The following is a 72,089-nucleotide window of genomic DNA, read 5'->3' as shown; positions in this document are numbered from 1 at the left end:
AGTTGTCACCAACCCAGGCCATGCTTTGCACAATTCCAAAGGCCAAGAGAGAGGCTTGAGTCCCTAAATTGTGTAGTGCGTAGTGAGATCCGGGCAACGGAAACCCATATCTGCCCAAGGGAGTGTGAAAAAAAGCAAACCTAAAAGATGGTGTTAGGGTGATTGTAGATCTAACTAAGTGTAGATGCATGCATGTGAAACAAGTGCAACAATTGATTAAATTGAAGGAAAACGAAGCATGTGAAGAGAGTCTCCACAACGATGACCGTTGGGGAAAAATGGGAAAAATCATGTGACACTTGTGAAAGGAAATCTATAACTTGAAACAACACTTCTACAAGCTAAAAAAAGTTAAAACGGTAGCAACCATGAAGATAAACAAGTGAAACAACACTCACATAAGCCAAATGACAAAAAGTGATAGAAAATTGGAAAATAAATGATAAAAAAAAAACTCACTTGGAAAAGTGACGATAATGCTCCAAAGGTTCCTTGATCTCCTTGGGAATGATAGAGCTTGATGATTGAATGTACAAACAAGCTCTAGGGGTGTCCATTACATTGAATTAAGCAAATTGAAATTAATGACGCGCATACCTGAGATCAAGGACAAAAGAGACACTTGGGGGAATGTTCTAAAAATAATGCAAGTGCCTCCTTCAAGTTACTAAAAATAGATCCCTATTTCCTATGGGTGTTTTTTTCACTTTAGCTTTCTTTCTGTTTTGGGTAAGCTTCCATGCATTGCCTAGAAAAATTCCACTATTCTAGGAAGGACTGGGCAACTCTCTAGTTCATGCACTATGTCGTTTCTAAGCACACTGGGGTCTGCGGAATTTCTGGGCTAAGTGGCTATGGGCTGCCTCTCATGATTGTGAAATTTCCAAACTCAAGGTTGGTTTCCATCTAGTACTACGTATTTCCTAAGCTAAAGGTTCATTGGTAGTTAGGACTGCGCAATTCCCAAGAGTAAGGCTAATTTCCCTATGGAATTGCGCAGTTCTCTAAGGCAAGCCCAGAACTATCAAAGGACCAAGTCAAGAGATCGACTTGTGGGTTAGAAAATGAAGTAAGTAAGAAAACAAAAACAAAACTAAAATGATAATTCTCAATTGAAGCACAAGTACCTGGATCAGTGCAAGATGAGTTACTAAGTTTTAGAAGGAATGATACAACATCGAAGCATAGGAAAAATTTTGGAGGGTGTTTGTAGTTGCCACAACATTGGTGACACATTGGTAGACCTCTAGCTCTTTATATGGACCTCATCTCATGTAAAACGAGTTTAAATCTTCCGAAAGTATTGTTCAATTATTCGATTATCATAGCTTCTTCATTTAGCTTGAGTTAAAGATGTAGTTCCTACCATTCTCTTTATCAGCAACACAAATACCAAGCCAAGTCAAACTGAGTTGTTTTGATTGGGGATGAGGGGTATATAGATGCACAAGTAATATAGACTATCATATTTTTAGTTTCGTCTCTAGTGCTGGTTTGCTGCCATAGTACCCCGATGGAGTCATTTCAAGAACACAAGCATTGCTCCACTTACATCGAGCCTAGATAGTACCCTAGTTGAGTTACCTACTTCACCTCTCTATGTGGGAAGCCTTTCTCTTGTTTCACCCTTTATTTCATTTTCTTTTTTTCATTTTTCATTTTTCAAAGAACTGTGCACAGACACATATTTATTTAATGAGGCGAAAGAGGGATCCAAACTTATTGAGAGGAGAAGAGGTTGTCCCTTCAGAGAAGGATATTTATATATATGGCTGACATATGTGTTAAGGTTCTCCACCTCTCCTTACTCTACTTGATTGAGTTGACAAGGGTTAACCGAAAATAGAAAACCGATTAGAGTAGGTAGTACTAGTTAAGAGTGCAAGCATCGTGATTTCACCATGACTCTCTCTGAAAGGAACATATTTTCCATCAGGGTATCATTGACTAGAAGAAATGAAAGATTCACATAAAGAGAGGGAATAGATAGATAACCAATTGTTGATAGTTGTACAAGTTCCTCTTGCATTTCACCTTGCTTGTCTAAGAAGCCAAGAACAATTTCATGCATAAACTAACCTACAGGCAGAAAAGCAAACAAACAAAGGAAATGTTAAACACATACATGGTAGAAACAAAAGATGAATGATAAGCATGAGGGTGTATCTATTATTAACAAATGATATACATTTATAGTACATTCATATGACCTTTGGTTTCGTATTCCAAGGTCTGTTGGACTTCCTTAGACTATTCATCTTCCACACCAACCCTTAGAGGATTAGGTGTCCAACATTCCCCCCCTTAATCCGAAGGGTTATGTATGAGTCCAAGAAGAGAGATGTAATACAAAACGTGCAAAAATTCATGGCAGCACTAGGTTGAATGTGCTCTCTGAAATGTTGGTATAAGGGAGGTGGTTTAAAGATGACCACCAACACTAGAATGCTTAGTGTAGTTCCCAGAACTCTTCCAAGTCTGGCATGAAGCTCAGGTCTTCTGTTAGAGGAAGTGATCTTGATATTTTGAAGAGGGAAACCTTTAACCATAAAGGGATGTCTCACCCCACATAAAACGGAGAACCTCAACCTGAAAAGGGAAGTCTCAACCTGTGATGGTTTAAGGATTACCACCAACTCTAGAATGCTTAATGCAATTCCTGGAACTCTTCCAAAACTGGAAATAAGTTGAAGTATTTTGCTAGAGGAAGTGTCCTCAATTCTTTGAAGAGGCATCACCAACTGAAGGCATGCTCAAGGGCATCTTTGTCTCTGGCTACAACTCTAAATCTGATATGGCAGGTTGTGGCTCAGGCTCACTTGATGTGACTTTGAAGCTTCTAGATAACCATCATTTCCCTCCTATCAGATACAAGATGAGAAGATGAAGAGATATCAACTGCAAGACTTTTCAATATTCGAGAACAAATCCTATTGTATGAGAAAAATATCTTCTTGGTTATTGAAGCCCATTTCCAAGAAGCGATCGATCCAAGATGAATCTTTGTTCTTGCAGGAGGTTTGTTTCTAAAGCATTTGTTTGAAAAATGATTGGTTTTATGACAACGCTTACATGGATGAAGATCAAAACAATCGTCTTTCATGTGGCCAACTCTGTCACAGTGTTGGCATTTCACAATCTGTTATTGTTGATGTGGAAGAGGGGAAGAATCTGGAACAACTGAAGGTGAACTATCATGAAGGAATCCAACACTTCGAAACTTGATGGGCTTTGAGTAATCTGGAATATGAAAGGAAACCTCCTTATCATATCCAAGACCTATTATGTGCTTTTTGTGGACAAGCTCTTCCCAAGGTCTAATGATGGGCTTGGGAAGTGCAGACTGAATTTGTTCATCTGCATGTACAACTACTCCTGAGAGGGGCTCAATGATCTGATCAATTTGCTGCTTATGGGAGTTTGTTTCAATTTTCTGAACAGAAACAGGTTCAAAATGATGACTCCACTACTATAATGATTCCTGCTGTAGTTGAGATTCAAGCTGCAAAAAATCAATCTATTCTTGTGCATTTTGTAGAGAGGTCTGAATATATGTGAGTGTGTCTTTGCTAACATTTACCATCCCATCAATAGTGGAATGTATTAGTGTATTCAGTAACTCTAATGCATCATAAAGTCTAGCCATTTTCTCCAACTATACTATTAATACCTTAGGCTAAAATTTACACAAAACTGGTTGGTTAAATGAGAAATTTCAAGTTTGCAAACCAAATGGACTATAACTGCAATCACTATAACCCTTTTTTAATATGACTACTCAAAAACTGAAACAAATATTAATCAAGAATCAACATGAATATGCCTCAACTAGCATTAAGATTTTCTTACATTTTTTTTTTAAACTGGATGTGTTGACCACTGCATATTTTAGGAAACATTGATTTGGAACTTCATGTTGAATATAGCTACCTAATAAATCAAATTCTGCACATGAATCGAATGCAGGTCACATGAATCTTAATGCAGGTTAGATAGGGAGCAATCAATGCCAACATCAAAGGTATATTATAAAACTCTGGTGCTAACTCCAATCTTCAAACCAATATGATAGTTACAGACCCTCTGATGTGCCTCCATGCATCGTATACACAAACGGATTGGCTTTCCATCCACATCCGAAGTGCTGAAAACTATGATGCAAAATCCACTGGGCAACAATTTTGGTCCAGGAATGAATCAATAGAAGCCATGGTGACACTGGAAGTTCATCTTTATCGCGGTGTAACCCTAGCGGGGGCCTTCTCTACAGCAACATTTAGCAGGGCTCAGCCTTCTTCCCGCTTGGTACTAGTAGCCTTCTCCGTTTTGGGTCATCGTTGTCAGTTGATAACTTCCTCTCACCATTGCTCAAGATAAGGTAGGTGAAAAAACACCAGAATCTCTTCTCTGCAATAGACATGAAACATCTATAGCGGTCCCTCCTTAAGCAGCAGCAAAGGCTACTCCATGAATGCCATTGAAGACCAAGCTTATGCTATAATACACGTGACTCCAGAGGAGAACTATATCTATGAAATATTTGAAATCATGGATTACAGAGCTCAAGATTTACACGACTTGATTTATAGAATATCCTCTATTTTCAAGGCCTCGGTACTGTTATTCTCTCAATTGTGCACTACCCTCCAAAAGTTTGATGGGGTGCATAGCAACAAGAAGTCTATTTCTTTGTTTCTGTTGCCCTCCGCCCTCATCTTTCTTCAAGCTCTCGTCGCTGCCTCAGATCTTTCCTTCGTTCTCGTTAATTTAAAGAAGCTGTATAGATATGGGAACACCCTTCATCCCTCCGGCCTCTCTACCTATGATTTCGCCATGGAAGCTGGTCATCGGGAAAAATAACAAGCACCAAAACTCTAACATAGCGTATCTCGAACATCAACGGAACCAGGAATAAAATGCTCAAGTTCTGACAAGCAAAAAAAAGGAGTAGAGTATACGTTATAATTAGGATTATGGAGATGTCGTAAACCCAGAGAACGAAAGTCCCTTCAACTTAAACGACATTACACCCCAAAGCGAGTTAAGGAGTCAACGATGAGCAGATCTGCTCGACTCAAATGATTCTTTTCCGCATGAATCCAAAACATTAGAATACTAGGATTTCATACTAGAATATCCTTTCAAATTATGTAACTTCTCTAGCTCTCTGGATTAAAGATGGTATTCAGGATTATGGATCATTGTGGATTAGGGGCAGCGCATTTGTATGGAGGAGCAACTTTCAAATATGTGTTGAGTAGCTTCAAAACCTGGAAGGAAATATTAGATGGGTGAAAAAAAATGCTTCGATGCCGAGGTATGAGGGGCATATGGACTGGAGTCGGATTCAATGTAATGGCAGCATGGTATATGGTGAGTGATGGCAGATGCAACGCTGACAGGTTTTAGCAATGAGGCAGAGCTGACACGCTAAAAACACCCAGGTTTGGCTTGCCCAAAATTTCCTGTGGAGGAATGGTAGAGCACTTAGGTGCAGTTCTGACAGAAAAAACTAACATGCAGGGAAAGGCCACAATACTAGTGGCTCAAATTGGAGCAGAGCAGGAGTATTCCCACTTTGATACCATGTTAAACACATACATGGCAAAAACAAAAGATGAATGATAAGCATGAGAGTGTATCTATTATTAACAAATGATATACATTTATAGTACATTCATATGACCTTTGGTTTCATATTCCAAGGTCTCTTGGACTTCCTTAGATTATTCAGCTTCCACACCAACCCTTAGAGGATTAGGTGTCCAACAGGAAAGAAGCAAGACAAAGAAAAACAAAGTAAGCAAATCAGGAAAAAACAAGAAAATCAAACACTACTCCTATTCCTAAACTAAGAAGAACATACGCCAACTCATGTGAAGTGAAACTTCCAATGCATCCATCAATGCATTGGTTGGCCCCTGAAGGCGAGAGCATGATCGACAAGAAAGATATGCAATAAAACCAATAGACAAGAAAGATATAACAACATAAACTAATAAGTTCGAATCTTGAATTTATCCACAAAAAAGTAACGATGGAAAGCACATCAAAGGCATTTTACGGACGTATCATGGTTTCCTATCACATTGCGCGTGGAAGACAAGCATGTACACAACTTTGAACTTGAAAAACAAGCAAACATAAAGAAAGAAGAAAACTTATGTTTCGCAACAGTGCTTACTACTTACAACTCCTACAATTCTTAAACAATAGGATCATGTGATTCTGGTGGAGGATGCAAAAACTGTGAAATAGATTGGTTTTCAGTGTAAACAACAAAGTGATGAGGAGCCTGGACAGGTTTCACAAATTTCTGATCAGAAGTGGAACTAACCTCAAGGCTACGAGAACCTTACATAACCATCAGCTCGGGCTGAGGTGTCTCAACAGCTTGAGGAGTTTCCAATTCATTAGAAGATGGATCATGAAATATCGTTGTCTTAGAGATATCAATAGTAGAAAAATTAGAATCATGATCAAATGAGTGAATGAAAATATCACAACAGCCAAAATCAAAAAGTTCAATATGATGGTCGGCGACATCCTCATGATCTGACAAATCGTAAAGAGGGTATGATGAAAAATGAGAAAATTTTACGCTCTATATTTTCAGAAAGGTAAGATGAGATATTGGGAGGGTCAGGGAAGATAGGTTTGTCCTCTCCACATTCCAATGAAAAACTGGCATTCAATGTGTTTTTCAAATGACTAGAGATAGAAACATATTGAAATGAATTTTCACAAGATAGAAAAGAAATGGAAGAATTGTGGAAGATGTCAAGATAAAGTGGATGAGGTGTGGATAGAAGGAGGTCATCCTTCACCACAGATTCTTGTTTAGACTCCCACACATACTCATTAAAAATGATAGCACAGGTTGGTTGTTCAACACCAACTTCGTCCAGAACTTGATCCTTGTGAACATCACATGTGAGATCCGAGTCGGATGAACACAACACACCAAAATCCATAGGATCAAAATAACCAAAGGACAAAGGCTGAGGAGATAATACGACATGACAACCTTCAAGGTTATAGTCCAAATATGCACATAAATCCTGAGTAGGTGGGGCAGGAGTTGATGGTGACAAATCAACAGGTGGATTCTCAAATTCTCCCACCTCGTTCTGCAGAGCTAGATCTGTTTAATGAAAATGGGACGGAGGGTCACCTGGGACATCAACCTTGCCTATATTAGATTTAGAAGCTCTAACATTGAGGTATGTTGAGAGAGGATAGAGAGATTATAACTCATGTGGATTCTTAAAAACATGAACAAGATATTGAAATATTTCCTCCAAAAATTCCCATTCAACTTCATCTTCAGGAAATTCATAACAGTAGTGAAGAAAATGATCGTGAAAATCTTGAAGAGATAATTCATGTGATTTTCACAATTTTACATTTTTTTGATTCAAGGCTTTACAATCATAAAGAACAAATTCGTGAAACAATTCTCTAAAAAAATGATGAAAAGAGTGTATAGAGTTTGTGGGAAATGTGTGACACAATTTCTTTGCATGCCCTTCGAACGTGAAATCGAACAACCCATAGGTAATGTCATTCAACGGGACATAATGCCTGTCACAAAAGCCAACAAAAGAAACTTTGTGCTTGAATGAGGTTGTTCCATCCTCGCCATTGAGCTATATCTGGACAAGTCATATATAATGCTCACTGGCACTTTGAAATCATCAAAGTTGGAGAAACATGGCGGGGTTATGATTTGGATAGAGGTCATGAAATATGTGCAGAAATTCAAAAAAGATATGAAGTCCCAACTAGACCTCAAAAAGTTTGGAGTAGGAGTCCCGATAGTGGGTGGTAGTGTAATTCCTTGACCGTGGTAGCATGCAAAGGTAAGTATGATAAATTTGGGTGAGAGAAAGTGTGACCTTGCGGAGAGTCAAATGCGATGCATGAAGGTTTTAACACATGAAGGGGAAAATGAAGTTCACCGCTTAGAAGCTTGTAATAGTATGTATCTTGAAAGGAACACGTGAGCATAATGACATCACAAGATAAAATGCATAATAGTCCACAAATTAAAGTGATGAGTTAATCCAACAACACACATTCAACAAGATTCATAAAATTTCATACAAAGTAGTTCATAAGAATATGTGTAAGTTAAACAACATACATTGCTAAAGCAACCAGAATAGTCCAACTAAATTAACAACATATGCATGAAAGCATGCCCACTCTGATATTATTATCGTAAGTCAAAGTTCCATCCATACATATACCATTGATGACCACTAACCCGAGTAGTGGAACATCACAGTAAAGAACACCTACTCCTCCAAAGAAGTATACTCTCTCTATGCTAAGGAGAAGCCAAGGCTCTTCACAATACTGCCAAGCCTTTTCTAAGCCTAAGTTTAGCCAAAATATTTGCTCCCAAAATCCCATTCTATGAGCTATGAGGTTCTATTTATAACAAAGGGTGGGGTGACCCTTGACATTCCCCTTTGTGACTCTTTGACTACCCTCATGACTCTTCAACTTCTTTACAAGTAACTCATTACATAACATGATGACCTTTCAAATTCCACTAATGACACTTGGAATTTCACTTACAACATATTTACAACTAATATTACATTTTCCACATATACCCATGTAAGACAAAATAGGATAGAGACAACCTAAAAAGACAAAACACTATGATTCTGATGTTTGGGGAAATAACAACTTGACAACCTCCACTTAGTGCTTCTTGGTCACATATTGATGCCAAGCTTGGTATTGTGTGATGGTGTCCCCAAACTGTTTGATGGTGTTTTCCTCGAAGCATACTTTTGCCTCCACGACATCTAGGTAGATGGTCTTGGAACATGTATGCAACTCGTTCTAAAGCATGAGTAGCATGGTGTTGACCTTGAAAGGACCACCAATGCACTTTTTCAAGTTTTTTGTCTTCAACTCCATGTCTTCCCTGGTGGCCTCTCATGTCAGTTACCTCATGTACTCATTGATCTCTAGACAAACTTGGTTCTTGGGTTTAGCATCGATGAGGGAACCGATTGATGGGATCATGTTCTTTCTCTCCATGACATCGAAAATATCATACAACCGCACATATGAGGTTTGTATGCTGCCGATGAATGGGACGAGTTGCTCATAGTTCTGGGTCAACATCCAGAAATTTGCTTTCTCCAGCTCTGTCAGTGGCTTCATCTTCTTTTCTAATTCAAGTGGAGCCCCTTTGTACCAGATTGTCCACTCTTGTACATGGGCGATGACAGCATGTATGTTCTTAAGAGTTTGAACAAATTCTTGGTTGTGCCACTATAAGCGATGAACACAGATAACTACTCTATGCACGGTGAAAAATATGTCATAGAGCCTCTGCATGGTATCACCAGATGTTGATACTTCAACGAGTATCATTTTCCTCATCAGAAACTACATTCTTCCATGATGCTTGAAGTTGTTCTGCCTTTTGCCTTGCAGCCTGCATGTTCTTTACCAATTGTTCATTCTTGGCCGTCAGGTATAGAACATTTGAGTTTTTTCTCCTATACAGGAAAATATGACTTGGGAAATTGCAATTGGATGTTTCGTGGTGTCTCACCCTTTCCTTGATGAATGCAAGTGATGCATGATCATCTCGAAAGTGTTTTCTCCACACCTGTACAATATTCTTCTGCAACTCGTCAAATGATAGATTGTACACATCCATGACCAGATCATCATTAAGGAGAACAACATCTCCTTGGTCGCTTGGGGATGATTCTAACACTAGAGGTGGTGGAGACTAAGAGATGACCTATGGTGCTCTTGACATCAGGTAAGTGTCTTCATTATGTGGCTCTTGCTTCAACTCCATGTTTGTCACTTTAATCAATCGCTCAATCTGCTGAGCAAGCTCCCAATCCTACATCTATTCACTCTCCTCCTCTGTTGTTGGTTGTTCCAACTCTTCAACCTGTATAGGTGGTGTTCCCTCTATCATCACGCCTTTCCTTTTTTATTCTTCCTATTTCTGTTTCTCTTACCGTTCTTTCCTCCTTAGATCCCATTCTTCCTTTAGTTGTTGTTCTTCTTGTTGCGATCTTAGTTCTGCTACCTGCAATCTCTACTTTTCTCTCTTCCTTCACTTTGTTGTCTAGATCGTCCGCTTCCTTTTGCTTCTTCTACCAAAGCTTCCTGCATGAATATTGAATATGCTTTCACCTTTCCACTTTGCTCTCCCTCTATTCTATTAGAAACTTCCTTTTTCCATGATCGTGTAATAGATAACTTCCTTTTACTACTGTTGTTGGACTTCCTGCCATGTTAGTGTTGACTCCTTTTCTATGAAAAGTTGAGTGTCCACATATATTTTCAAGTTAACTGGTTCTTTCTCAATGCTTCCCCAATACTACATTCCATGGTCTCTCTTCAAGCAACTCGCTTTGGTGCCATGGTAACAATGACTGCTGGAGAGAAGTGTTTCACGCGTGTGGCACATGTGGGACAAAAAGGACACCCATGGTAAGCAAACATTATCTCTTGCAAATCTAACTTCATGGAAAGAAATCAGGGCATATGATGAGAGAGATTGCACAATTTTGACTGACAGGGGTGATTGAATAATTGTCCCAGTTGTCAATGTGGAAGCTTGATGGCTGTAATTACGCAATGTGTAGTTCAGTATAGGCATAAGCTTGGGAGACATTGTGCATTGCAGAGTCTCAGAGGCCAAGATGGGAGACTGAATCCTGGAATTGTGCAATGTGTAGTTGGATTCATCTCAGGCCATGCTCTACGTAATTCCAAAGGCCAAGCGAAAGCCTTGAGTCCCTAGATTGCGTAGTGCATGCTTTGCATAATGAGATCCAAGCAAGGGAAACCCAGATCTTCCCAAGGGAGTGGGAAAAAAAGTAGATCTCAAAGATGTTGTGATGTTGAATGTAGATATGAATAAGTATAGATGCATACATGTGAAGCAAGTGAAACAATTGATTAAACTGAAGGAAATGAAGCATGTGAAGAGAGTCGCCATGACGACGACCGTTGGTGCAAAAACGGGAAAACTCATGCAACACTTGTGAAAGGAAATCTATAACTTGCAACAACACTTCTACAAGCTAAAACAAGTTAAAACACCAAAAACCATGAAGAGAAACAAGTGAAACAACACTCACACAAGAAAAAAGACAAAAAACAACAAAAAAGCGGCAAAGAAGCGATAAAGAAAAAATCACTTGGAAAAGCGATGATAATGCTCCGAAGGTTCCTTAATCTCCTTGGGAATGATATAGTTTGATGATAAAATGTAAAAATGAGCTCTAGGCATGTCCATTACATAGAATTAAGAAAATTGGAACTTATGATGCGCATGCAAAATATCAAGGACAAAAGCGACACTTGGGGGAAACGTCTAAAAATAATGAAAGTGCTTGCTTCAAGTTACTAAAAATAGATCCATATTTTCTAGGGATGATTTTTTTGCTTTATCTTTCTTCATTTTTTAGGAAAACTGCCATGCATTTCCCAGAAATATTGCACAATTTTGGAAAGGACTGGTAAACTCTCTGGTTGATGTACTACATAGTTTCTAAGCACAGTGGGGTCTGCATAATTTTTGGGTTGAGTGGATTTGGGCTGCCTCTCATGTCTACACAATTTCCCAACCCAAGGTTGTCTTCCATCCAGTACTGCACATTTCTTGAGCTCAAGGCTCACTGGCAATCAGGACTGCGCAATTCCCAAGAGCAAAGGCCAGTTTCCCTCAAGAATTGTGCAGTTCTCTAAGGAAAGCCCAGAACTGTCAAAGGACCAAGTTAAGAGATCAGGTTTTGGGTTATAAAATGAACTAAGTAAGAAAACACAAGCCAAACTAAAAGGATATGTCTCAATCGAAGCACAAGTACCTCGACCAGTCCAAGATGAGCTGTTGAGGTTTAGAAGGAAGGCTCCAAAATTGAAGCATAGCCAAAATTTTAGAGGGTGGTTGTAGCCACTACAACAAATTCTTTATCAATGTGGATGTTGGATGTTGGTTGGTGTAGTAGCTACTATTTTATTCATAATTTTGAATGTATGTGAATTGTTAGCTTATTAATAGATAGGTCTTCGAAATTTGCAAAATTTCTACATAGACTACCCCTCTTCAAAATTCGATGAGTCAACAAGTTGGATCTTTCAAAATAATGTATCACCTAGCTCTTTGACTAGATCATCATGAAAAATGTCATCATCCAATGTTCTTGTTGATTCATCATGACCTTTTACCATTATGAAATCTGAAAGAATGACTATTGAGACCTTTTTATCTGCTTAATCTTCTTGTAACTATTTTGTTTCCAGACCTTCTTCTACCTAATGTCAAGTTTGTCATTCATGGTTAATTCCATCTTATACTTGCAATTGCGAGCTATGTGCCCATAATTATGGCATTTGTAGCATTCAATGTTCAGGCAATCGTTCATGGAGGATTCCTCCTTGTATCTACAATCATGAGTTATATGGCCATAGTTATGGCATTTGAAACATTCAATATTTGGCCTAGGTGATGGAGCAACTAACATGTACATTCTGCTGACAAAGTTATCGTGAAACCTATCTTATAACCCTACAAACCTAAATCTAGGGTTTTGATAATGCCCTTGATCATTGTACCTATAAAAAAAAATTGCAATCCCTGGCCATATGTCCAAAGTTAATACATGAAAAACAATAACCATTAAACAAATTAGCGTACTTGGATGAGTAATCTTGTTCGGATGGTCTTTGGTTTTCATTCTTCTTCAAAGATGGCGGTATAGTCTTTTGCTGTCCTTTTTCCTTGATTACATCAACATCATTCTTTGGATCTACAACATTATTAATCTTCTTTGATCCTTCATTTTAATCAATTTTCTTTTTATTTTGTGAATTCTTGGATCTTGTGCCTTCATCACAAGGAGATTTACCTTCTCTTTTTGCCTTGATCTTCAACTAATACAATTCTTGATATTTCTTGTCAATAGATTGCAAGTGTTCCTTTTTCCAATCCTTGAACTTATTGTTTTCATTAAGGGTTGCATCAATTTCTTCTTGTTGTTTAGCAAGGTCTTCCTAAAATATGATTTTCAACAATTTTGTTTTTTCTTCTTCCTCCTCTACCTGTAGCTTTAGAAGAGTGATATTTTCTACTTCTCTATTAAGGACCTATATCTATTCCTTCTTACTTTCATTTTCTTTCCTAAGCCTGTCTGTTTCTGCAACAACTATATCCAATTCCTTTTGCTTTTGGTCAACTTTAGATATGTACCTTTGATTATATTCTTTTATTTGTCTTGCTAGGTATTTCTCTTTCCTATCTTCTTCCTTTTTTAGAGTTTCAAAACCAAAACTTCTTCCTTGAGTATGCAATTTTCTTTCTCAGTGTTCTTCCATTCTTTGTTACTCTCTTCAAGTTCTCCTCTAAATGTCTCTTGAACTTTTCTAGATTCTTCCAACTGTACTTTAAGACTGATGATGATCTCCTTTGATTCTCCATTCTTCTTACTGAGGCTTTTGGCATGTTCTTTCGCTATCTTCAGTTCATCTTCTAGAAGTTTAACATTTCCTTTTTCAACCTTAAGATCCTTTATAACTTTGATAATTTTACTTTGAAATTCGATCTTGTTCATCTCTTCATCTTCTTCTTCAATAGATTCCTGCCAATTATCAACATTAATAAGATCTAAAATTATTTCAATACCTCGAATTTCCTTTGAATGCTTGGTGGCTTGCTTCTTTGATTTTCCAATCTCTGTACTCTAAGATCTGCCTTCCAACTGTTAAGATGCTGCTGAAGAAACCCGCTCTGAAACCAATTGTTGGAAATACTGAGAGGGGGGAATAAAAATTTCTTTGCAATTAGTAACAATTTAGTATTTTCAGAGCATTAAGTTAATTTTCAATAGTAATTCACATTAATCAGTATCAAATAACATAAACAGTAAACAACACCATTCAACAATACACAATAATCAAGACAATAGACACACATATTTTTAGGTTGAAAACCCCCTCCGGGTCAAAAACCATTGAACACTTCTTAATGTTTGTATTCAAAATAATTACATCAAGTTTTCATCTCCAATTGATGAATAATCCAATCGATTGGTTGATAGGAGTGAACTTGTAGGATGATCCAACACCCTGTTTTACCAACTACAACTGGGAGGATGCTCCAATGCACTAGATATCAGGCTCAAACCAAATGGATGCTCCAACACCTTATTTACCAGTTATAATTGGATGCATACTCCAATGCCCTATGTAGGCTACAACCTTCCCTAGCACCACCACGCCACCTTGAAGGTGACTCCGATCACCTTCCTCACACCACCCTACCACCCTTATAAGTCGTTGTAACATGTTTCACAATTTTCAGAATGGATCCTCCTGTGCTCTTAAACAATAAAAAGAAACTGTAATGAAATTATTCTTCTTTGATTGGTATGTATATCACAGTCAACTCGTGGAAACCTGGCTTCTCAACTATGCTCAAACCAAACATTGCATAATCATTACTCAAATAATATTCATCGTCAAATGTACCTTTTCCCAATCACAATTCCAAACTAAACCACTACAAAATTTTCACATCAAACTTTAGTTCCCACATCAACTGACTTTTGCGCAATATTCCCAAACCCAAGAACCATTGTGTTATGTTAGTCAAGTACTATCATAACATCAAGCCACATAATGTCCTTAGGGTACTATTGTCAACAAGAAGCTATCATGTACAAGGAACACTATTGTTAGCACTCAGTAATTTTCTAAGGTTGTAGAAGAAAATCACCAAGGTAACCACAAACCAACTTTGGAAGCTGGGATCTATCCCTTTCAGCTTCAGAGAGGACTCTCTCTGTAAGATTTAACTTTGTTTGATTAAATATTAGGCTAGTTATGAAGTTTGGGGTTTGATTTTTTTTTGAATGCTTGGTTGATTACTAGATTTCCATTGGGATATGGATTTTGTTACTTAAAATACAGATTAACTATAGTATCTACAAATAGATCTCACAAGGCAAGGTAGCCAAACTGAATGGATTCTTTAAAGACTGTGAAATGGAGAAGAAGAATAGATTAAGGTTCACTTTTAAATATAGAGAATTGTTACCTAAATTCTATATTCAAAGATCAGAAGAAAACATAAAAATTATTCGTAGCCAGGTGTAGAGCGTAGATTTAAACAAATTATACCCTTTATTTATCTATTGAATAATTCATATTTTGAAAACAAATATGTGCTATAAACAAAGAAGTATAAACACATGAGATAGATAAATGTACTTCAACAACAACTTGACACATGAATCTTGTGAAAGAGCTTCTGTATTACTTGGAAAATCTGTTGATGCTTCAGAAAAATATACAATAGAGTTTCTTTGTACAAAAACCAACATCTCTTCAAATGATGAAGTATTTATAAAATTTCTAAACTAAAATATCTTGAAAAAATATCAAGATTTGTTACAAATATCTCAAATTATATTACACAAATAGAATTTAAATATAGGACATTCAAAACTAATGAATCTACTTTACACTATCTTTATGGATTGATGGTGACAAAGAAGAGTAATTCAAATTTGATAACAACTCTTATTTGATGAGGTGGCATCCAAGTCACTAACTGTCTTTGAGCTTTTTCCTCACGAAATTTTGAAAAATAGGGTCTTGTAATCCCTTTGTATATCCCAAAAAATAATCGTTGTTAGAAAACAAAGAGAGTTTTTTTAAATGATGATGTTGGTAACAAAAACTGCTTTCAGATTTTGAAAATTCATTTCCACCTGCTCGGAAAATAAATTTGAAAACACTGGCTAAAAACAGAAAAATTTGGGAAAATATGCCTACAAAGAGTCATCTGAATATCCCAAACCATAATAGAGGTTATAAAAATGAGAGATGTTTTTGTACATGATGATGTTGGAAACCAAAACCACTTTTAGTTTTTGAAAATTCATTCTCATCTTTTTGTAAACCATGTTTTACATTACTCTTCTATATAGGAAAAAAAATAGTTTAACTGACCATGAAACAAACATATGACATGGAGGTGGGACGTGACATGGAGATGGGGGATGATGTGGAGGAAAGGAAGTGGGGTCTACAAGGGTGATGTGGAGAAATTACGTGGAGGTGATTGGGGATAATAGTCTAAGTGGCAACCAGTGAGTGGCGCAGGAGTGACAACAAGGTTAAATGTTAATTACATAATGGACATGGCCAGGTGTCAGAATATGAGTGGAGGGGAGTGTGCGGGAAGAGCTAGAGGGAAAGGGGGAGAAGGTTGGCAGATTTCAGAGGGGGATAGGAGTGGTTAACGGTATACGAGGGAGGGGGTCTGAAATCACGAGGGAAGGACATGTAGCGGTGGGGAAACCGCTTTTCAGACCCCCTCCCCCTCACCGTTAAAGAGAATCATAGCAAGGGGGTCTGAAAGGGTGTTGGAGCCGTTCGATGACAAAGGCACTGTGATTGGGAGCATGAACATGTGCACCTTTTAACCACATATGACAAATCTCCATTTGCCGTTTTCAACTCTGCACTAAAATCAAAGCTATAGTACCAAGGCCTTATTACAATTTACTTAATCACATTTAAGTTATGTGATTAATTTAATATAAACATACTTAATTATCCTCTAATGTTGTATTTCGACTTGCAAGCATATTATTTGATTCTTCTTAAGGTTTTGACCTTTTCTGGAAATAATTTACAACATGGAATATTTTTTACAACATTTCAAACATAATAATGATCAACTATAATAAAAGGATCCTATAAAAATTATAGGAACCTAACATAGGCTCCAGCTGGGGATGGAACTCTCCTTGTGAGGTGTCAAGAACACCATAGACTAGTAGCCTGATCCATTGGGCTAATCCCAAAACCTGCAACCTGTTCTGCTATAAAATCTATGCTATTGAAAAACTCTCAAACTAAAATCAAAACCATTATGCACAATGAAAACTGAAATATACCCTTGAAGTGAAATCTGAATTGCAATCTGAAAATGAAACTGAAAAGAATGCTCGAAAAAGATGCTCAGAGTGTTGAGCTTATTTGCACACTACTACCTACTCTACACTACTGAGAATTATGCTAAATCAAATAATACAAAAATTCCAATGAAGCCAGTCAAGTAGTTGCTAAAACAAATGGACTTCTTAACTGTTTGTTAGCGCAATGAAAAGGACAACTTGAATTTTTGTCCATAAAATCAAAGTTGTAGAGTGCAATGGCAACTGTTGTTGGATCTGGTCATGAAAACATGATTGAACGCTTGAGCTGAAAAGAACCTCCATTTAGTTTTCTATAGGATCAGTAAAGGCATGATTAAGTTTACCTTGCAGACCTACATTGACCGATTGAGTATGAAAGATTTCATCAGTTGTATTCTCAAGGTTAAACCTTGATTCCAACTATTCAGTTTCAGTCTTGTACTCGAAAACATAATTCTCAGTAATATGTAAATCAAACGACCATACAATCTCCTCTTGTTTTGGAGAAGGAAGATTTTCCACGTATTGTTTAGGATCTCAGAAATTATGAGACTGAATATGATAATCCAAAAGTTCAGTATCCTTCTGGAATCTTTTGACAACTAACTCAAGCAAAAAAACTTTACTTTTAGGACAAAATTTTCTTAATTTCAAACAACAAAACATGACCGTTAAAAAATCTTCATAAATTTGAAAATCGGCTAATTTATCCCTGATTTCTTTGAAGACTTCACAAGATGGAGGATTTGCCACATAACTTGTCACATTTAAATGATGTGATTAATTTAATCTAAACATACTTAATTATCCTCTAATGCTGCATTTTGACTTGCAAGCATATTATTTGATTTTTCTTAAGGTTTTGACCTTTTTTTGGAAATAATTTACAACATGGAATATTATTTACAACATTTCAAACATAATAATGATCAGCTATAATCAAACGGTCCTATAAAAATTATAGGACCCTAACAACTTCCAAGTACCAAAATACATTGTTGAATACTAAGCGTACTCTCATGTAGATCACTATCATGCCACAATTGCTTCAAGGTCAGATCATCAAGTGTACTATCATGCCACACTATTAACAAGATTACTTTTATTATGTTAATAAGGTCATTGTAGTCAAGCCAAGTAAAATCACCATTATTAAGTCAATCACCACACACATTGTTGCCACATGAATGTTTCTAAATCGTTGCCATGTTGGTGGTATTTGTTGTGTCAGGAAATGTGATCATCAATTTTGAACAAAAGAAATCAAGTATTCCATGTAACCTTTGTGGAAAGACTTCAAAATTGCAAACTTTTCTCAACACTAAAGCACCTAGTCAACAAGTTGCCCAGACCATATTATTGGCCAATAGCCCTAACTCATATATGCATAACAATCATTATCATTTACACCATACTTGTCATACTATCTAGAGACACCATCATAATAGGTCACAAGGTCACAATTTGAAGCATGCCTCACATTATATATAATTTATTATTATTATCAACAAGTTTCTTGAGAAAACCTTCTTGCATCCAAATGTCTTTATAAAAAAAAATAAAATAAAAGAATACCTTTTTAATCTCTCAATTAGGTTGACATATTTTTCTAGACAAACATATAAATATGTGTATTCTTTTATGCAAAGTCTTCATAAACAAGTTACTAAGGATGCACGAGAATACCTCGTGTTATTAGTTAGATTAATCAAATTATTGTAGTTTCAATTAGGCACTGTAATTTAGCCCCGAGACTTCGCCCGTCATGGAAAGTGTTCAAGCCATAATTTGTCAACTTCTAAAAGATTCATAGGCCTGAAGACAATGTTAATGCAAAGGTTATTATGTCGGCCTTCTAAGGAAACCCTAAGTAGTAAGTCTGCAACCTTATTGATTTAGATTGAGCTTAGACAATATGTTAGAGAAAGGAGCTTCTTTCCTAGCCGATAGGTCATATGAGACTATGAGATTCTTTTACAATCAAACCTTCAATTAATTTTCTTAAATATTCTTCGCTGATCTAGAGAGAATTCAAATTTTTTGGTGACTGAGACCTTTTCCTTCTTGGAGAAGAACTTCAACAAGCTTTAGATGATGAAGTCGTAGAGACTAGGGTCTCTCTCCTGACCTTATACTTGCAAAAATTCATTTTCCTGTAGGATTAGGAGTAGTGTTTCTCCTTCCACTTACAAAGGAAAATTTTCTCACAGTTTAATGCCCTTGAGGATGGAGGTCCGATGAGGTCCAACCCATGAACAAAACAATATTTTCAAAGCTTCTTATGATGGAGTTATTTATTGACCTATACCAAATGACTTCTAAATTATACCAACAAACTCAGTGAATAAGTCCATCAATCTTCACAAGATTCATGCCTCAAAAACCTTTGGTGTATTAAGCGGATCCTGCAATTTCAAGGTAAGCCCAATTGAATCCCTAAAATCCCAAAAAGAAAACAAAGAATTCCAAAAACATCTCTGATTTTTTTCTAATGTTTCCTCAAGTATGAATTTATATTTCAAAGTGATCATACCAAGTTCATTGAAGTATATATTGAGGCTTATTCAATATCATTTTTATATAGTTTCTCTAGACATGAAACAGGGCTTCATGCGGTTAGACGTTGGAAGATATGTTGAAGAAATTAAATTAAAATATAAAGAGAGGGTGGTTGTGGAATCAAATGTTAATGGCCTTAATTGAATTAAATTAGGAAACCCTTGTATAATAATATTACTTTAATCATTTTGTTTCTTGGATTGAGGAGATGGGAATTTAAGGTCTTGATGGTGTCCAATACCTCTTGTAATATTTGAGGTATTTTATGAAATATTTTCCCCACACCTAAGATGGAAGAACCCTTCTTCCTTGAGTTAAATAAGTGCTAGCCTATTGTAGGGCACTACGTCACCATGCATGGGGTCGTAGCTCATGATCTGGGGTTTTCGACTTCAAACGAGGATATCCCACAATCTGGGAAGCTGCTCGGTGCGTGCCACATACCACCAGAATCTGTTCGATGAGGATAATCCATTGACAAGGATATCCAGGACAATATCAATGATATCCTTCAAGAACCATTAACAAGTGTGGGGTATATCCTTAGTCTAGAGAACCCAAACCCTAGAACTAGGGTTTTCAACCATCCAACAATGGAGCTTCTAACTTGATGTAATCAAGGGGAAAAGAAAATTCAAAGGAATACAAGTCAAAAGTGATAAATTATTATAAAAACTCAAAGGAATCATCAACACTGTTTTAAGAGTAAATTGTAGAATGTCTCATCTATTGTAAGTTTCGAAAGGAAAATTTGATCCATAATTAGTAGTGGAAATTCGTATGAAGCATAATATGATAGGGGGAGATTTGTTGTTGCAACAATTATTAAGGAAAATTTTTTGAAGACTAACAGATACTTTGTAGGAATATAGAGGAAGGATTCTCGTCAAGGGGAGCACAAACATATTATAGGTCCAACGAAATCAAGCATATTGGCAGGGGAAGTCACCCTTTGCCATTATGTCAAAGGGCGAGAGAAATCATGAAAAGGAGATTGAGACATGAATTCAAGGGAATTCGTACTCGCAAAAGGAGTACGTGTGTTTCCATCAATGACAAAGGGGGAGATTGCTGGATGGTGTTTTCATTGATGTCAACCCTAGGGTTTGACTATGACTAAACACCTGTCATTGATGTCAATTTATTAATAAAAACTCATACATTTGTCTCGATTACATCAAGTTGCAAGCTCCACTATTGGATGGTTCAAAAACCTAGCTCTAGGGTTAGAGTTCTTTGGACTAAGGATGTACCCCACACTTGTCAAGGGTTTTTTAAGAAGCTAATCATTGATATTATCATGAAGATCCTCATCAATGGATTCTCCTCATCGAGCCAACTCTGGTGGTATTTGGCATGCCCCAAACAACCTAAAAAATTGTGAGATATCCTCATTTGAAGTTGAAAACCCCAAATTGTGGGCTAAAATCCCATGAATGGTGATGTGGAACCCTGCCATAGGACAACACATAGCTAACTCAAGGAATAACGGTTCTTCCATCTTAGGTGTGATCAAAATATTTCAAAAAATACCTCAAGTATTACAAGGGGTATTGGATGCCATTAAGACCTTAAATTACCATCTCTTTAGTCCAAGAAACAAAATAATTTAAGTAATCTTATTGTACAAGGGTTTACTAATTTAATTAAATTAAATCCTCTAATGTTTGATTCCATGAAAACCCTATCTTTAGCTTTTAATTTAAATAAAATTAAAATTTAATTTCTCGAACAAATATTACAACATCTAACCTCATGAAGCCCTTTTACATGCCTAGAGAAACTATACTAAAAGACTATTGAATAAGCCTCAATATATACTTGAACGAACTGGTTATGATCACTCTGAAATATAAATTTGGACATGAAGAAACATTACAAAAAATAAGATGACGGTTTTGGAATTATTTGTTTCATTTTTTGGATTTTAGGGATTCAATTGGGCTTATCTTGAAGTTGCAGGATCCACATAATACACCAAATGTTTTTGAGGCATGAACCTTGTGAAGATTGAATGCCTCATTCACTGAATTCATTGTGATAAGTTAAAATTTATCTGGTATAGACCAACAAAGAACTCCATCATTTATAAGCTTTGGAAATACTATTTTTTTATGGGTTGAACCTCATGAAACCTCCATCCTCAAGGGAATTAAATCATGATAAATGATTTTTGCAAGTAGAAGGAGAAATACTACTCCTAATCATATAGGAAAATGAATTTTGGAAAGTTTAAGCTCTGAAGGGAGACCCTAGTATTTTCACCTTCATCATCTAAAGCTTGTTGAAGTTTTGCTCCAAGAAGGAAAATGTATTGGTCACCAAAATTTACGAATTCTCTCAAGATCTGCAAAGAAGAATTAAGCAGATTAATTGAATGTTTGATTGTAAATGAATCTCATAGTCTCATAAGGATTATCAGCCATAAAAGAAGCTCATTTTCCCAGCAGATTGTCTAAGCTCAATCTAAATAACTAAGTTTGCAAGACTTCCTGCTTAGGGTTTCCTTAGAAGGCTGACATAATAATATCTGCATTAAAATTGTCTTTAGGCCTATGGATCTTCTAGAAGTTGATGAATTGTGGCTTGAACACTTTGCTTGAAAAGCGAAGTACCAATGCTAAATTATAGTGCCTAATTGAAGCTACAACAAATTGATTAATCTAACTAATAACATGAGGCATTCTCATGTATCCTTAGTAGCTTGTTTTTGAAGACTGCGCATAAAATAATGCACATATATATATGTATTTCCAATAAAATAAGACGACCTAATTGAGAGATTAGAAAGGTATTATTTTACTTGTTGTTTTTGACAAAGACATTTGGATGCAAGAAGGTTTTCTCAAGAAACTTATTAACAGTGATAATAAATTACATATAATGTGAGGCATGCTTCAAATTGTGACCTTGTGACCTAGATGACTATGTCTCTGGATAGTATGACAAGTGCTATGTAAATTCCAATGATTTTTTTTCATATATGAGTTAGAGTTTTTGGGAAATAAATTCTCTAGGCAACTTGTTGACTGGGTGCTTCAATGTTGAGAAAAGTTCGCAATTATGAAGTTATTTTGCAATTGTTGTTTCATTGAAATAAAGTAGTGTTCATACATTTTGAATAGTTGCAGTTGTAAGGGAAGACATTACAATAGTTACATAATATAAACTAATGCATATTATCTTTTAAAAGTTGAGAATAATTGATATGCAAACACATAATATTACTTTGTCATCATCAAAATATCCATATTTTATATGTAATATGTGTTGCAAACCCACATTTTTGGCAAGTGTGACACCTGCACCAACTGTGCCAATTGGGTGCATTTCTTTGTTGATCGCAAACATAAGAGAAATGTTGAGGTCTAAAATGGGCCTCAAAACAAAAATGTACAATCAAAATCAACTTCATAAGAAACAATAGGATTCAAGATGATGATGTCAACCATGAGGGATGATTCACCCTTTTGGAGTAAAAAAGAAAACAGATTTAAAAAAAAAAAAAAAAAAAAAAAAAAAAAAAAAAAAAACCTAATTTTTCAACTCGTATTTTCAACTTATCTCCCAATAGTTTTACTCAAATTTCGAGTAGGGGCTCTAGTTGGATGCGAAATTTAATTCCTCAATCAAGGAGTAGCCATGATGCATACTTTTGATGGACCCTACTACATAAAAATGAGAAAAACGTGAAAAAACGTGATTTCTCCTTGGATGAGAAATTAAATTATTGCATCTAATGAGTGCTCCCACTCGAAATTTGAGTAAAACTATAGGGAGATAAGTTAAATATACAAGTTCAAAAAATATTTTTTTTCCTTTTTCCCTATAAAATTTTATGATGTCAGCTAATCTTATTTTATTATTTCCACTATTGTTTTATAATATTCCTTAAGAGGCCCATTTTAGACCTCAAAATTTATCTATTGGTGCCTAATCCTTGTATTTGGAAAGAAACCGCATTCTTTGCAAAATGGGGGCAAAAATTCTATGATGCTTGATTCATTAAGTAAAATTATTTTATCCTAGTCACCACAATCATATTTAGTTTTAGTTTGAAGTTTGTAATCAATACACTAGTACCATGTAAATTTTTTTCTCATTTTGCTTGATTCGGTGTCCAAGGATAGTAGAAGCTAGTGTCATCATTCTTTTATCATTTGTCAAATCGACATGTATTATGCGATATTCTTTATTTTATTTATTTAGAGATGTGCTATATATAACCATTATGTCTCTAACAAAGAGTTGTCAAATTTTGTGATTGTTCAAGCATTTTATTGATATTCTAAGTGGAGATATTTGTCTTTGCTTGTATACATTACTTACTTGGAGAGAGCTAACACAAGAGACATTTCTATATTTATATGTTTGTTATGTGAAATTTTGAAATGTAAATCAATTACATTATTTAGAATTTCATATACATACCTTTTTGATGGGTCATTTTGTAGTGCAACAACTGATTCATTTGTTCTTTCTTCTATTTTGTTTAAACTGAAAATGGTATTTGCATATTTTAGTATACTTCAAATAGACATGCATATGTAATTTGAATACATAATGAATGGATAGTTTATGATGACTAACCTCTACTTTTATTAGTGTTGCATTGTTTGGGAGGACTAGCTACTAGTGCTTTGTACACTTGTCCAACATTTCTTAGTTTATATACATAAGTTATATATATGTACATTAATTAATCATTACAAAGCTTGCATACATAACAGGCTTCAATATTGTATATACAAATATCCATATTTATATAGTTGTTATAAATATACCTTTTCAGAGATTGTTGTTGATTTCCCTTGCATGTTTGACGTATAATTTTTACTTCTTCATTGGCTACCCTATTATGATTATACAATAACAATATATATGTAGTTTAGTTTCACAAACGTGGGGAGCTATAACATGCTTATACAAAAATAATTGTCACATTACATTTTAATTAGCTATATAGAATATCTTAATTATATCTTTTTGTGAAATTATATATGTAAGTAATTTATGACAAGCAATGTTGAAATAAACACAAAAGATGATCAATCCCCTAGGTGTAAAGGGGTATGAGCCTAATAAGAAAGAAGATGTGAAAAATATAAAGGGTGTGGGGATGATTATGGACATACCTTTGGTACCTTGTCATTGATTTTCTTTGCCTATTTAGCCTACTATTTTTTCTTCTTCCTTGGCTATTAGCTTGTTGGAATTATACAATAGCAACATATACTTAGTTCAATTTCACAAATGTGATCATATATGTCATGTGTATCTAAAATATTTTGTTATATCACATTCTAAGTAGCTATATCTAATCTTTTAACTATATCTATTTGTGAAATTATATATGTAAGTATGTTAGGTCCCTATAATACTAGTGTAGCCCCCATATTGTTATTTTTGTGCACTTATTTTATTTTTATTATGTAGGCCCTAATTATATTTTGACCCCTTAGACTCATATATACACCAAGGAGGTGTTGTCATTTGAATCATCCAAGAATTTTTCATTTATGTGATGTAAAGGAGGTTTCTCCCTCGAAGGACATTAATATCTAGTCGTTGATTTGTAATATTCTTCTTCTGTTTTTGTGTTGTTTTCAGGTATAAACATAGCATTTGGTAATAGAGCTTTGGATCCTATGGTTTTGTTGTTTCAAATAGCCCTTCTTGGAGTTTTCGCTATAATTTTTTTTCTACGACACTTCAGAAGCTGCAAATTTTACCACGTGGATTCAGACTCTTGGTGAAATTTGTGTGAAAATTTAACATTTTTTTTTTATATATGTTTTTGGAGATATGGTCCAAGGAATTTAGGGTTTTTGAATGCTCCAAAATCTAGTCTCAAACATGTGACCTAGGGAAAATCATCATAAATTTCTTTTTGTTGATCAGATTTGAATTCCAAAAAACTTCTCGAAATGCAGGCTTCTATGACTCATAATTTATACAAAATATATTCAGGAGAAATCACATAGAATTTTTTTGGGCCAATACATTTTAAACCACTTACTGTGGTTCATTAGGATAATTGTTGAAAGTGCATGGCTTGTAGTTTCTTGGCTCTATTTTGAGGGCCAAAGGATCAAACAATGACAAGTGGTAGTTTATACAAGTTTGATATACTAAATTTGGTCGATAATAAGGTCACTGTGGGAGATTTGGTATAACTTTATATTGTGGGGTTGGAGAGACAACAGAGAAAGATACCTCAAGATAAAGTTTCAAACCTTGGGAGGCTAAAATTATAGAGATATAATAGTTTCAAGAACAAGCTCCAAAAAGGAAGAAAAAATGTGTGTATTTTTTAAATTTGCTTAAATTTTCTTTGAAAAATAAGTTTTAAGTGATTCAAATGGAATAATGAATCATACAAGTCATTATTTGATCCATTATGCCTCAAATAAAAAGAAATGGATACACCTAGTAATCCAATAGAAAGATCTTCTATGATGCATGCAGAAGAGGAAGAAACGTAACATGATATATCAAAATTATGAGACCAAGTGCAAGAAATTTCACTCTCACAAAGAGCAACAAAAAATGAATTAGATGGTTTAAAAGAAACAATAAAGTGGACATGGGATTTTTAAAGGATGGTTTAAAAGGATATATGGAAGAGATTATTAATGTCAAGGTGGAAGGGTTGAAGGAAAGTTTGACAAAGTTGCCGCAAGAAAGGCTTCCTAGTGGTGACAAGGTATTCCATAAAAATAAGGATGTGGAAAAAAGGAATATGAATTATTATTTTAGAGACTCCAGTGGTGGTTTGAAGACTAACCACATTCCAAAGATCAATGTGAGGACGTTTGATGGCAAGGATTTGGTAACATGGATACTACAGATGGAGTAGTTCTTTGATCTACACGATGTGAAACACACACAAAATCTACACATTACATATTTATATTTAGAACCCAATAAGTTTGTATGGTATTGATGGCTTTGTTCTCGTAAAGCACTAGTCACTTGGACAATTTTTACAAAGGAATTGATAGCACATTATGAGGATACAAAAAGAAATACATTATTTAGCCAAATTATAAATCTCAAACAAAAGGGTTCAGTTGGGGAGCACATTGAGGACTTCAAGAGATTGAATATCAAGGTAACTAATATTCCAGACGAGCATCTGATTGATGTCTTCATAGGTACTTTAAAGGATAACGTTCAACATGAGGTTAACCTTTGGGAAACTAAGTCATTAGAGAATGCATTCAACGTGGAAAGAAAAGCTGGAAGTAAAATTATGGCAACAAGGAGGTCTATCACTCACAACTATAAAGATGCAAGTGTTGCCATTCCTAGCTTCACACTACCTACAAGGTTTACACCACAACAACTTGAGGAAAATAGAGAAAAAGGTCTTTGCTACAATTATGATATCAAATACACTAAAGGTCATAAGTGTGCTAAGAAGATATGATTTTACAGAGATTGTGAAGAGGTGGAAGAAAATGAACAAGAAACATCAAAGGAAGAAGATAATACGCTAGGAACCAACCCAAGGGGATGAAAAAGAAGAAATGATTCCAACTATATCTTGTAATGCATTGGTGGGAACTACCACTCCTCAAACTCTCAAGATAGAAGGATATATCAAGAAGGAAAAAGTAATACTGTTGATTGATTCAGGTAGTACTCATCATTTTATTCATTGTAAGATAGCCAAGGATTTGAATTTTTTTCTATACCCAACACCAGAGTGTCAAGTGATGGTTTCAAATGGAGGAACTATAAATTTCTCAAGGAAGTTCCATAATATCAACCTAACCATGGGGAAATATGTATTGAATAGTCTAATGCTTTCCATTCCAATGCATTTTCAAGTGTTGTATTAGGAATCCATGTTGGCATTATGATACATATGTTGTACTTGATGGCAACCCACTCATCTCAGATGATAAATTATAGTGCAGCAAAGTTCACGCACTTTCATGAAGATAAAAGTTTCTTTCATGAAGATAAAAGTTTCTTTCATGTAGAGAAAAGTTCACGCACTTTTATGCAGAGAAAAGTTTATTTCATGTAGAGAAAAGTTCACGCACTTTTATGCAGAGAAAAAGTTTATTTCATGTAGAGAAAAGTTCATGCACTTTTATGCAGAGAAAAGTTTAGAGAAAATCTCACGCACTTTTATGCAGAGAAAAGTTTATTTCATGTAGAGAAAAGTTCACGCACTTTTATGCAGAGAAAAGTCCTTTCATGAAGAGAAAAGTTCACGCACTTTCATGGTTGGCTCATGGTATTAGTCCGACAGTTTTTGATGCTATGGTTTTGGTCCGTGATATTGCATCCAAAAGTGTTGATCTCACGCACTTTCATGGTTGGTTCATGGTATTAGTCCGACAGTTTTTGATCCTGTGGTTTTGGTCCATGGTATTGCTTCCAAAAGTGTTGATCTCACGCACTTTCATGATTGGTTCATGGTATTAGTCCAACAATTTTTGATCCTATGGTTTTGGCCCATGGTATTGCATCCAAAAGTGTTGATCCCAAGTATTGGGTCCCTGGTATTGTGTTATTATGGTTTTGGACCGTGGTATTGTGAAAGGCCTAAGACTATAAAAGAGGAAGGAGATCATTTGGCAAAGTATCATCAAATGAATTGAATATCTAATAAGTGCTAGATCTGAAATATTTTGTGATTGGGTTATGGTGCAGATCTGGATCTGAATGAAGGAGGAACCTTAGCGCATAAAGAAGGATAAGTTCTATTAATGGGTCATAATCTTTATGCTTGAATAATAGTATATTTGTATGATTTTGATCTGTTATATGAAGCGCATGCTTGACCTATAAATCTGACAATCTGGGTTAATTAGTGTCTGAATATTTGAAAGAAGGAATTATTCTTTATAGATCTGTACGCAGGTTTCAGGTTGTTGAAGTAGCGTATATCTTTAAATTATGATCTAGTTGCCTCTGTCTATTGCTACAGTATTCTGGGTTCAGAATTTGGTGTGTGGTTACTGTTACTGTGTTCTCGGTACAGCTGTCAGAGAAGTGTTTACTTGATTCAGTGCTAATTGAGAAAAGGAGTTTGTTTGATGCAGATATACTTGATGATTGATTGATGTTCATGGATCCAGTCTGAAAATTTATGAAACGTGGTCCCTGGAAGAAAGAGAAGGTTGTAGCCTTCAGTAGGCCAGCACCTACGTACTAGTATCTTGGCTAGTACAAGAGCTAAGGGGGTTGTAGCTCCCTTCCAGGAGAAGCTGGAGAACGAGAGAGGGTTGTAGCTCTCTGCAGGTTGTAGCATGCGTACTGGTAAAGGACTGCACCAGTACAAAATCATTGTAAAAGGAGTTTCTAATTGAAAGAAGATAGAGACAATTGTAGCAGGTGGTTTTCACCCACATTGGGTTTCCACCTTATATCTGGTGTTCTTTTGTGTGACTATTTGCTTTTCTTGTTCCTGCTCATTATTTTATGATACTGACATACAAAGTAATGATCAATATTTGAAGAATTATTCAAAGTATAATAAGGAAGATAGATTGATAAGAATTTGATAATACTGATTCACCCCCCCCCCTCTCAGTATTATTTCCAACAATCCAATGGTTACAATCTTTAGGGATGATAGGTTTTATTTTTCAAGAACTTGCCTTGAAATTTTTCTCAGAAGGAAAGGAAATCGAATTAAGGGGTATCATAGGGAAACATTGGAAGATAATCAACTCTAATTGAATCAAAAATATTTTGAACAAGGAACAATTGGGGGTAATTTCACAATTATGCTCACTAGATGTTAAAACGTCTAAGTCATCCATTTCTCTAGATATCCAAAGAGTCCTTAACAATAATTCCAAGGTATTTGATACTCCCAAAGGTCTACCACCTATTTGCGGTGATGATCATGCTATTCACTTGATTCCAGGAAGTGTTCCTCCAAAAATTATACCTTACAAATGTCTGTATTCCCAAAAGAGTGAAATTGGATGTATGGTTGTAGAAATGCTAGAGGTAGATATAATTAAACCTAGCCAAATTATTTCTCTTCTCCAGTAGTATTGGTGCACAAAACAGATGGATCATGGCATATGTGTTCGAATTATAAAGAGCTAAGAAAGATCACTATTAAATATAAGTTTCCCATTCCTACCATTGATGAATTGTTTGATGAACTACATGGAGAAATTTAGTTCACAAAGTCAGATCTTCATTCAAGATAGCATCAAATTGAAATGAAGACAAAAAATATTCTAAAAATAACATTTAGAACTCATGAAGGTCGTTATGAATTTTTGGTCATGCCTTTTGGCCTTAATAATGAACCATCCACATTTCAAGGTTTGATGAATTCCACTTTCAAACCCTTCCTTAGAACAATTATGTTAGTATTTTTTTATGATAGACTAATTATAACAAGTCTTGGAAAGATAAGCCCCATGGGTTAGCTCAGTTGGTCAAAATCAGTGCCTCGCCATCAGGAGGTCACGAGGTCCATTCTCCTGGAAGCCCTTGGGGTTAGGCCTAGCTAGTGGGCCATGGGGCTAAATTCCCTTTGGGGTCTATCAACCCAGATTTTTCCGTGGACGTAGTGCCACTTGATGACCAGGGTGTCTATGAACCACAAAAAAACAAGTCTTGGAAATATCATCTTCAACATGTTGATAGGGTGTTCAAACTATTGGAGGAGAAAACATTGTATGAAAAAACCTCCAAATGTTTCTTTGGAGTACAAGAGGTGGAATATTTGGGTCATATTGTATCCCATGAGGGTGTTAAGCAAGGAAAATTTTAAGAACCAAGCTAAATTTATATGTATAATAAATGGGCTAATCCCCATGATACATAGGTAAAATGGGAGGCGATTTTATCAATAATATAATATGTATATATAATTTTTATGGCGAATCTCTCACCAGATTATATTATCTTGTACAGTGATGGAGAATCTTTCACTGAATTATAAAATCTTGTAAGATCTTGGCAAATCTTTTACTGAATAATAAAACATTGTGAAGTCTTGGTGAATGTTTTGTTAAAGTATGAAACCATATATGATAATAAGAAAACATATTCATTAAAATGTAATATACTAACATACATGTTTGGAAAAAGAAACACAATTTTCTCTTCCTACAAACAGTGTTCCAAGTTTCAGTGGCCGTGTTTGTCAATGTTCTTACAATACACTCTTTCATATCCTTCTATTAGTTTTGATAATATTCCACAACAAAGTTCTTGTAGGTGTTGATATTGAAAACATATTCTGTCAGGGTAGGAGAGATTAATCTTTTCTCTACAACTTTTGTCAAGCTACCACTTTTTTCAAGTTATCAAATTTCTTTCTTATTCCATAGACTTCAACTGCGAGATAAAAAAAACACATCAAGTTTGTTTACCCCAACACGCCAACAAGTAGCAAGCCCCAACTATATTATATAAGAAAGTATTAGGTATCCCAAGGGCTTGAAGGGGATCTAATTGAAAGAATTGACCATTGTGAGAATCCTTCCAATCAATATATGAATATATAAATGTAGATTTATTATTATTTTAATTGGAAATCTTCAATTAAATAATAAAATTTAATTACGTCTCTCCCAATTTAAATTGCTTATTAGCATAATTCACTAGCCTCATAGGTCTCGCATTTTTTAACAGCGTTGTAACATGTAGATTAATTTCCTTTTTGGTGAACAATCTCCACCTTTTAGGAAAATTTGGTGCAGTGGCTGCAACCCCTACAGATAATTAGGACAAATTAAGAATTGCACAAAAGATGAAAGGTTGTAAAAACCAACTTAATTTTCAAACAACTAATCCAACATTAGTACCTAAACTTTTTCATGAAGATATCATATTGAGAATGTTTGAAAAATGGTGAGAAATCTTCTGCGAGGGTGATGCGGAAAGAGTGATAAGGTTTCATTGTTTTGAATTTATTTTGTTAAATCAGAAAAAGCTAAAAACCAATATTAATGGAGATATTGGTATTTTTTACTAAATTTTGTGAAGTGACTAAATGTAGCTTTAACCATTCACCTTAAGATGTCTTTACAATATAATTTCCTAAGTCTATTTAATATCTTCATTATCATAAAAACCAACCTATATCCATCTTAACTCCACATCTACCACTCTTAGGGGGATGAAATCTATTTATCCCTCTAAGCACTTGGTAGACCTAGAATTAAGATGGATCTAAGTTGATAGAATTTCCCCTTTAAATAGTCTATGCTCACATGAATACCATGGTATTACCATGGGTTATCATAAACCTGGAGCTTAAAAATTACTATTAGTATTTATAAAATTTAATAAAATTAATAATTGATTTTCATTTTATTTTTATTTTAACCAAGTTAAAATGTTTAACATCCATTAAATTACAACATCCATTTTCACTCTTGATCCACCAAGCCCCGAGAGGGATCAAATATTTTTTCACTCTATGCTAGTTTGCATATCACGATATTTGATACCTCTCAGGGCTTAGTAGATCCAGAGTAAAGATGGAATATGCTAGTTTAATTCCCCCATTTAAATAGGATACATTCCACGTGAATACCATGGGTCAATACCATGTGCCATTTTTATTTTTATTAATACTAATATTAGGGTTCATAATGTTTTTTTTGCATGGTATTAATAATGATCTAGCCCGTGGTATTTGGCCCATAGTATTCTGCCCATAGGTTTCACCTAAATATAACGCATTTTTTGAGTGTTCGTAAATATAAGGTGACTTATGGAGTAAATATAAAAAAATATTTTATTTGTTTACCATACCTCTCGTTTATTTATATTTTTATTAATTTACAATACCTCTTTTATAAATATGGTATTTGGCCCATAGGATTCACTTAAATAAAACCTCTTTTTTGAGCCTTGATAAATAGAAAGAGGGTTATGGACTAAATATAAAAAGAGGTTTTATTTATTTACCATACGTCTAGTTTATTTATATTTTTATTTATTTACCATACCTTTTGAGTAAGTATAAAAAGAGGTTTTATTTATTTACCATACCTCCACTTTATTTATATTTTTATTTGTTTACACCCTTGCATGTATATAAGGTGACTTATGGAGTAAATATAAAAAAATGCTTTATTTATTTACCATACCTCTCATTTATTTATATTTTTATTAATTTACAATACCTCTTTTATAAATATGGTATTTGGCCCATAGGATTCACTTAAATAAAACCTATTCTTGAAAATTAGGGCGAATGGAAGGTTGTAACTCCTAATTTCAAGGGCTAAATTTACCTTTTTTACCCTCTCCTTTAAAATAAGGTGGGCTATTTGAGGCGATTTGTAAAAATGTACTATGATACAAAATATTTGCCCACTAAAAATTTAAAACCCCTTAATTTCCCCAAAGGGCGAACATTCGCCCCTAAAATTTTCCATGGTGCTAAGGTAGACCCTACAAAAATAAAGCCATCAAGGAATGGAAAATCCCCATAACCTTAAGGCATCTTCAAGGATTTTTCATGTTGACAGGGTATTATCACAAATTTGTTAAGAATTATGGGAAGATAGAAGCACCTCTAACAACATTATTTAGGAAAGATGCATTTTTTAGACTCCAGAAGTACCTAATTCCTTTGAAGATCTTAAAGAGAAAATGTGTCAAGCTTCAGTATTAGCTACACCAGACTTCAAAAAAACATTTATTGTGGAATGGGATGCCTTAGGAAATGATATTGGTGTTGTTTTAATGTAATAAGGAAGACCCACTTCTTTTGAAAGTCATCCAATTAAGGGAAAGTATTTACATAAACCTATTTATGAGAAGGAAATCTTTGAAAACTACATGCACTATATAAATAACTCCCTTACCTAATGGGAAGACACTTCAAGGTAAAAAATATCATGATATTCTTAAATACTTCTTGGAAGAAAGATGATCTTTAGAATAGTAGAAAAAATGGGTCACAAAGATGTTGGGTTATGACTTTGAAATCATCTACCACAAAGGGAAGAAAAATGTTGTTGCAAATCCACTCTAAAAAAGGGACGAGGATGTGGAAGCATTTCTCTGTGCCATTTATATTATCTAACTTGATTGGATAACTAAAGCAAGGGATGAATGGAAGAATGATGAATATGTATGGACACTCATTCAAAAGTTTTAGCAAGATCCTAGTGCATTTTATTCAATTATTTGGAAAAATGATTCACTGTAGTACAAAGATTTCTTGTATCATGTAAGAACTCCCAACTTAAACAAAAGGTTCTTTTGGAATTGCACACCTCTCCTATAGGAGGGAACTGAAGATTTTTAAAAACTTACCATAGGGTCAAGAAGGGTTTTTTTGCGATGGGCTTAAATATGATATTCAAATTTTTGTGGTGGAATGTTTGCTTTTCCAACAAAATAAATTTGAGACAATTAAGACCCTAGGTCTTTTACAACCATTAGCCATGCCAATCCATCATTGGGAAGAGGTATCAATGGATTTTATCACAGGTTTACCCAAGCCTAAAGGAAAGAGTGTCGCCATGGTGGTAATTAGTAGACATACCAAGTATGCACACTTTTGTGCACTATCTCATCCTTTCAAATCTAGTACATTCGCTATTGTATTTACAGAAATAATTCAAAATCTACTTATAAACCCAAATACTATTGTAAGTGATAGAGATCCTATTTTCACTGGAAATTTTTGGACATAATTATTTGCTTGTTTTGGTACTCAATTAACTCATAGCTCATCTTATCATCATTAATATGATGGGAAAAATGAGACAATGAACAAATGTTTGGAAGGATATCTTTGTTGCTTTGTATATGATAAACAAACACAATGGATCAAGTGGTTACCCCTAGCAAAATGGTGGTATAATACTTCCTTCTGTACCACAGCAAGAATGACCTCGTTTATGGAACTTTATGGATATCATCCATCATCGATCACATCATCTTTAAGAGACAATTCTAAGGTTCAAGCAGTGGAAGATCACATCAAGCATCAACAACAAGTTCTCCAACTCTTAAAGGATAACCTAACTCTAGTGCAAAATCAAATGAAACAACTTGCAGATCATCATGACAGTGAAAGAAGTTTTGATGTGGGTGATTGGGTATTTTTATAGCTACAACCATAAAAATAAATGTCCCTCAAGCAAGCTAAGAAGGATAATAAATTATCACCCAAGTAATATGGCCTTTACAATATGTTGCAAAAGATTTGTACCATAGCATACAAATTACATCTTCCCGCATATTCGTGAATACACATGGTTTTTCATGTTTCATGCTTAAAGAAGGTTATAGATGACAAGATTCCAATTCAAACTATATTTCTAGAACTTGATGAGGAAGGTAAAATCATATTGGAGCCTGAAGAAATCACAAAAAGAAGAATCTAGTAGCTACAGAACATATCAATTTCAAAGTATCGCATTAAGTGGAAGAACTTACATATTGAAAACTCCACATGGGAGGATGAGTATTTTATTAAGAAGCATCCAAAACTACTCAAGTGTTGAGGACAACGTGTTTTTGAAGGAGAGGGGCTTGTTAGGTCCCTATAATACTAGTGTAACCCCCATATTAGTATTGTTGTGCCCCATGGAAGCCCATTACTATTATTGTTGTGCCCTTACATTATTATTGTTATGTAGGCCTTAACTATATTTTGACCCCTTAGACTCCTATGTATACCAAGGAGGTCTTGTCATTTGAATCATCCAAGAATTTTTCATTTATGTGATGTAAAGGAGGTTTCCCCCTCGAAGTGGATTAATATTTAGTCATTGATATATATTCTTCTTTTGTTTTTGTGTTATTTTCATCTGGAAACACATCAAAGTAATATATGGCAAGCAAGATTGTAATAACTACAAGAAAGGAAAAGTGAAAAGTGTGTACCTTCTTGTTTCATGTTCCATGTTTTCATCCTTTTCCCAACTTTAGTTTTTTTCAATTGACATTTATTTTATTAATAGATTGTGCATTAAAGAATATATCAAGTCATACATACAAATGCACTATTAGATATAGAGGATATATGGTCATATGATTTGGTTCAATATTGATGGAAATAGACTAATATTATTTGGTTAAGTAAAGATGGAAACACAGTTTATACATATCTAAAAGGGTATGGAAATATAATTTTTTGTAACGTGATTGATATTTATATCATAATCGAAGTACGAGAGCTATTGTTGGGTGTTGAAGATATATGGTCATATGATTTGGTTCAATATAGATGGAAGTACACTAATATGATTTGATTTGAATGAATATGGAAAAATAATATTTTACATATTTGAAAAGATATGGAAATATAATATGCCTTATATGTATATCATAATTGAAGTATGAGAGATATAGTGTCATGTTTAGACCAATATGTATCTAATATGAAAAGTTTGTATTATATGCTAGTTACCTTTGACCATACATGATAGATTAATGGCTTATGTAGAGTACTTGTTTTGTTGAGTAGGAAATGGAGATCATAGTTGTTCATGTAGATTTCTGTTTTTTTAAATTAAGTTTGTAACATATCAATAATGAAGTCTCATAATATAATTATGATGTTCTTCAAATGTAAATTATTAATCTTTTGCAAAGACATCCAATATGTTATTCAAAGTTTCATGCGGTGCTCATATATATTGACTATTGCAGTTTGCGATCTATGAACTATTACTTTTGCTAATAATGTTTCTTCTATTTCTCTCTGAAATGAACATGTTTTAGCATTGTTATATATTTCTTGATTAGTATCATCAATCCATGTTTAATGCAATTTGATATGCAGTTGGAATTTCTAAAGTGTTCATTTTCTATGCATAATGACATATATGTTTCTTGCAAGAAAAGGATGTTATATTTCATTGTGTCATAATCATTGGATATGTCATTAACATGTGAATGAAGGTTGTAGGTGTGTGTAATAATCATTGGATTTGTATTCTAATTGCCATGTTTCAATTCTCTACATACATTACATCTCACAATATATGTTTTTCTTAACCTTGAAATTATCACTTGTAGGAGCATTTAGGAAATACAATGATTGTATATTTTTTACGTGCGATATTGCTATGTATACTAAATTTCTTGTATTCTAGTAGGGTTGAATGCAATGCCATATAATGTTAAAACTTAGGAACTGTGCATTCTGCATGCACCTTCTTGTTGAATTGATGAATTGTTTTCAAATTTTTAGATGACCTATCTTTGTTGTTGTTAACATTGGTTTTGATATTCGTAGTATTGGTTTCCACTCCTATGGTATGTTTTAAGTATATAGATAAGCTCGTTTTCTAGACTATCAATGACTAATATAAGGGTCGTGGAACTTAATCCATGGATAATCAACTTTATTTGTATGGGTGTACGATTTAGTACTCTATTTGCACCATTTACTAGGCCATTTTGTGCATCATAATTACAAGCATACATTTCAACAACCATATTTGAATTTATGAAAAGTTGAAAGGAAAATTAGTTGTATTCTAATAGCTTGGAATGTTGCCATGTTTTTATTCATCTTTATCAATTTAATATATCAAAATTTTCTAGGAATGAGTGATAGCATTTGCTTGTTATGTATTGCAATGTGCTTGTTTTTCTAAAATAGATAGGGAAATGTTGGATCATTTGTTGCAGGGCATATGAAATTTATATTAATATATGTTATATCATCACATGTTTGATTATTTGTTTAAATTTTATTTAAAAATATTTGAATACTTCATCTTTTTGTAACATTGTCATTGGAATTTGAAGCACTTAAAATTGTGCTTTCATAATTCGTGTGTTATTATTTGATTGTTAATTGTAGGTTGTTCAAATATCATAGTCTCTTGTATAGGTTGTGCTTGGTATAAATCACCACAAAATATTGCGTCGATGTTTCCAAAGTATTTGGTTTATAAATATTTTATGTTTTGATTCTATTGTCAATGGAACATAATAATTTATAGTGATTAGAGAAGCTTCATCTATGAAAGCTAGTTGTAGTTCTTGATATAGTTTTGATAATCTATTTAGTATTTATTTGTTAAGTGGGATGATATGGGACTTTTTAAGAGGCATTAGCAATGTAAAATTGATTGCCATTCCACCTACGTTACATTCAAATTTTCCTTTATATGCCAATATTATATTGTGTGGCTTCACAGGGTTAGTTGTGTTGTGTGAATCATATATTCATATAAGCATTTGAAAAAATATTTTTTCTGTGAAGATCCACGAACCATTCCTACTCCACTATAAGAAATAGGTAAATTGGTTTATCCATGCTTCTCTTTTTATTTATTGTAATTTCTTTCACAATTTCATGTTGTTTTCTATTCAACATTCTTCTAATTTTTTTATATTCATTGCTTTTGATTAAGAATGGATGAGAAATTATTTGAAACCCATTATTGATTCCTTTTTCATTTAGATTTTTCTGTACATTACAAGTTTGATTGCAAGACATATTCCTCACAACATAAATTGATTTTTTTTGGCATTCCATAATTGTTTGATTAATATTCATAAGCTATTTAGTTTTTCTGTTTCAATTCCTAAATCACCCCATACTAGACCAATGTTGTATGTAAATATAACTTCATTGGTCTAGAATTTTTTTCATGTAAATCATATGTAGCTTGCCATGTCGGCAAGTCTTGTGTCAGTTTGTTTTCACATTTTTCATGGGGCATATAACAATAGTTTCTCTCTACAAAATTTTTCAACATCGTTATGTTTTTTGTATTTGACAAATCATATAATATTCATTATTTTCTCTTTCATATGTGTGTTCCATATTCTTTCTTGTAATTTGACACAAAATCCACAAGGTAGATTTTTCTAATAAAATGTTGACATTCGATGTAGTAGTTAATCAAGGAGTGGCACATCACATATTTTGAATTGTTAGGTTATTTTTTCAAGAGAATAAGTGGTTTAAGCATAAATGTGCACTCATCAAGTGGATACATGTTTATGAATAAACATTCTCATGAACTACAACTCAGTGGAAATGAAAGTGTTATATGCATCACTTATTGAGATGGAATTTGCTAAAGATTAAGTAATGTATTTTGGAGATTATGTATAATTTGCATAGCATCAATTTCCATTTTGTCATGCTCTTTGTGTACCCTCCTAAATGCATTTGTCACAGATTTTTCAATTTTGGTCGTGTATGAAATATAGTATGATGTCATAACATATGAATCCAACACAAATTGTGCATCTATATTTGCATCCATAGAGCTAGGACATCCTTTGCAAAACTATCATTCCAAATGTGTGAAGGTTTTCATTTTAGAAAAATTATTAGTTTCTTTGCTTTGCATTTCAATTGTTGTATGTTCCCATTTTTTGATAGTCCTAGCTCTATTAAAAAGTCCTCATGGATTATGGAGTCATTGTAGTTTGTTTGCTCGAAAATTGTGGAAAGTGATTTTCATTTCTATATGAGATTTTTATTAGCGAAAGTGATCAATCCAATGATCCTTGTTGTTTTCATTGGTAGCATAAGGAAATTGTGTCTACAATGTGAACTCATTCATTTCTTATAGCTTTTTGTATGATTACGACCAGGTAATTTAGCAACATTTGGCTCCAAATGGTTTGTATCACAAGTTATATACTTGTCCACAAAGTTATCAATTTATAAATTATTATTTTTTCTATATATTGGTCCATTTCTATCCACAATAGTCCATGTTCATACTCTCTTCCTCTATTTTGGAACTCTATTATGAAATAGTAGTCACATAGTAGTCACATTTCTTCTGCATATTTATCTATGAAAATCCCAGGCATTCATTATCCTTTAGTGGATGAAAATTCAATGATATTGTCTTACAATTCATGGATGAGTTGTGACTATTAATCCATGTATCAATGTTTTGGTATGTTCTTCATTGTTTGTATCACTTTCACTATTATCGTTTTAATTTATATGGTGCTCTCATTTTTTTCTTGCAAATCATGGCTCCATTTATTTATGCAAATGTTCTCAACCTTATATGGAGTTCTGGAACATAATTAGTTCAATGATTTCATGAAAACACATGCACATAATTTAATTTTTTGGTATGAATTTTGTATTGTAATCACTTTTTCAATGCAATTATAATTGTCATTGTGTCATTAAGATATTGTGGCAATTCATTTTGTACAACATCCATATGAACTAGTAAATGGATAATTGATCTTGTTAAGCCCATTTGCATTCATTTTTATCTCCATTGTCTAATATGTTCAAATGCAATCCTTAGTGACATAAGTCTTTTTTCTTAATTTGATAGTGTTTTTGTAGTTGGTAATGGATTTTTGTGTCTTATTTGTTTGTGTTGCAAATTGTGGAAGTTTTCCATTTTGAAGTGTTCTTTTGCAAGAATCAAACTTTGTTTCATAGCTAAAGTTTCTATCATTCAATGTCAAATTCATGTGTTCATTTTGTAGATTTCTAGTGAAGCATGTGGTATTTTTTGAAAAATACAATTTGTTGTAAATTGTGCATGTATTTATAGGTGTTCCTTGGACTATTGCAGATCATTTTTTTACATGTTTCCTTTTTAGATGTGTGTGAGTGTTGGTATACAAGAAACAACATTTTTTTCTTATTTTTAGAAGATTCTTTTCTATATGTAGATTGTATAGGTTGTTGATGTGCATTCTTGTTTGTTTCATGGACATTATCAGATATTTCATTGCATATTCTTCTTCTACATATGAATTGTTTCATTTTATAATAATTGAGCATACACTTCTTACTTTGATCCATGTGAAATTTCCTTAATTGCAGTTACCAAAATTTATTCTCCTATCTTATGCAGATTAATTTTCTTCAGAAATTAATCACGACAAATAACGAATAAATCACTACTACAATTTTCACAATTAATAACAAGAACTATGAAAGAATTCACACACACAAAATATTGAACACTAATATGTTTGGAAAACAATTCCATGCAAAATCCCTAGTGTGGGTAAAACTAGCTCTATAGATGAGGGTTTAATTATTAATAATTCTTCAGCAAAATTGAAAATTACAATCTACTTTCCTCTCAATAGTAAAGCTCTAGAAAATATTTTCCTCCACTTCCACTGGCAAAAGCAAACTAGAAATACAAGGTTTCCTTCTGAAAAAACAATTTGGCCTCTCCCAGGCTACTCACACCTCCTCCTGTACTCACTGACAACTAGAAAATGCACACGTCCTTCTCTGGAAATTTTCTTAGCCTCTAGAAATTTGTTCCAACAAAAACACTTCCTATAGTAACACTCTGAAGCCACTTGCACCTCCTTTGGGAGTTATTTATGGCAACTAGAAATCGAACTGTAGCTTCTACAACTTACATTAGGTAAAATGGAAATGCACACTAGCTAAATTGGAATCCCGCTTGCAGAATAATTTAGCTTCCTTTCTTCTCTCGGAAAGCTAGAATCTCTGTGGAGAATCTCTCTGAAATTCTCTCAATATCTTTGCCAAAACCCCACTATTGGTGTCCTCCACTACGCCCTTGTTATCATTATAATTCATTGTCATTAAATGATATCAAAAGACCCATCGACTTGCTCTTAATAATCTCTCATTGACAAATCAAAGGCCATGATCTAACTCTAATCGATGGCTAGTATCATCTTGACCACTTCTCATGAATTTTCTAGAAGTCACTAGAGAAAAATTGATTTACCTCAATTACGATTATTTAGTTAACCAATTTTCCTAAGTTAAACTTAGGAAAATATTTAATAATTTACTAATTAATCTAATTAAGGAATTTTCCTTAGAAAAGTTTGCAGGGTATTGGAGATAATTATCCTCTTGTGGTCCTTAGCCTCTTAGACACCAATAGAGACTAGAACACATGTCTGGGATACTAAAAAACTAACACTCCATATTAGCAAGGAAGGTGTTATCCATTATTCCCAACTTACCCCTGAAATAGACAAACTTTGCCTTATATAAGGCCTTTGTGCGAATATCTGCAACATGCTAATATGTGTGAAAACACTGTAGCTGAACTAATCCACATTGTACACAATATTTGATGAAGAGGTATCTAATGTCGATATGCTTTTACCTACCATGGAATATTGGATTCTCAAATATTGATGCAAATCTAGTTATCATAGTAGATATTGGTCAAATCCAATCACTAACCAAACATTTCCACTAGAAACTTCCAAATCTAAGTAGCTTCACATGTGGTCACACTTGTTGCCATGTATTCTTCCTCTATAGAACTCACTGCCATGGAATTCTACTTTCTGTTGCACCAAGAGACAATCCTTGATCCAATATTTAAACAACATCCTGAGGTTCTTTTCGGACCGACTAAACTGCCTACCCTGTTTTCATCTGTGTATCCCATTAAAATGACACCATCACCTCAAGCACATCTCAAACCATACTTGACTATACCTCATAGATATATAAGTGAATATCCTGCTATTGCCTAATGTACTCTCTTAGGTTCTACCATGAAATGAACGAGAGTGTTGATCACAAAACAAATTTTGGCCCTGTGTTGATCTGATACATAGAGACTCAATGGGCTACCTATACAAGTTTGGGTCCACTTATGTGTCCTATGATGCGTTTATTTTCCTCCAGTTGGTAATAATCAATGTAAACCTGGGTCCAAAATCCTCCATCCTAAACCTCTTGAAGATATCCATAGTCTATCTCCCTTGTCTAAGGAAGATCTCCCCATTTATCTGCCATAACTCAAGTCGTAGGAAATAATGCATTAGTCCCAGGTCCTTCATCTTCAACTCTACTTCCAAGTCCCTCTTGTAGTCCTCTATGAATGGTAATGACCCTGTTAGAAATAGATCATCCACATACAGTATGATAATGAGCGGTTCACCTCCTACCATTAAAAATAGAGATTGGAATCTGCCTCACTCTTCACGAAGCCCGTCTGCTACAAGTAATTATCAATCTGACCATACCATGCTTTGGGAGCTTCATTGAGTCCATATAGTGCCCTTTTTAACCTGTATAATGAGTATCCCACCTATGTATCTCGAATCTTTTTGGTTACTCGATATACACCTCCTCTTCTATCACCCCATTTACAAAAGTTGTCTTCACATACATCTGGTGAATTTTCCATCCCATCTACACTACTAATGAGATCACAACCTTCATAGAAGTGTATTTTGTCACTAGAGAAAATGTCTCCTCATTTTCTATTCCCTCCTTCTAAGAAAAACCTTTGGCCATGAACCTAGACTTATATTTATCAATGTTGTCATCTAGAACATACTTGATGTTATAAATTCAATGAGATCCAACTACAGACCTATCCACTAGTCTAGGGATGACCTTCCACATATCATTGAGCATGATGGAGTTTTACTCCTCTGCCTTTGCATCCTACCACGGCTGATATTGTGCAACCCAATGATAGGTGGAAGGCTCTGTATAATTGACCTTTGTCACTAATTCCTTATACATGTCTAGGTTTCTACACTCTCTAGTGCTCACCCTAGGATCTCCCACGAACTATGCATCCTTCAATGTCTGAAGAACCTCCCTTTTTCTTCCTCTGCTAATGGTGGTTTGAGCTTCAACTTCCTTAACCTACCCTTATTTCTTTGTATATTGTCAATTCACTGGACCATCTGCACATGAGCTAGTGTGTGTATTGGTAAATGTATGTGTGTTATGTTATCCTTGTGACTACTTCCCAACCATTTGAGCTTATACTGGCCCACTCTAATCATATATTGGAAACTTGCAATATTTTTTAAAGGCTTTATCCTCTTGGAATTTAACATCATGTCTCACGATAATTCTCATGTTACTAGGAATATAGATCCTATATGCCTTGGAAGTGTCAATGTATCCAACGAAATAACCCTTCTTTGTGGTATGATCCAACTTGATATGTTTTTCATCTTCCGCTTGGCAATATGCTATACAACCAAATATTCTGAAGTGTCCAACCTTTGGCTTCTTTCCTGTAAAATCCTCCTCAAGTGTCATTTTCCCCAATGCTCTGTTAGGATCCCTATTCTAAATGTACATTGTTATGTTACATGCCTCTTGCTAGATAAATCTAGGCATGTCCTGTTTATATAACATTTCCCTTTCTACCCCAACTATCATCCTATTATTTCTATCTATGAACCCATTTTGTTGTGGGTTGTATGGAGTTGTCCACTTTCTTCTTATGTCCTCCTTCACACAGAACCCTGTGAAGGCATTATCTATGTACTTGCCTCCATTGTCTATTTGAAACACCTTGATATTTCTTCTTGTCATGTTCTCCACAAGATCCTTAACCTCTTTGAAGTGATTGGAGACTTCATCCCTTGTATTCAAGAAATGGATCCATGTTTTCCCGGAGAAATCATCAATAAAGGTTACAAAATATTCATAAACCCTGAGATATTTTGTAGACAATGGGCAACATATCTCTGAGTGTATCAACTAAAGCACGCCCTTGGATCTAGGGTCACTCCTTGGGAATGTTGCTTTCACAAAGTTCCCAAGCACGCACCCTCTGCACACATCTTCATGTTCCGTGCTAATTTTTGGAACTCCTATTATGCTTTCCCTAACCAACCTGAGTACTCCATGATGTAAATGTCCCATCCTCCTATGCCATAACTATCCCATGTCTCTGTTACTATTTATACTAATAAGTTCCTTTGAAGTACAATCTACAATTTATACAACTTGTTTCTCCTTAGCCCAATCTATTTGACCTTCTTCCAACTCTGGTGTTTGATGTACACCTTCTGCTTGACAAAGTAGACATCATAACCCTTGTCCTGGAGTGCATAAATTGAAATCAGGTTCATGCCTAAATCTGGCATGTGTAGAACACTTGTAACACTTGTTCTTGCTTGGCTCCCTCTGAATGTTAATGGTCCCTCTCCCAACTAGAGTACATTTAGTCTTGTTTACCATTTGGATATGAAAGTCCATCTCCTCTTCCTTATAACTGGAAAAATATTCTCTAACTCCCATCATATGTGTTGATGCTCCACTATCGATATACTAGACGCCTATGGATATAGAGCTAGAGAGACAATCTATGAGAGTGAATTCGACCTCTAGCCTTGAAGACAAATCCCCAATGTCCAATAAACTTGTTGTCTACTTCCCTTTCTTTTCTCCATTCTTTCAGTTAGGACATTGGTTGACATAGTTACCTTACAAACCACAACCAAAGCACTTGATTTTACTCAAGTCTTTCTTCTTCTTTTCTCCTTTTGGGCCTAATCCTTTTATGGATCGCTTCTTTGCCTTATGTTTTCCTGATAAGGCTACGCTTTCTAGTTTCTCCTCACCCTTTAGAGTATTTTTTTCATTGCAGCTACTACCACTAACCAACCTGAGCCTAAGATCCTCCTAAGTGAAATCACTCCATAGCCTCTCCCAACTCGGTAAGGTGTCTAATCCATTAATAACTTGGACAAATACATTCCACTACCTAGAAAACCCATTCAAGACCACTTGCATGTTCTCTTCATCACCTGGCTTATCTTATACTACATCCAAATCTTCCCTAAAAAGTCGAACTCTGGTAAGATAGGAAACTATGTCTTCGCCCTTGAGCATTTTAATGGTCCTCAAATTTTCTCTAGGTATCAATTTCTCGTTTTCCATAGGATTCTAGTACATATTTACAGTTTCATCCCACATCTCCTTCATTTTGTCATTCTCTATGATTGAGGAAATATATGGTCCTTGACTCTGTCAAGGATAATCCTCTTACCTTTGGCATTCTCCTTTCTACAGGCTTCCAGCTGTTGTGGATCTATCAGTACGACTATAACATTTTTCGCATACTCCTTCAGTCCATTTTCATACAATAGAATAGACATTATGTCTTTCCAAACGCCAAATTTAGAGGTTCCATCCAATATTTCGTGATCTCTCAAACTTTCTATGACCATACCTAAATATTTGGTAATAAAGCGAAGCCAAAATAAATGTAAAGAATATAAAATGGGTTGTAAACCATCATCTTTTATCTTGCTATCCCATGCACTTATTTACTCTTGCAAACCCTCAACACTTCAGATCTGCTTTGATACCATGTGAAATTTTCTTAATTGCAGTTACACAATTTATTCTTCTCTCTTATGCATATTATATAAATTCAAAAATTAATCGTGATAAATAACAAATAAAACATTATTGAAATTTTCACAATTAATAATAGGAACTGAGAAATAATGCACACACACAAAATAATGAACACTAATATTTTTGGACAAATTGTCCCTGGAAAAAACCCAATGTGGGGAAACCAATTCTAAAGTTGAGGGTTTATATTATTAATAAATCTTTATCAAAATTGAGAATTACAATATCCTTGCTTCTCACTCGAAAAGTTATGACAAATATTTTCCTTCACTCCCACTAGCAAAATCAAACTAGAAATATAAGGTTTCCTTCTGCAAAAACAATTCAGCCTCTCCTAGGCTACTCGCACCTCCTCTTGCAACCCGCAATCAAAACTAGAAAATGTGCATAACCTTCTCTGGAAATTTTCTTAGCCTCTGGAAATTATTTCCGACAAACACACTTCCTATAACAACACTCTAAAGCCACTCAGACCTCCTCTGCTATCTATCTCTGACAATTGGTAATTGAACTGTAGCTTTCGTAAATCACACTAGGTAAATTGGAAATACACACTAGTTGAATCGGCCCCACTCTTGTATAATAATTCATCCTCCTTCCTTCTCTCAAAATGTTGGAATCTTTGTGGATAATCTCTTTGGAAATTATCTCCTCGATCTCTTTGTCGAAACCAAGATGTTGGTGTCCTCCAGTGTGCCCTTGCCATTATTGTAATTTGTTGTCTTTGAATGATCCCCAAAGCCCCATTTACTTTTTTTTTATAATATCTCATTGACGAATCAACGAACATGATCTAACTCCAATCAATGGTTAAGAACATTTTGAACCCTTGTTATGACTTTTATAGAAGTCATTAGAGAGAAATTGATTTATCTCAATCAATCTGATTTAATTAACTAGTTTTCCTACGTTAGACTTCGGAAAATATTTAATAATGGGATAATTAATCTAATTAAGGCATTTTCCTTATAAAATTTTTCTGGTTCTTGGAGATAGTTATCCTCCTATGTTCCTTAGCCTCTTAGACACCCATACAAACTAGAACACTTGTCTGAGCTACTCAAAAACTAATAATGTCCTCATTGAAATGTACATGACAAATATATTTCTCTTCTTTTAGTACTTGTTTATGAAGGAATGTATTATCATTCTTGAATTCAATATTTTTTTACTATGTGATTGTACCAAAATAAATTTTTTGTTCTTCTCATGTATTTGTTTCTTTAGATTAGAATAACTGATACTATAATTGTTTTTGGGCTTGCATTTTCCTATTGAGAATGGATGTAAAATTTCTCATTAGTACTTACAAATACTGTCAGTAGATCATAAAGTGTAATTCAATCACCATTGTGATTTTTTCATATCACTGACTCATAATTGATGGTTGATGTATATGTTATGAATGACATTAAAACCCCTCTATTGCACATCAAATCAAAAGAGTTGAAACTAATAAAGTTATTAGTGACTAAGGACCACAGTTGGATGTTCACAATGAATATCGTAGATATTCATTGCAAACAAAATGATCCACCCTCTACTTGTCCTTTTTCATATGGCCTTGCCATATCTATGAGGTACTCTTACTAGTCCCTACTCATTTTTGCATCTTGTATGACATAATTCATTGGGTATTTTTGTAAATAATGCAATGCCTATTGATTCCTATGCATAATTGTACTGAAGAAAGATTGGACAATGAAAAATTCCAAAGACTTTACATCAAACTTTGTTTCTACTAAATAACAAATTTCACTAAACAAACTATTACCACAATTAGATGTTTCTTTCTCTTCTACTATGTTTAATTCATTGAAATTCTTATTATGCAGAATATGATTCAAATGGTTTTAAAATATTTCCACATTGATGATAAGTAATTATTATATCCTTCATAAATGCACATCAAAGACTTTTGGTTGAGCAATGGTTCATAATGACCACTAACAAGATTTTCATCATGGATTAAGATGTAATATGGGCTTGCATTTGTATTTTGGTAAACAAAAAATATTTTTTTATTTATTGTTAGTGACCAAACTCCAATTGATATATTTATCCACTCAACTAATAAGCATATTACTCTATATTTGTAGATGCAAAACATCACATTTTTTGAAGATGTGTATCAATATCATTAATTCCATGCAAATCATTGAAAAATTAGATACTAGTTCATATTGACATGGCTCTGTTGCTTCAACATCACTATAGTTTAATTGAAATAGAAAATGATCTATTAACTCATTTCACAACTCATTTTAGTTATAGAAAAAATGTAGGAGAAATTAGCATGCATCAAATAAACAATCCCCCACATTATATGAAAATGCATTTAATATAAACATACCATTGCTTTTCAATACATAATCAATGTTGTTGGGTACAATGCATTGTTGTTTAGTTGACAGCTATTAATAACTACTATTTTTTTCCTGAAATGAATAGTATGTTATGTATATGATTAGATGCAATTGGAAAAGAAGACAATAATGGAATGATAGTAGTGCATACCTTGTTCTGTTGCACAAGGAACTCTGGATTTTTTTATTTGGTTTCATTAAACCTTCAAATGTAAACTCACATTATTTTTCTTTATGCCTACACTAAACACTAGCATGCACCAAAACTTTGAATGAAAATACCTTCCACAATTCCATTATATAGTATGAATAATATGTGGTTGTGATTTTTAATGTTCTTATATGTCATCAAAAGAAATCAATAACTCACAATAGTGTGTGCACTTATGAAAGTTGAAGAAATCCTAATTTTTGTTTACTTGCATCATTGGTTCGCTTGGCTAATTCTTGTGATGGTGCGCTCCTAGCGACTATGTAAATAGGAGTTAAAGAGAGTACTAAGCAAGCCAAGTAAAGGGGCACAAAGCAAAGTTTCTCCTGAAATCGATGAGATTAACAAGGTGAGGCCTAATATGGAAAATCTTGGACTTGCAAAGTTGCAACACGGGCAACACTTTAGTGATGCAAGACCTTGAAAGCAATGAAAGAAAAATAGATTAAAAATCACAATAAGATAAGAAAGGGTTTTCCCTAGCTTTTATTTTAATTTTAGGATCTCTGAATGAAGATTCATAGGAATTTTAGGCCATGCTACATTGTAGAAAATGGGATCATTGATTAGCTTGGTGAAAGGGCTTAGAGGCGATGAGAATGGCATCTTACAATATGGTCCCTATGGTTCTCATGGATATATGAGGACTCTAATGACAAAATGAAAACCACTTTGACGCATAAATTAATTTCCTATGGTTGTTTGATCCAAGTGGATTTTAGTGGCCACCCGCCTATTCCACTTGGACCCCCACCATTGTTTCTTTTAGTTTTTCAGTTTCCTTAATTGTAGCATAGTTTACCATTTTTGCTAGTTTTTCGGGTCCTAAACTTCTGACGTTGTTTTGAGGCCCTAAACGACATTTTTTTCAAAAATCACCGCTAGCGAATTTGATATTTGAACTCAATATTTACTATCAATAGTTGTAGTCCTCGGATAAATCTTTCTAACGAGGTATTGTGTGTGTCAAACGAAAATCGTATGCCAAAGTTACGACCCCAGGAAGTTGATGTAACAATTTCCCCAAATGGGGCCTAAAGTTTGGCGTTTCATCTCCTAGGGTTAGGTTTTTGGATGTTTTGGGTTTTACATTGTTTCTTAATAATAAATAGGCCCTCAAGCCTCATTGTAACACAATTCAGAGGCATGTAGCCACCACATCTCTTCTCAGAGATAAGCTACCATCGCCCGAGCTAGTCTTATTTCCATTCTGTGTGTAAGCATATTTCAGTACTTGATATTAATGAAATGAAGTGCTATTTTTGTTACCTCTCTATATTTATGGTAATATCTGTAATATTTTGTGTTCCTGTTTAAATTCGGATCATTGTTAGGGAATTATATAAATCAAAGCAATTTGATCTAAGTTTTTTACCTTTATGACGTTGAAATATTGTAATTGAATTGTAATATTTTCAAGGGTGATGAAAAGAATTGTAACTTTAAAAACTTGAAGCCTTATGTGACTAATTTCTTTTGACTCAAACTATAATTGGGCCTTCCAAAAGTTTTCAACAGTGAGACATGAATTCACTAGAGGAAAACTATCAAAAGTTAAAAGGAGAGTTATAATGAGGGGATTTGGGGCACGTTGTGAAGTCACTAGCAACATCCCCAACAATCATTCAAAATCATCTCTAGGCGTAGTTGCATCCCACAATCGACACCTTGGGTGGATACTCTATTATTTAGCCACTAAGCTACCTTTGTTAAGTGCGGGTGAAATAATTTGAACTCTTACGTATCAACCATCAATTTGGAACCCCTACTAAGAGTTGGGAAATTAAAGGGGGTGCATAAAATCTCAGGTCTAAGCCTTGTCCACTTCATAGGTTCCTTTTCACCACTTTCTGTTTTTACACTGGATTGTGAAGGATTTGAAGTACCCTATAAGCCAATTTTCTATGTTTCAAATGAGAATGACTAAGGGGGGTTATTTGGATGCCTACTCCCAAAGACTTAACCTAGGATAAAAATGAGTTTATCATTTATCATTTAATTACAAATCCTAAAAATTAATCTTCAAAGCAATATTATTAATTGTAGATTTTAACCCTATACAATTAATTAATGCAAGTTCAAGTTTTTAATTAAAATAGAAAAGATGTAATTAAAAACACACACATTAACACAAATATTTTACCCTGGAAACCTAAAACATGGAAAAACAACAATATTTTTCAATATATATATTTTTTTACTGTATTAAAATACAATATATATCCCATGAAATCCATGAACCGCCAATCTATTTACCCTGGATGACAATACAACGATACTTCCGTAACTGAAACTTCAAAACCATGAGAAAAACCAGCTTGCACAAAACCATTTTTAGCAAAAATCGTGTGTCGAAAACTGCTAAAAATGGATGTAAAAGAATCACCCATTTTTTTTAGGATTGTTGCCCCCAAACCCCTATATAGGGACCATCCCCACCTAAAAATCCTTGAATAGGAGTAACTATTTCCCCCGTTGCTAACCCCACTATTATGCCCAACACATTGATCTAATCATCCAAAGAATATAACGCATACCCAACATTAATGACTAATACAAATAAGGGATAAACTTATCTAGCCCTTGCAATATCATTCATTAATTGTTCAATAGGAAAATAATTCTATAAACTTTAAATAAAATGAACACATAATGTATCCAAAAAGGATTTCAAACAAACATCAAGAGAGATGACTTAAAAGATAAGTCTACTTAAGTATTAAGTTTTTATATGCGTATTAATTAAATTTAAATATGAAGTTTTGAAATATAATGGTTATGAATATGAATCATTATTTCTATTTAAATAATAAAAATAGATCTTAACTTATAACTAATATTTATATTTGATATATATTTCATGTTTCTATGTACAATCTTCTTATTTCTAATTATACGTTTATTAATTAAATTTATTAAGTTCTTATTTGCTTATTAATTATATATGATGAGACATTGTCCATGGGGTCTTGGATAGATGGTGATCAGGTGCTCTGTTAAGGCACTCCTTGATGTGAAGCCACTGGTTGATCGGGGTGCTATATTGGACATGATGAAGATGTAGGTTTACAATTTTTTTTTTTATATATTATAACATATCATGGTTATGAATCATTATGATTTAAATTTTTTTTAATTTGATAAGGATATTATGATTCTTTTAAATTGAAAAAAGTGCTTCAAATTTTATTAATAAAAAAAAAATTACATGATAACAAATTAAATTGAATTGAATCAATTTGTTATTTTTATTACTTTTTACTTTTTTAATTGAGTCGAATTATATTTATTTTTTGATTTAAAATTTTATTGTATGAACACCATAAGGTTTCTCCATACTAGACAAAATGGTTGAACCACCTAAATTTCTCCATACTAGGCAAACTGGTTGAACCACATAATTAAAAACCGTTAATATATATTGATAAACACCATTAATTTTAAAAAATAATAATTTACATCAATTAATATAAATTTGCTACTTTTAATTGTATGACAACTAAAATGAAATAACATTAACATAACTACATTATTAAGTAATTAATACGTATCTATCAATATTTTTTTCACAATACTAATTAACACATACTAACCATTAGCAACAATATCATCTTACTACTAAAATTTCTTTATAATCAAGAAATAATCAAATTATTATATTTTCAATGATTTTTGTTACAATTTTCTTAGATAAATTAATTAATTAATTATATATATATATATATATATATATATATATATATATATATATATATATATATAATTTCTCATAAAATGCATTTATAATAAAATATCACATCAATGTTCATCATTCTCAAATTCAAAATCAAAGACAAATGTCGAATTCCTAATGAATGTGAGAATAAAGCCTAATATGTCAGCATCAGGTTAATGGGATCCGGTCAACACAAAGCTTATGCAATCCGAACATTTTAGGAATATTTTTGACAATTGACTAAGAATTTTAGAATAACTGTTTTCATTATTAAATGACTTTAAGTTCTATTGAAATACCACATCAATGTTAAATCATTCTCAAATTCAAAATCATAGAGAAATGTGGGATTCTTTATGAATGTGAGAATAAAACCTAATAGGTCAGGATCAGCAAAGCAGATGTAATCCTCGCGCAAGTCCTTTCTTTTTTTTTTCGGAGAATTGACTAAAACATTTAGAATCTGTTTTCATTATTAAATCTATTAAGTTTTTTATATAATTTTAGACCACAAAAGCATTTAAAGTAACACGAATGGTTGGTTGTGAAGTCTCTCGATGGAAAATTTTGACCTAAATCATCTCCGTAATAAGCGCATTAATATTAAATCATAATTCATTAAAAACATAAATAAAGCACGCTCGTTAATAATTTAACCCAAATCATCTCTTCTAAAAGCACTTTGAGTCGATGTGAAAACTCAATGAAAATGTTCTTTATTAGATATATTTTTTTAATATAAAAGTAGGTTTTTTAATTATTTTATATTTACAGAATGATGAAAAAAATAAGCACATAGACTGCGAGATGATATGCTTGAGAAATTAGGACCTCTTTTACCTTTATTCACTGTTTTTTGATGTAAAGATCTACTTTAATGTTATCCTTAACCATTAAAAAAAATTAAAAAATTCAAAGCTAAAATAAAGAAGAGTAAAAAATTAGACTTTATGTAAATATAATTAAATATTAAAAAGTTGAAAGGTTAAATATTAGAAGTTGAAAGGCTAAATACTAGAAGTTGAAAGGCTGTGTTTAAGGACAATTTCCAACCTTATCTCTTCTCTAACATGGATATCAAATTTCTACTTGGTTTGTATGGCTAGTTGATCTACTATTGGTTAAAGAAGAAACCTACTTTTTTAATCATATTCTTTACTTATCTTCTTGTAAGTTTACTTAAATCTTAAGTGTAGGAACTAGATGGATGTAAAATTAAATTCTGCATCTAACAAGTACCCACTTTGCATATATTTGAGTGGACCCACATAAAAAAAATTAAAATATATGGAAAAAAAATCATATCTCTTGAAATAAACATTTTTTCATGTATTTTCATTTTTTTCTCAGTGTGGGTCTACTCAAAAGCATCGAGAGTGAGTTTTTTCATTTTTTCTACGTGTGGGTTTACTCAAAAGTATGCATATTGGGTATCTAAGAAACATGTTTTTCATGCACTTAATCTTTTTCTTCGTATGGGTCTACTCAAAGGTACATAGAGTGGGTACATGTTAGATGAAAAAAGTAATTTTGCATCTGACAAGTGCCTACACTTTACATTTGAGTAATCTTATAAAAATATATGTTAATATTAAAAAAAAAAAAAAAATAACTTTTTCCTTTAAAATTTCATAACTCTTATTTTACTATTTTCCTTAGGATGCCCACTTTATACCTCAAAATTGCTCTAATAAAATAGGGAATGTTAGCTCAAAATGATTTTATGTGAATTCAATATGATTTGATCACAGGTATTTTGTGTTGCACACATTACAAACCAGTGTTTGTACCAATTTGAAATCTTTTTAAAAAACCACATTGCTTTGATCTCGCTTTGATTTCTAGGCTTAATCAAGGGTGGAGAACACTAATCGTGCTTTGTAACTAAGGGTATGATATGTGACCATGAAGAAATAAAAAATCAATAATATAACCACAAATTATTAGATAATACATAAAATGTTGTTAAACTTAAAAAAAAAAAAAAAACCAAAACAAAATTTTGAGTATACATTTAGATTAATAACATTGAGGCATCCACACGAATAAAGAAAGAATGCATACAATGGGTACTTGCACAAGTCAATGGGGAAGCATCCATATTGCACGCAATAAATAGTTGGTATGGAAGAGCTAGCAAAGTTAAACAAATTTATTAGCGAGGATGTAATTAGAGGTAATATGGACTTTATGGGAGAGTTGGGAATATAAAATGGCAAAATTAGAAACAATTAGAATAGCTTGGAATTGGTCATGATTAAAAGCAACTTGATAGAGAGTGAGAATATGAATGACACAATTAGAAATATTAGGACAACCACTAGAATGGAAACATCCACATAATCTAACCAATAGTCCAATTTAGTAATATCTAGTAAAATTCAATTCTCACTCAATAATAACTAGTAAAATAAGTAGTAAAATTCGATTCATTAAATCTTATCCTTCTATTCATTGTAGATGACAAAGAATATGCTAGTATTGGATTCTCTAATTAAAAGACAAACTCACCTCATACACTATTCCCATGATGAGGTCTCCTATCAATATAATTATGAAAATAGAAAGTTGTATGCCCTTTGTACTTGTGTTAATACATTTTAACATGTCTACATGAGAACTATAACTTTGCAAATGCAAACATTTATGATTTAGTAGACATAATGTTAACACACTTTGAATTTTTGACATATTTTCCTTTTTACAACATTTTAGCAAGCACCCCAATTTTTTAATTTTGTTATGCTAGATTCTTAGTACGAAGCTATGCACATTAACATTGGCATAGGTAGATCATTCCAGTTCAAGAGAGAACCAATTGTCTCATGGGTTGTGTTAGGTGGTTTGGTCTTTTGTTCTTCATAGATCCTGTTATGGTCACATGAGCATTAATAATATCATTGTAGAAAGATTTCTCACAAACTAATATTACTTTAAACAGTGATACATAGTTGTCAATGGTACATAAAGGTCAAAAATTTTAGGTTTATCACATTCAAATGTGAAGGGGGCCGACATTGAGGATTCAGAGGCTTAATAGAATTTGTGATTGGTGGGAACAAGACCGCTAAAGGCTAGAAAGATGTGGTGATGCTAAGGGTAACCTCTGTTATATGAGGACAATAGTAGTGAAAAGTAGAGTTGTTGATCCAAAGGGAAAATGGCATCCACCCATCGTATTGTAACTCAAGAAGGATAACTAACAAACCTCATTTTGTAAAAGGACATATTCGAACACCACAATGTAGTTGTAATTGTTTCCCTTTATTTTAAACAAAGTTACCAACTTAATGAGAATTGTACCGAGTTCTCGTCTTTTTAGAGGTCGCATCAAATCATGATTTTCATGCTAATTTTGAAAAGTGTTGATGCAACATCAACCTTTTTTTGGAGAAGCATATTTTTGACACTTTAAATTTTCTTATGTATTAAGTATGGACATTTTTTTAAATTGTTGGTGATTTTTATGTCAATTTTGAAAGTATTGATGCAACATCAACCTTTTTTTTTAGCAGGGGGAGGGGCGGTGCATATTTTTGACACTTAAAATTTTCTTATGTATTAAGCATAGACATTTTATTTAAATGATGACGATTTTCATGTTAATTTTGAAAAGTGTTGATGCAACATCAAATTTTTCTTTGGTGGGGTGGGTGTATTTTCTTGATGATTTAAATTTTCTTATGTCTTAGGTATACATATTTTTTTTAAATGTTGGTATTTAACCATTTTTTTCAAATTGTATTTTTCCTCCTCTTCTTTTTCTTCTTGAGATGTTTATTTTTTAAAGTGTTTTTTAAGTTTACTTTTTTTCCTTTGCAATGTTTTTAAAATTAAAACTAAAACAATTTAAAAAGTAAATAATTAAAAAAGTTAAAAAAAAGAAAAATTAAAACAAAATGTCTCAAAAATTGGAAAAAAAAAAAAAGTTATTAAAAATTAAACAAAAAGACAAGACAAATTGAGAAATAAACAAAATATGAAATTAATTAGAAAAAAAGAATGAAACACAGTTAAAAAAACGAAAAAGGAAAAAAGATATTGGAAGAAAAAATAAATGAAAAAAAATTTAAAAAATAAAAATAAAAATATTATGATTTTTTTAAATAAAATAATATATCCCCGATGGGTTGACAGATCAAGGCTGCATTGGTATTGGTGAGGGTTCCCACCACCCCACCGACCCTCTTGACAATTAAGAGGGGTGGCATGGCACCTCGCTGCCATGAAACCTCGCGCAAAATGAATACCCCTTCTATGTGAGAGATGGCACATTTAGTTGACAGGACGATGTGTAAGGTTGCTTTGGTTTTGAAGAATGCAAGGCGATTTTTGCGCAATATTGACACTCTCGAAATTGGTATGAGTTTAGATGAGGCAAAAGTCAAGTTTGCGGGTACAAAGGGGAACTAGTGGGAGAAGACAATGCATAAGACACATTTTGGCAGACTTGGGCCATGGTGAGGCTATTAATCCCAACCCAACCCAACCACCCCCCAGGCTCTACAGATAACTTTGTTATCCAACTCTGACACATAACTCTTCTCTTGGAGTAGCTTAGTAGGGTCCATCACAAAGACAATAATGTGGTCAAAATCTCCATGAACGACCTCCAACAATATTAGTGGCATATCCAAGATGATTGGACACCATGTAGAGGGGGCAATGGCATCTACAGGAGAAATTGGACTGCTTTGAAGGAAGGCTAGCCCATATGGAGAAGTTTGTTCTTTGTGAATTCGGACCTCCACCTTCACCTAGATTTGGATGAGACCATCCTACTCTAGTCGATTCCTTCTATTCCTAATTGTCGTTGGCTATCTTATGATTTCGAAGGTCTTCTGGTATCACTTGCCTTTCTGTTTCAACTTAGTGAGGTTGTTTTCACAATTAGCTATTTTTCTTGGGAGTCAGCTACTAGCAAATAAATTTAGTAAGAGTGACGTCAGTAAGATTTTGAGGAAATCTAATCAAAGATGTACTATTTTGGTATAGTATAAGCTCTTCGACTTACAAATTTTTTTATAAAAACATATTAAAATATAAATTAAAAAATATAGAAATAAAACATACCATATATTTAAAATAAAAAATTTAAATAATTACAAAAAAAATTAAATAGAAAATTCATATATATAAATAATGTTTTTAAATTAATATATGTTATGATTTTTTTTTTTATTATTATTATTATTTCTAAATTTTTATCCTTAATGGGATAATTTTTTTTATGCTTAAAATTCTTTTTTTTTTGGTTTTTTTCTAAGTATTTTTAACAACTTCTTAATGTTTGAATAATTTTTATTTTTAATATTTTTTTGGCTTTTTTTTTTACAATTTTCCTTTTATGTTTTAATGTTATTTTTAACCTTTTATTTATTTATTTATTTCCTGTTTTTATTTTAATTTTATTTTGTTTTATTTATTTATTTTTTCTACCTTTTTTGGCTGCAAGGGTTGTTTCGATGCTCGATTAGCAAACTGAGCCTATTATGTGTCAATTTGTTAGTTGGTTTTTAAGTTTTCCTTGCAACGGATTAAGTCTGCCCCTAATGTGTATCAATTTAATAGTTGATTTTTAAATTTGCATTGCAATGAGTCAAATCTGCCCAATTACATTTCAATTTGATGGTTGATTTTTAAGTTTTCGTTGCAATGTGTCAAGTTGTCTTATGTTAATATTTTAAAACAACTATACTTCTAACATTTAACAAATAAATAACTCTCCATATAATGACACTTTGATTTAGGTATTTAATTTTAAAGTTTTTTTTATCATGATATTTGGTCTCAAAATATATTGAAAATTTAAGGTTTTTTATAGTTGTGATATTTGGTTTTAATTCCATTGCTGAAAAATGTCGAAATTTTAAGGTTTTTTGGAGTCTTGATATTTTATCTTCAATGTCATGGTTAAAAATGTCAAAATTTTAAATTTTTTCAAAGCCATGATATTTATCTTTAATTCCATGGTTGAACATTATTGGATTTTTCAGGTTTTTTTTGAATTATGATATTTTATCTTTAACATTATCATCGAAAACTATTGGTATTTTATGTTTTTTCAGAGTCATGATATTTTATTTTTAATGTCATTGCTAAAAGATGTTTGAATTTCAACCGAGCAAAAAGTTGATGTAGGGTCAACACTTTTCAATTGTATTTTCATGTTTATTGCACAAAAAAATTAGTTTTTAATGGCATTGCTAAAAAAAATTGAAATTTTATCCTTTAAAAGTGTTGATGCAACATCAACACTTTTCGTTTTCAGGGTGTTTTTCCATGTTTATTGCAAAAAGAAATTGCCTAATCAAAATTTGGAATTTTAACCCGTAAAAAAAATGGATCCAACATCAACAAAATTCGTTTTCAGGATGCTTTTTCATGTTTTTATGTAAAAATAGAGGTCTTTTGGTCTAGAGTTTTTGTTTTGAGGTTACAGTGCTCGCTAAGTTGGTAAGTTTGTTTTTAATTGTTGGACACCTAATCCTCTAAGAGTTGAGGTGAAAGCTAAATAGTCAAAAAGAGTCCAAGAGACCACTTCAAATATGAAAGCAAGAGTCACTCCAATGTATTATAAATATGTATAATTATGAATAATAATGTATTCAAGGTTTATCCTTCACACTCTTGTCTTTGCCATGATTATGTCTAGCATGGTATCAGACAGGGAGAAAGGGTGAATTCATGTCGTGATCCAATTTGAACCACTGTTTTTTGTGGTCATTCTCTGTGTGTTTGTTTCTTGACCTCGGCATTATCGAGACGCTATGAAATTTGCACCAGTCAGAACGCATGGCCTAAATTTGGCTCTCTTCCCCACTAAATCTTAGTATATAGGTTGACTTTTTTTCTGTGTTAATTAAAGCTTGAGGTTTATATGCGAAGTTGTATGGGCGTTCATTCGTTGTGTGTTACTCCTGCATTAAATTTCATTTTATATGAAGGTCATATTTATATATGCTTTGAGATTATTCTGAGCACTGGTTCATGTCACTTTATGCTCATTATATCATACGGTTCATAGCTACTCCAATCTGACTTTGGTTTGTAATTGATGTGTGGTCTCGACAAATTTAAGGCTCTACCATCTTAGCCTATCTGTTTATCCTATGAAAAGCTCCAAGTTGTTTCATTTACTTAATTTTCAGTGCTACCTAACGCCCTTATTTACCTTGCATTCACTGGTATGTCGCTCTGCCAATTGCTTCTACCGCAGCTATCAAAAAAGGAAAAAACAATGTTTCCTGCACTGCACATCTAACGTTCCCTGCTCTTTCACAAATGCATTTGTGTTGGATACAACAACATTTTCACTCCCCTTTTGTAGCTTCACCATTACATTCTTCTATTGTTAGATCTCATCATTAGCTGAGTTGGGCGTTACTAATTCTCCTCTAACCGTTCAGTTGTATCCAAAATTCCTTTGTGCATTCTTCTTTGTAGGTTGAATAGTTGCAATCTTACCACCTTGTCTTTCATCTTCACGCTTGTTTCACCAATCTTTGGGGCTACCTTTGGAATACCACAACAACAATAAAAAAGCTTGAACCACCGCCACTAAATGTTGAATCATCTTCATATCGATTGACCAAATTGTCAAACGCCTCCATGAAAGTAACGTGAGAGCAACAACTTAAGAGTTGTGTCTGAGTTGTGAAGCCGACTTGTGACAACTTTCTTGGAATGAATGAAGAGTGCGTTGAATTTGTGATTTTTTGGATTGCTGCATTGCTCAAAAGTTGGTATAACTGCTTGTGGTTGTTATTGGTCCTATTTAACTGCTTTGCGAGTTAAGTTTTTGAAGATTGTGTTGTGTTGAATATCGGAATTGTGTTCGGTTCCTTTGAACTGGCCATTCCTGCTATGCGTTTGAGACCATTGACGACGCTATACGATGCATGCTTGTGCCTTATAGATGTGTTGGTGCTGGTTCATGTTTGTTTTATATAACGTTCATTCATCCTGCCGAATTCATAACCTACGCTTAGAACGAATTGATCCAAACTCCTGCGTCAATTCTTGCAACGCATGCCTTTTAGGTGGCTCAATTCCCGTGATAGAATGTTGATTTTGGCCAAAGCTTGGTACATAAAGTTTAGTATATGTAATTCCATTTCTTCACCTCTACATTGCATCCTATATTCTTTAGAAATTGTAACTGAAATTGAATAGACTTCACAGGCCAACGTCCTTGGCCATTTGAATGCCAAGAATTTACTTGAGCGATGTGTCCTACCTTGTCACAAAAGTGATGAAAAGATACTCTTTTAGTAGTTCGTGTGAAGCTGTACGTGAGCTTCTGTCATAGCCCTGCATGTTATCGTTTCCTCTTATTCATGCCCACCTATGTGGTCTTGTTTCCTTTTCTTATCCTTGACCAAGTGCTCTTTACACGAATTGGATTGAGAAAACACATCCTGTGGGCCAACTTTTGAACCAGAAGAGATCCAAACACACTCACGTGGCGAAAAGTAGAAAAATCCATTTGATGATATTTAAAATAAAGTATAGCCGGAGAAAAACACTCACACCATTTTTCAAGAATGTAAGTTATGGCTTCTATAATGCCTCAATATTTTTTTAGTACGGTCATCTATATGGATATCGATGATTCCATGGTTTGGTAGGACATCTGCATCGTTATTATGCTCTCCACAAATTAATATCAAGACATGCGTCCATTTTGGCTTCCATCTCCAATTCTTTAGGCACAAACTTATTCAGAGATTGTCGTGTGTGAGAATTTGAGTTGAATAATGACTACATTAGCATATTCGAAGTATTGAGTGAAAGCAACGTTGAAGTTATAAACGTGTTGGGGTCGAACTTCTGGAGGTGCATTACAAATCTGTTGATTGCAATGCTTGGTTCATCTCCTTCTTTGTGTGTTGATTAAAACCTCATCATATGTGCGCTGGTCCATTCATATGCCTCTATCACTAGTTCATATGTGAGTATATATGCTATCTATATTTTTACTCTCTACGTTGAAGTTTGTGCTTAATTACAACATCCAATATATTATATGTTGATTGAGTTCTCCATATGTCTTGGTTTATATGTGTGCATTGAAAATGAGTTGAATTATATGGGTTCATAGTTGTGATCAGTTTTAAGTGTAATTTTGACAATGGATAAAATAGACAGAATTGGTGAAGTATTAGAGTTCTTAAAAATTCTGATACATTTCTCTGATCATCATACAACTTTTCTTGATAACATTAGAACTTGTTTCCAAAATGCACAAGAGAAGATAGAATTTTTGGAGCTTGAATCTTAGCTTCAACAGAAGGAATTAAAATAGAGAAGTCATCATTATGAACCTATTTTTGTTCAGAACATTAAGACAGACTCCCATCAGCACCAAGAATATAAATTTGAGGTTGATTCACATTTAGTGCCTAGTTCAAGAGCATATTTGCATGCAGAAGCAGGACTTCAGCTTGCACTTCCCAAGCCAATCATCAGACCTTGGGAAGAGCTCGTCGAAAACAAGCATAGAAAATGTCTTGGATATGATAAGGAAGCATCCTTTCATATTCTAGATTACCCAAAGCCCATCAAATTTCATAGTGTTAGATTTCTTCATGAGAATTCACTTTAAGATGTTCCATATTATGCTCCTCTTCCACAACAACAACAATAGATTGCTAAATGCCAACATTGTGACCCAGTTGGCCATGTGAAATATCATTGTTTTTATCTTCATCCATGTGAGAATTGTTATAAAACCACTCATTCTTTACACAGATGCTTCAAAAACAAATCTTCTACAAGAACAAAGATTCATCTTGGATGGATCGCTTCTTGGCAATGGGCTTTAACAACCAAGAAGATATTTTAGTATTATGTCAGAATCTATTCTAGAATATTAAAATGTCTTGCAATTGAGTTTTTTCCGTCTTCTAACCTTCTATCTGACAGGGGGGAAGTGATGGTATATACAAGTTTCAAATCCACAACAAGCGAGCCTGAGCCACAACCTGCGATACCAGATTCAGAGTTGTAGCCATAGAAAAATATGCCCCTGGGCATGCCTTCGGTTTGTGGTCAACCTTAAACCATCTATGCGTGGTTGAGACCTCCCTTTTTCAGTTTTAGCTTCTCCCTCTTCAAATAATTGGGGACACTTCCTCTGGCAGAAGACTTCAGCTTCTTGCTAGTTTTGGAAGAGTTCTAAGAATTTCATTAAGCATTCCAAAGTTGGTGGTCATTCTTAAACCATTGCAGGTTTTACACCTCCCTTTTCCAAGTTGAAGGTATCCCTTTCCAAAGCATTAGGGAAACTTCCTCTAGCAGAATATTTTAGCTTCTTGCCAAACTTGGAAGAGTTTTGGGAACTGCACTAAGTGTTCCAGTGTTGGTGGTAATCCTTAAACTACCCCCTCCTACCAACATTTTAGAGAGCACATTCAGCCTAGTGCTCCCATCCATATTTTTGCACATTTTGTCTCTTCTTGGAGTTGTACATACCCCTTCAAATTAAGGGGGGGAATGTTTCACACATAATCCTCTAAGGGTTGGTGTGGAAGCTAAAGAGTCAAAGGCAGTCCAAGAGACCACTTGGAATATGAAAGCAAGGATCACTCCAATGTATTTTAAACATGTATCATTGTGAATAATAATGTATTCAAAGCTTATCCTTCACACTCTTGTCTTTGCCATGGTTATGTCTAACATTAATAAAGAGCTTCTTTGTATGTTTTCTTCTTCTCTCTCAACGTTCAAGTTCCTTAGATCTTGGCCCCTAAGATCCAGACCAGTGATATCAGATTGGGTTACAACTCCATGTAAATCAGGGTTTTATAAGGATTTCCAAGGTTGATTTGTTAATTTTAGTGTTTTGGATACCTTTTGTCGAGAATACCCTCTATCGAGATACCTGGTGGAGTAAAATCCATGGATATATTTCTAGAGAAATTATTTCCCATCCTCTACCACATGCATCAATTGAATCAAATTCTTCATAAATCAGATCAAGAGAGGGATGCTGGAGTCGATGGCTTCTAACGATCAAAGTTTCTTAACCGATTTTGATTTTGAGATATACATAAATATAGACTGTCAAATTTTCACAAATTCCTTCTCCTTGATTAAAGATGTGAGGTTGCTCTTGATGTTTCTAGATTGAAACTCTCCCAAGGAATTTTTTCTATTCAAAAAGAGAAACAATCTTTTGTGAATGCTTGAGTCCCAAGGAAAATTTATTGTTCAAAAAATAAGCAATATTTTGAAGATGCTTGAAACCACTAGAATTCGACAAGACTATAGGAATGCCAACGATGGTTCAATTTGGTTGGTTGTTTGCTTCTTGCATTATGAACAATTCGGTTTCTTCAAACACCTAGATAATGTTGATGAATGGTATCTTTACAATCTAGATAATGTGTCTAGCCCCAATGTCTTTAACGTGGCCCCTAAGATCCTATTCACCAATTTATTAGCCGAAGAAACATATAAATATAAATTATATGCTTCTAGAACAACTACAGACTCAACATCTCAAAAGATTTATTTTTTGGTCTAGTGCTAGAGAGATATATCTATTCGTGATTGCAAAACTTGTATCTCATGTGCAATCAATTTTATTTTCTCAAGTTTTCCTGGAAAGGAAGGAGCTTGGGTTTGATCATAAGTTGCACTCCTTGTATGAAATCTATCATTTATTTCAATATTTCCTCCATTCACATCCATCTTGGAGGCACAAACTATTACACTGGTGGTTGATACACCAGAAAATAAGATCACAAAGTTGTGAGCTATTACACCAATGGCTTATGCACCAAGGAAGCAGATCACAGAGTCAGTTAATAATAGCACTACATAATCTCCTTTGTCTACTGACCTTGAGATTCTAAGTAAGGGATTCCATTTTCTCTCTCGTCATGGGGAAAGTTATGAAGTTATTCTACATCATTGTTCTTCCTGCCAACGTAGTATATGAAACTATGTGCAACCACAACTTTAACTATATGAAGGGAAACATGTTTGAGAGAAATATGACAAAAGTCTTCAATAGTATTGTTCAAATCACCTCTCAAACAAGTTTTAACACTTCTTTGAATGGCCAAACATAAAACTTCCTAAAATATATGTGAGACATAACAATTGATAAATGTAACAAGTATTCACAAGAAGCAACCATAATAAAATTCATAGTTTCAGTCCAAGCCATATTTGAGGCTCCCATTGTAAGTGATGAGTGCCAATGGAGAAAATACGAGCATAATATGGAAAACAAAAATCCATGCCTTGGGTCCTACTACCAATGCCCTATGGTTGTTGGTTTCCCTATTCAAAAACATGTTTAGAGGTGTGTAGAGGACATGTTAGATTTTGTGACAACATATGAGGGAATTCATAATCATCTTCTCCACCTACAACTACAAACATATCATCACCCATGTTGTTATATTCTTGTATAATTATTTCAATATCTACAACAAGTAATGGCAAAGGCTTCAATTCAAGTTTCATGCATCCTAATATAGGGAGCCCAATATCTTGTTCACTCGCCTCCATGGCCACTATCTCAGTCTTCGCTCCCTTTCCTACTATCACACTCAACCTAACACAAACACATAGTCATAATATGTATCACCAATATCCCTTTGGATTCCCCATGCCCTTGGTATCTCATGAATGTGTATGGAATTCTTTCAGTTTGAGGCATCCCCCAAAATCTCCCTCAACAACCACAAATTATAAGCTTGTGAAAAGTGTTGCTTCAAGGATTGTAATGGGTAGTCTAGTAATAATTCTTTAGGAATCTTACATTGCAATAAAAACAGGGCATGTTGGGGCTTTGTATTATGCATTTTTAGCTATGAAATTAGAAGGGTTCCCATCATAATAGGGCTATCTTTGTTGACTATCTTGAAGTGTACTTCTAGCTGCGACAAAATAACCCTCTTGATGCCAAAGTAATGTCCTAGTGGGACAATTAAATCAAAATAATGGGAATAACAAATGTGAAATTTGAGTACTTGGAGGAATTCTTTACAACATCTCATTTGATAGTGAGAATTTAAAAAGATAAGCTACTAGATAAGCCACCTAATTTATACAATACCTTAGTAGAATCCAAAGGGAATCTCTATCCTTAGATCTTCATTCATCATGGTTATCAGTCAACCACACAAAACCCTTTCAATCGAAGTCCATTTTCTAGGTCACGCACTATCAGTATCAAAGTTGGCCCACACGAATTACATGTTATCTCTATCCTCAGATCTTTGTTCATCATGGTTATGGGTCATCCACAAACCCATGGTTATAGGTCAACAACAAAAAACCCTTGTCTTCAATAACACTTGGTTTTGGGTCATCCAAAAACGCATGGGTATAGGTCAACCACACAAAACCCTTCTCTTCATTGGCTCATATTCAACAAAAGCTTCTCAGGAGGGAACTTGACATAATGGAGACAATTACTTCAAATATGTCCTTTTACAAAAACTCTCTCAGTGTTCAAGTTTCTTAGATCTTGGCCCCCAAGATTTGGATCAGTGGTGTACAACCAAGACATTTGGTCAGTCGAGGAGAGTATGAAGACAAAGTCGCAGTTTGTAGGAAAGAGGATGGCCATATAATTAATAACAACAATGAAAAAAAACTATTATTTTAAAATGGAGTTAATTTATTTTTATTGCATGTAAATGGGCATATGATTGTAAGACATACTAAGGTATACATACCCTTGGGAAATCACAAGTAAAGTTTGGAGTTACACATAGGTGATAGGGGGCATGATAAATTATTGGATACCCTACATATAAATTTGAGTGTGGTAGAGCATGGAGATGACCAATCCTAAATTTACTTGGCTATTTTGGTTGGATTTGGTTAAGGGAAACCCCAAGTCAAGGTTTTAAGGGGGGATTGTTAGGTAAAATTTGACTCAGTGAAAGAGTCAAACTTGCTTGGTGAAAAAACGATGGTTTTAGTTTCATATATTTTTGTGCCTATATATTTCATGTGATGAAGCCTTTAAAAGGATGTGAAAGAATACATTTTAAGTGTGCTAGGGATGTGAGTGGTGAAGGCCTACTTGGCCATGTTTTGGCCAAGGGACTAATAGAATTTTGTTATTTGTTTTTCCCCATATTATGGTTTTCTAATATCAATCTTGTGTTTTTTATGTTTTTTTGTTGATTTTTTAAACTTTTCTATAATATAATATAACTTTCTCTTTGGTAATTTTAACATGGTATCAAAGCTAATGGTTCACTTTGACTCTCTAGTGATGGTAGCTTAAATTTGTAAGTTGTTAATGAGAATTCCCTTCGTGGCAATGCATCTTCTAAATATTGGGAGCCCTTCAAGTTACAAAGGTTAGAACTATTGTTTCCACACATATGGGTGGTGGTTATACCCACGTACTCTCATGCCTACCAAAAAATTACCCATGGTGATTTGTATAGGTAAGGTTAAGCCCGTTGAATCCCAAGAGTGCACGAGAATGGAGGTCTACATGTGTGAGGGTCGAAGCTCTATGGGGACATATTTTTTTGGAGAGAGGTAGTTTTTATGGATGATCCATGGTGACAATGTTGTGAGAGTTCTAGAGGGCTTAAAAATCATAGCCACAAGGGATATATGGCATGAATCTCCTTTGAAAATGAACTCATAGTCTAGTTTGAACATTGATGATAGTGGCACCTAGGACCTAGGGAAGAGCTTGCTAGAGATACATTGGATTGACTATGTTTTGTCTCTTTTCATGAATGGAAAATGGGATTTTCTAGGTATTGAGGTTGTTAATGAGGAGATCCCCTAGCTAATGGAATCTTGAGAAACATCAAATGGAAGAATTGCTACAGGAATACATGGGTCTGTTCTAGAAGCCTAAAGGGATACCACATAAGAGAGAAGTGGCATTAGGGAAATTTTGAGGTAAAAATGGGATTCAAAACAAAAAATATACTAAAAAAATAGTTTTAAAAGAACTAATAGGATTTGATGATGCCATCCATAGGGGAGAATATTTTGGAGGGTGTTGACGGTATTAGACCTACCAACATGTCAGGGGATCTCCTTGATAAGAAGTCCCAACTAGACCTCAGTTTTCTATAGGAGTCCCAGCAGTGGGTCGTACTGTATTGCCTTGACCGTGGTTGCGCGCAGAGGTAAGTAGGATGTCATTGTTGGTAGCAAGGGTATGACCAGTGCAATAGGCCAAGGAAGGTGCATGAAGGGTTCTAATGCACGGAATGGGGAATGAGTGCACCCCTTAGAAACTTGCGGAAACACATAGCCTGAAAGGGAACACACGAGCAAAGATACAATACAATTTGGAAGGCAGGTTAACCAATGATCCAAAGTGATGGTTAAACCAACAACACATCTCAATAAGATTCATACATACATATATAGAAGGAGTCCATACATACATGCGTAAGAAAACATCTACATACATCATTAGAGTAACCCAGATAGCTAAAATACAATAACAACATATGCATGAAATGTGTTGACTCTGTTATATTAAGAGTGAAATATAAAATCATACAATACAACCATAACCAACCACTAGTTTCGACAGCAGAACGTTACAGTCACTGCCTCCTGCTCCTCAAAAGAGATGTACTAGCTCTGCACTGTGGAGAAGCCATGGCATGTTACAATACAGTCCAACCTTTCTCTAAGTTACACTTATCAGAAACTTGGCTCCCAAAAGCTTGTACATTGAGTTATGAGGTTCTATAAATAACAAAGGGTGGGGTGACCCTTGACATTCCCCTTTGTGACTCTTCACCTACCCTCATGACTCTTCAACTACTACATGACTCTTACATTCTACTATCGACACTTGTTCTTTCACTTTTACAAGATGTTACATTACAACCTACACATGTACCCATGTGAGACAAAATAGGCTTGAGTAAGCCATGCAAGACATCACTAAGACTCAGACATATGTGGGAAGACCAACTCTTTGACATCCTCGTGATGATCAATAGTGGTGAACTGATGCCAAGCTTGGTAGTTCGTGGTGTTTGCGTATTCTGTCGTGACATTCTTTTGGAAGAAAAATCTTGCCTCCGTTGCATTCAAGTACACTGATTTGGCTCCTCTTTCCAACTTGTCTGATAACATGCGCAACATAGTCTTGAGTGCAGCCGGACTAGCAACATACTGATGCATAGTGTCTGCGTTGATCTCCAAGTATGTGCTAGTGGCTATATGCATCAACTCATCGAAGTACATGCCCAACTCCAGTTAGACTTGGTTCTTTTTCTTCTGCTCAATGTGTGTGCCAATGTATGTGATCGCATGCATGCACACAATGACATCCATGCTCCTGAACACCCGTGCATGTGATTGACAACACTACTCACCCTGTCTGCTTTATGCTAGCTGTTGGGATGGGTCCATAATCTGTATGGGCATAGTTTCATCAATCTATTTATGTTGCACCTCCTTTTGTACCTATTCCTGCTACGCTTATTTCTCTCCTCCATTTAGCTCCTGTTCTTCCTTGAGTTGTCGCTTCAACTCTTGCAACTCATTCTCTGTTTCCTCCATCCTTTGTTTCTCTCTTTGCCTTTTCACGATCCTCTTGTTGTGTTGTCACCTCTTAGCCTCAATCTCCAAAGTTTCTTTCATCACAAGTGGATCTGCTTTGAACTTGCAACTTTTCTTCGCCTATGTGTTGTTAACAACCTTCCTCTTACCTTTGCCGCAGGCAGGTATGCTACCTTCTACTGCTTCTGATGGTGTTGCTCGCTGCGATGCCACTGCCATTTCATCTTGATATCCTTTTCTATGAACAACTTCATGTCTTTATAGATAGGGAAGCTTATAGACACTTTCTCAACTGCATCCCCAGTTGCGCTCTCAATGGTGTCCTTTAACTCTACTCTCCTAGAGGCCATTGTACTTGTGCTGCTGAGAGGAAAATGAACACCTATGATACCTGGAGACATAGCAACACTCATGGCAAGAAATCTATCGATTGAAAATGAAAACAAACTTGAGGTCTGACTTACAACATACCTGTGTGATTGATTGTGAAGATTGTGCAATTCCCACCGAGAGGCTGGGACACTGATTGCCAAAATTGCACAAGGCACAATCTGGGCTCTCAGGAGTCTGACTGACCGCTGGAGCTACGCAATGCAAATTCCAACCTGGCTTATGGAGGATTGAAATTGTAAAATGCACAGTTTCAGTCAACAAGGGCATGCAAACCCAGTAAACTGCATTACGTAGTTTCTAAAGCCAGCTGGGCATTGGCTCCCAAATTGCGCACAGAAAGCCTGGGGTTCAATGTTGGCTAGTTTTTCACATTTTCTGGGATGAAGGGAGACCCTTCATCCTCAGGGATGCTCATTGTTGGCTGGGCAAGGCAAGGTCTGGGCCAAGGCAACCCAGACCCGCTGACGGGGTACTAGAAACATGAGAAGGTTTGAATGCATGGCGAGACTGAGTGTAAGCAAGAGTGAATGGTCATGCATGCAAACAATGAGTGCAAGATTCAAAAAATAGGAAAGTGAGCATGTGTTCAAAGCGAGTCGCCACAATGGTGACCGTTAGTGTAGAAATAGTGTCATGCATGTGACAACAGTGAGATGCAAAGGAAAACTAAAACAATGTTTCTACATGCTAACATACATCAAAAAGACAACAAGCATTCATTGAAACCAAGCAGACAACACTCACACAAGATCAAATACAAAAAGCGCCAGAAAAGGAGCAAAAGACATGAAAAACGGACTTACACAGAAAAGTTGAGTCAAATGTGTCGAAGACTCCTATATGCAATGTGGGAGGTCAGAGCTGCAAGACCAATGTCAGGAATGAGCTCTCCAGTGTCCGGAAAATGAGTTTTGATAAGATCGAGGTTATGACGCGCATGCCACAAATCTAGGAAAAAGTGACACTTGGCGAAAGGTTTCTAAAATGATCTTTGCATGTAACCTCTAGCTGCTAAAAATAGATCCCTAAAATCTAGGGATGCTTTTCTTTTTTATTTATCGGGAAAAGCAGGCCATGCATGCAAATCAAGCTTGCTTAGTTCCAGAGGGAATCAGTCAACCTAACAGCACATGCAACAACCTACATGCCTGATGATGAGATTTGCGCAATTTTTGGGCTGAGCAAGACTAGCTATCCCTGAGGCATTGTGCAATTTCTGTATTGAAGCTATGGTTGTCAGTCAGAATTGCACAATTTCTGAGCTGAAGCCCAGTGTCGAGCTGAATTGTGCATTTTCCAGAGGGAAGGCTGCCTGGCTAGATTGGGCATTTCTAGAGCCTAGCAGGATTGCACAATTTCTAGAGGGAAGGTTGGTTCCCCTTTAGAATTTGCAATTTTCAAGGGGAGCATCTCAGCCAGAAAAATGACTAAGTCCAGAATGACAGTCTGCGGGTGGGAGACAAACAAGTTGACATGCATAGGCTAGCAAGCAACTGAAACTCAGCTAAAGCCTATGTACTTGATAATGCAAGACATGCTGGTAAGGATGGTTGGTAGGGAGGCTCCACAACAAAACTAAGGAAAAATTTTGGAGGGTGGTTGTAGCTGCTACAACACTTGGCGACACACTGGTAGAACTCCATCTCTTTGAATGGACCTTGTTTCGTGAAAAGCAAGTCCAACTGCTCTGGAAGTATTGTTTGATTCTTAGATCATCTTGATTCCCACACTAGCTTGATTGAAAGATGTATCACCTGCCATGCTCTTGGTCGGTCGACACACATTACGAGCCAAGTCAAGATAATTGTTTCGATTGGGGATAATTGTTTAGAGTTTAAGTTTCATCTCTGGTGTTGCTCCGCTGCCAACAGGCATGGACAGTACCTCGACGAAGTCATGCAGGAACACAAGCATTGCTCCGCTGCCAGCGAGACTGGTCAGTACCCCAGTGGAGTTAATTGCATCACCTCTCTACACAAGAAGCCTTTCTCTTCTTTTGCCTTATTCATTTTTCATTTTTTCAAAATTTTTCATATTTTCTTTTTTTCATTTTTTCAAAACTGTGCATAGCACTTATTCATTTCAGAGGCGGAAGAGCGATCCCAACTTATTGAGAGCAAAAGAGGTTGTTCCTTGAGAGAATTAATTTGTATATACCTCTAATATACTTGTTAAGGTTTCCCCATCACCTTACTCTACTTGAATAAGCTGACAAGTGTTAACCCAAAAACAAATGACTAAAGTAGGTGATACTAGTTAACGCGCAAGCGTTGTGTTTTCATCAAGGTTCACTTCGAAGAGAATGTATTTCCCATTGGTGTATCAGGGACAAAAGACAACAAGTTCTTCATACAGAGACAAGACAACAGATAACCAATTATTGATAACTGCACAAGTCCTCTTGTACTTTACCCAACTTGTTTCAAGAGTCACACAAGGTTCATGCGAAACTAACCTACAAACGTAAACAAGAAACAAATAACAAAGGAATGAAGAGCAGAAGCAAATGCGAAAGAAAAGGGAGTAAGAAAACAAGCAAGTGAGCAAACAAACAAAAAAGAAATAAAACATGCATGCAAGAAAACTGACAAGAAGTGAAAATTACTCTTACTCCTAAGCTAATAGTGCATGGGTCTACTCATGTGAAGTGATACTTCCAATACATCGAGTGCGCATTGGTCAACCCATGTTGGTGAAGGCGTGGTTAGTGAATATCACAGTCACATGAACCAAGAAACATGAAGGATATAACGATGAAGACAAACACACTACAGTTTTAAATGCGTCCACAAAAAAGAAATGACTGAAAGTGCACGACATGTATTCTGTGGACTTTCCATGGTGTTGTGCTACACTGTGTGCAGATGTTAAGCATATGCATTCTCTTGACTTTGACATGCAAGAAAACGTGAGAAAGCTAGACCACTTATGTTGCGCAAGTGTGCTTGTTTTGTAATATTCCTCCAATGCAAGAGTGGTGGGATCATGTGATTCGAATGGAGGAAGCAAAATATGGGTGTTTGGTTGATCTTCAATGTGAAGCAGAGAGTGATGAGGAGCCTTACATGTTTAAATAATTTCTTGATCAGAAGTGAAACCAACCTCAGGACAGTGATGGCTTGGCATAACCATCAGCTCGGGCTAAAGTGCCTTGATGGCCGAGGGGTTTTCAACTTTGTCAAAAGGTAGATCATCAAAGACTAGTGGCCTAGACATATTAACAACGAGTGAATTAACACCATGATCGAGTGAAGAAGTATAGAGATCACGA

This window comes from Pinus tabuliformis, chromosome 3_1 (assembly GCF_031772625.1).
Source record: "Pinus tabuliformis cultivar Carrire ecotype Pingquan chromosome 3_1, CPIR1, whole genome shotgun sequence".
Lineage (NCBI taxonomy): Eukaryota > Viridiplantae > Streptophyta > Pinopsida > Pinales > Pinaceae > Pinus > Pinus tabuliformis.
The sequence above is the reverse complement of the archived record's forward strand: the minus strand, read 5'-3'. Positions refer to the sequence as shown.